Below are 72089 nucleotides of genomic sequence, written 5' to 3'. Positions count from 1 at the left end.
TAACTTGGTAAGGACCTTCCCAAGAGGGTGCAAGTTTTCCGGAATTCCTAGGGTCGGAGACTTCCGCCTGACGGAGGACTAGGTTCCCTTCTCAGAGGGTCCTCTCTTTCATCTTGTGATTATAATATCGAGCAACTCTCTGTTGGTTGGCGGTGACCCGGATCCGAGCTTTCTCCCTGGTTTCCTCGACAAGGTCGAGGTTACTTCTCATGAGTTCACGGTTCAGGTGCTCATTGTAGCCTTCTACTCTCCGGGAAGGGATCGCTATTTCTACATGAATGATTGCCTCTACGCCGAATGCAAGTTGAAGGGAGACTCTCCTGTTGCTGTCCGTGGTTTGTTCGGTAGGCCCATAACACATTCGTCAGTTCCGATACCCTGGTGCTTTTAGCATCTTCCACCCATTTTTTGAAACTTTGGAGTAGAATTCTATTGGTAACCTTGACCTGTCCATTTGCTTGAGGGTGCCCTACAGAAGTAAACCTCTGTTTGATCTTGAGTCTGTAGCAAAAATCCCTGAATTGTTCATTGGCGAATTGGGGTCCCTTGTCGGTAACCAACACCTTAGGTATTCTGTATCGACATATAATGTCATGGTAGAAGAAGGTTTCTGTCACTTTCGAATGGGCCTTCTTTACCGCCTTAGCTTCGACCCACTTGGTGAAGGAGTCGATGGCGACATACAGCATCGTATGGCCACCAGCAGAGACCGGAAAAGGACCTAATAGATCCATTCCGGACATGGCGAATGGAAGTGGTCGGAGATCGAGGTATACTGTGTGGCCGGTTGGCGAGGTACCAAGGCAAACCTTTGGCATTGCTCGCATTTTCTAACAAAATTTTGAGCATCTTCCAGTATTGTCGGCCAAAAGAACCCTCGGCGTAGAATTTTATGAGCCAACACTCTGCCCCCCTAGTGATCTCCACATATTCCTTCATGTACTTCGCTCATAGCACGGTCTGCCTTAGTAGGGCGGAGACACTTTAGGAGCGGTCATGAGAACGATCGTTTGTAGAGTATCTCGCCCTTCAATGTGTAAAGGGAGGATTTGGCTACAATCTTCCGTGCCTCCTTTCGATCCTGCAGGAGCGTACCGTCTTTGAGATACTGAACTATTGGGTCCAACCAGCTGGGTTCGTGGTATACTTGGACAACTTCTTCCCTCTCGATACTAGGGTGAGAAATTATTTCAGTGTACACGTTTTCCCAACTGGTGGTCTCGGAGGAGGCCATTTTTGATAGAGCGTTAGCTCTCACATTAAGTGTCCTGGGGATTTGTACAATTTCGAATTCTTTAAAAAGGGAGATTCTTCCACATACATTTTCCAAGTACTTCAACATTCTTGGCTCTTTGGCTTTATAGAACCCGTTAATCTTCTCGAATATAAGCTGGGAGTCGCTATGGGCATTCAGTTTGTCAGCTTCTAGTTCGGAGGCAAGTTCGAGTCTAGCAAGGAGCGCCTCATACCCAGCCTCATTGTCAGAGGTGTTAAAATCGAGCTTCAGGGCATATTCGACCAGGAATTTATTGGGACAGGCCAAGACTAATTCGGTACCGCTTCCTCCTTCATTAGACGACCATCAACATACATCATCCAGGGGTATTGCTTATTCTATTGCTCAGCCAATGGCTCTTTCTGTCCCCAGGAGTCTTCGGTCGGTGCCGTACATTCCACCACGAAGTCGGCTAGTGTGACTTAATGGCAGGGCAAGGTTTCACCTGTATATCAAATTCGCCTAGCTCTACTGCCCAATTGATCATTCGTTCCGAAGTATCAAGTTTTTGAAGAATTTTGTGAAGCGGTTGATCGGTGAGGACTACTATTGTGTGGGCCTGGAAATATGGCCGCAATTTTCTGGTGACGATGACAGCGACAAATGCAAATTTCTCAATGTTTTGATACCTCGTGTCTGCGTCGTGCAAGACTCGGCTAACATAGTAGATTGGTTGTTCTACTTATGTTCCTGTCTGACCAGCACAACGCTGACCCCTACGGGGCTGCTTATGGCAAGATAGAGATAGAGTTCCTCATTTAGTAATGGTTTCATAACCACCAGTGGAGACTGAACGCATTCTTTAAGTCTCTCGAAAGCTTCCTGGCATTCGCTGGTCCACTGAAAGTCTTTCATGTTCCTCAATATTTTGAAAAAGGGAGGCATTTCTCAGCTGACTTCGACATGAATCGACTTAATGCTGCTATCCTTCCGGTGAGTCTTTTCATCTCGTTTATGGTTTTAGGTGGAGTCATGTTGAGGATTGCCCTTATTTTTTCTGGATTGGCCTCTATACCTCGCTGACTTACCATAAACCCGAGAAATTTGTCGGAAGTGACCCCGGAGGCACATATTGACTAATTGAGCTTCATTTAATACTTCTTGAGTACTAAAAATGCTCCCTAGAGGTCAGTATATGATTAGAAGCCTTCAAGCTTTTGACGAGCATATCATCAACGTAGACTTCCATGTTGCGACCAATCTGTGCTTTTGTAGACACCCCCATTTTGCTACGCTTTGAAAAGTGAGAGATTCAGAAGTTTCATCGAGTCTTGAGTCAGTCTTCCTCATTAGATTAGGTATTCTTGCATTTTAAAGGAGTTTTGAAGTTGATTCACAATCCTAAAAGTCTTTAGGGGGTTCCATTGGCCTCCGGAAGATGAAAATTCAAGTTTCCGATCAAGTAGGAAAACTTGTTATTTTTAGAATATTTCAGGTTTTTTTCTATTTTTCATCAATTTTTGCACTACAGGGGTATTTTGGTCATTTCCAGTGTGTCCCATTTGACCCCGAAGTTGTGTTTGAGAAATCTTGAGTGATTCCATGAATTTTTAAATACCTCAGGGGTTTCACTTGATTTGAAAATTTTGTGAGACGAGGGCATTTTAGGCATTTTCAGGGGACTCCAAGTGATCCTGTTTGATATCACCCACTAAAAGGAGCCAACTTAAAAACTTTCTATATTAGAAGTTTGACCATGATGACTTTCCATTTTTAGCTTTCTCTCTCAAGGGCAATTCGGTTTGAGGGCATTTTGGTCACTTTTTGATGTGTTTATAAAACGAGGTCATTTAGGAAAAAATAATTTTTTCAAGGGGTGAATGAGGTTAGGCCATGTGTGTAGGACCCACCATGTGCATCACAGGTGTGGGCACAACATTATAAATTTTGAATTATTCTTTGAAATAGGTTGGATTTCATAAAAGATGAGAAAGGGAAAAGGGCTAATATGGTCAGTTAACTAAAATAGCCATAACATTTTAACCACCCATCCGAAAAATTCATACTTCTACTTGTTAGAAACGTTTCGAGAAGCGGTATAACTTTCTAGTTTACAACTTCGCTTGATTCTCCCACGAAATAAGTAAAAAATGAGCTTTAAAATCAGGTAGTGTCATTTAGATGGGAATTTCAGCCCACAAAAATTGTCATAATGCTTCAACCGATTAGCCAAATTTAAAGTATAAATATGCGTTGGAAAGATCTTTCAAAGGGCTACAACTTTGTAGTTTACGAATTGTCCTAATTCTACCTCTAAATAGGCCAAAATTGAGCTCAAACGTTGGACAGTCTTTTTTAGAGGAGAATATTTCATAAAAGGGTGTGTTTCCCATATGTGAAAGCTTCTAGAATAATCTTGAAATATCTCTTTTGGTATAATTAGAATGGAATTCTTACTTAGCAAGGAATCCTAATTAGAAACCAACTCTATTTTAGAAAGTAAAGGAAAGAAAGAAAGAGAAAAATATTAGAAACTTACTAAATATGGAATCCTCACAAAGGAAACTTCTTATTCAATTCAAACTCTTGATTTTCTATAAAAGCAACACCAAAAAGCCTAATTGAGGAGCTTGCAAAAATGTCCAACTTGGCCTCCTTCTTGGGAAAACGTCCCATCTTGATTGGGGTGTGTAGATCATCTTTCACACTTCATCTTCTTTAAAGTTCCATATTATTTCTTCCATCATTCTTCTAAATTCAATATATTTGATCTTATTGGATTGTTCTTCAGGCTTTTTCTAGCGTTTATAAGGGTGTGACAAAGCGAATATTCTGGATTTACACACCCTAGAGACAAGGATTTGCGATCAACAGTAGGTGTTCTTTCTCTTTTCAATCTTAGGTTTAGAAAAGCATGCTAGATTAGATTTTTAGTTTTCTTTGGTTTCATGATGCATATGGATGTATTTCTAACTGAATTTTTGATATGATCTAATATGAATCATATTCTTTTTAAATCCAAATTATTGCTGAAAAATTAGTTTTTCTTGATTTAAAATCAAATTTCTTGCGAATATCTTTCGATACGGGTTTAAACTCGATTTTCAAAGCAAGTGGTTTGAATCAATGGTTTTCTTCAAACCTGATTTTTTTGAATTAAAACATAATTAAAAACTTCTGAAAACTAAAATTTTCAGCCAAGTTTGATTTGTTTTGACGCCGATTTTGCTCTTCGAGCAATTGCCCAGAAAAGGGATTCGCTGAAATTTTGAATCCAGTAATTTTTATTATTTCTAGATTACTCAAATTTTTTTGAGATTTTTCGATTTAATTTAATACGTTTAAAAATTATTTTAAAATTGAGTAAATTATTAAAAATACCAAATGAATTCGAAAAGCGACGAAACTTTCCAGATTAATATCTTAAATATATTTGGAGGTTTTTATGGAAACAAATTCTGAAAAATCACTTTTCTTCATGGTTTTCTATTCGAAGTATCGTTCTACGTTCGATTAGGGTTTTCCATGTAAAATTGAGATTTTCAAAATTTTATTTTCAAACCAGTTACTTATGTTACTAGGATTATGTAGAAAATTTTTAATTAATTTTCACAATGTTATGATTTAAATTTCAAACTTTTACGGTGTTCTGAGTTTAAAGTTTCTTGGAAATCATTGATTTTTCATTGAAAATTGGGTTTTATAATAAAAAGGCACACGCCATTCGCGTGGGTACGATAGACCAAGAGAGGGAGGTGGTTCGTGCCCCTCTCGCGGGATCGGGTCCCACAGATTGCCTTGAAAGGTTGGGATCGGCGCTCCTCCTTTTGTTCAAGCAATTGATGTGAATCAAGTGGAGTTTCATCGATTTCTTCCTCATTTGATGAGGGAATCTTATTTTTATTGTTATTAAGATCAGAAGGATACTTGAGAAACAAACATAGAGGAGCTATTGGATTGAAATTTTATTTAAAGAAAGGCTATTACATCATATGACCTATCCTGAACATGCTCAGGATCCACAACTCTAAAAAATAAGAAGAAAATCAGAAGATAACTGGCCTGGACTAGGCATTGACCTTGAACTGTAAGACCTGTCTTATTAACTGGACTGACCATAATGACTTGACTCAACAAAAAAATTGTAAAGGACAAAAACTGTAACTGCTGCAACTGTCTGGCTTTGGAGGCTCGGAGATGGCTTGCTCATAATTGGTACTTTCAACTTCTGATTCTTTTCATTGTAGCCAGACCTGTGCTTCTTTGAACCCCGAGTTGTCTAATCATTGAGATTTCCTGGTGGCGGTACTGCGTGAGTCGGTACAAGATTATTGACAGTATTGATCCTCTGTTGAAATACCAACACTTCATCATCAATCAGCTTCTGAATTACATACTTCAAACCTATGCATCGATCAGTGATGTGACCCGGACTCCGGTGGTAATCACAGTGGTCCTGTGCTCTCCAATTTTGAGGTGATGGATTGGGAGGAGGTTTAATGGGAGGTAGGGTGATATCGCCTGAGGCTAGACATTCTTTTACCACTATAGATGTTGGAAGAGGGAGGGGAGTAAATTCTCTCATGGGCTTCTGTTGGGGCGCAGCCACGGGTTGATCATAATCCACGACAATGGGATTCTGAGGTTTTGGAGGCCGAGGCTTGGAACGGGAAAGGCTACTAATCTCGGCTGGTGGAGACTTCTTGATATCTTTTGAAGCAAAATTGCCCCTGTTATAAGCCCCATATGCTGTGGCCTCTTTGATTTCTTGACCCGTGGAGATCAGGCTCGTTATATTCTGATCCATCATAGTGCATTGCTGGTCGTGATTATCGTAAGACTTCCTCTTCATCTCCTCAACTGGCTCAAACCAAGGTTGGTGGTCATAAGGAAGGAATGGGATTCCGCAGCTTGACAAAAGATTCTGAGGGTCAAGGAGCTTCAGGTCTATAAGGTCTTGAATGTCATGTTTCAAATTGAAGCATTTGTCAGTAGCATGACCAGGACGTAAATGGTAATCACAAAATTCTTTCATTTGGAAGGACCTGGGAAGAGGATTCGGAATAGGCTATGGTTCCAACAGTGTTATCATTCTTTTCTTGAGCAACCATTTCAGAGCATTAGATCTCGAGATCGGCAAGTCGGTGAATTCTCTTCACGGAGCCTCGGACAGTTGCTTTTGATCATCTTCAAGAATTAATGGCCCAAAAGGATTCTGATGATTCCAAAAGACAGAGTTCCAGGCAAAACAACCTTCTGGACTTTGTTATTTTTGTCAACGAAATGTTCAGAATTTTGGGACTGACAATAACAGGTTTGCATTTGTTGCTTCATTTGATGAACTTCTTGTGCTTTAAAAACTTTATTTACCAATCTTTGATATGTTGCACCCGCATTCTTAAGACCGAATGGCATGACTTTGTAATAAAACAGTCCTTGTTCTTTGACGAATGACATTTCTAGAATGTCGAGGGCGTGGATGCGTATCTGGTTATAATCGAAGAGTGCGTCCATGAAGCTTAGTATTTCCTGGCTAGATGCGGCATTTATTAGCAAATCTATGCGGGGGAGAGGGTAATGGTCCTTCGGGCAGGGTCGATTCAGGTTGGTAAAATCAGCACAGATCCGCCACTTACCGTTTGCTTTTTTGACCATCACCACATTCGCAAACCATTCCAGATAATGTATTTCTTGTATAAACCCAGCTTGTAGGAGCTTCTTGACCTCCTATTCGATAGCCTTTTGTCGTTCTGGAGCAAAATTTTGCTTCGTTTGCTTTACCAGCCTGTAGGAGGGGTCAACACTTAGTCAATGAACATCGACATCTATAGGGATCCTTAGCATATCTAAAGTTGACCAAGCAAAGATATCCATGTTAGCCCTTAGAAAATTGATTAGATCGGTATGAGGCTTACTTGTGAGGAGTGACCTGATCTGGACCGATCGCTCTTCATTGTCAGCAAAGAGGGGCACTTGGTCTAGCTCCTCCACCACCTATCCTCGAGTCAGCTGATCTTCCATCTGAGGATCGGTACCACCTATCTGAAATGATTCTTTAGCTTTTCTGGCTGTTTTTACTTAGTCGGCATAGCAATTTCTAGCCTTCTCCTGGTCTTCTTTTACTCCTCCGATCCCCAGCTTTGTGGGGAATTGAATTTTTAGGTGGGGAGTGGAGTTGGCTGTTTCAAGCTTGTTGAGAGACGGGCGACTGATAATGGCGTTATAAGTGGAAGGAACTTTTACTACCAAGAAAGTCTGCATGATGGTTTTCTGGCATGGTTTGGTGCCGAAGGTAACAGGGAGATCTATTCTACCTTTGATACCGCTACAGAACCCGTAAATCGACCATTCTACCGGTGTGAGTCTGTCCACTCCCAGGTGCATCTCTTTGAACACATCGTAGGGGAGGATGTTGACGGAGCTCCCCATGTCGACTAATATCTGACTCACATTAAAATTAGAGATAATGAGGCGGACAACAACCACATCATCATGGGAGAGATGGATGCTGAAATTCCAAGGGTAGGCCCGAGTACTTACTCTAATGGCAACTAATGAGGAGGTAAAATTAGGTTGCTAACAAGTTTTAATCTTTTGAAAACTTCTAACCCAATTTTGAAGATTAAGAGATCAATGATGAAAATATAAGCACAACAAGTTAAATCCTAAGTGCAATGCAAATGTAGAACAAGAGACAAGAGAAAGTGCACCCAAGATTTAAAGTGGTTCGGTCCTCAAACACACAAGGCCTACTCCACTCCACCAACCAAACCCGTTGATGGTTTCACTATTTGATCTTCTTAACTTCGGCGAAGATCGGTGCCGATTACAATTCCAATCGCCTTTAACCTTGGTGGCAATCCTCACCACGGAGAGAGGGCTCCGCTTCTCCGAAAACTCTGTCAAATACAATCGTCTTTGAATAAGAAAGAAATAACAAAAAAATCCCTCACAAGGGTTTACAAGATTTGTAGAAGATGTACCAATTTGAGCCTAATGATCCAAATCCTAATCTTAGAGGATGAGAGGCATAAACAAGCTTGAATCACTCTTAGGATGTTCAAATAGAGTTTTAAAGTGTTAGGATGGATATTTAGGAAGTAGAGAATACCCATATATATAGAAAAACCAAATATGACCGTTTGAGGGGCATAGTCATAATTCTGGCAAAGTTCTCAACGATCACAAATTTCTTCCCGTTATAGTGTTCTCGGAGTTCCGAGAATTTATCTCGGAGTTCCGGGAATACAAACAGAAGTTGGAAAAAAGCTACTGGACCAAATCTCGGAGCTCCGAGAAGCCTATATGCAGCAGATTTTCAATTCCTATTTTTGGGCTTCCAACTCTACACCAAGTTGGGATTGTTATGAGGGTTCCAAAGTGTTGGAACACCACAAGGACAATCTCTTAAACATTTAGGGTGTGTGAGATTAACTTAATTTATACCTCTTAAAATCTAAACTAAGATTGGATCATATACATTCTAAAATGACTTCGATCTTCAATTGCGATTCTTCAAGTCTTCATTCGTCTTGGATCTCCGATGTCTTTGGCCTTCCGAATGTGGTCCAATGAGAGCTTCTTGGCCTCAATCCAAGCAATCTTGTCTAAACACAATTATGATCTACAACTTAGACATTAAAACACATTAGTGATATAAAATCACTTGTATATTGGAATCATCAAAGATAGGAATGCCAAGGTGGGAACCATTGGGCTTACAATCTCCCCCTTTTTGATGATGACAAGCACAAGAGATTTCCAATAATAGCATGCATATATTTCCTTACACTAGATTTCTCTCCCCCTTTGGCATCTATCAAAAAGATGGGGTAAAAGAAAATCAAGGGGATGAAATTTGCAAATTTTAAGCTCCCCCTTTTTCAAGGAAAAAGACAAACATAGAACTCCCCCTATTGGGAAAACAAATTCAATATAAGAGGGGATTTTGAAATTCAAAGATAAGGATATACAATTTTAAGTGCAAGCCCCTAATCTAAAAACACATATGAAGAGAATCATATGGGGCTTTGGGAACCCAAGCCTTCTTGGTTCCACCACAATCCCTAATTTTAGATGCACATTGGAATTGGTAATGACCATTGATTCCACAATAATGGCATCTAATATGAGGGTTAGATAGACTAGTCCTATCATAAAATACATGATTAGGTTTATGACTAGTCTTCTTCAAGATTATGTCAATAATTTTGTCACCATTTAGGAATCCATGGAGACATAATCTTAACCTTTCATTTTCATTATGAAGATGGGTTATTTGATTTAGAAAATCATTAGTGTCATCTTCATAAGATTTGGAAGAGCTTGCCACATTTTGGAGTTTAGCAATTTGGCAAGTTTTCTCATCCAAACAACCCTTAAGGTTTTCAATCTCAAGTTTAAAATTTTCAATTTGTACTTTAGCTTGAGATTTGGAAGAAGAAGATTCATTTCTCAAAATATCAAGTTCATTTTCTAATTTTGAAATAGATTTCTTTTGAAATTTATTTTTTAAAATTTGAGAATGCAAGGTAGTGCACAATTCATCATAAGATATTTTTTCACTATCACTACTTGATGAATTATAAGAGGGGTTAGAGTTTACCTCATCTTCATGGGTGAGTGCCATGAAGCAAAGATCATCCTTATTAGCTTCCCCTTTACTTGAGCTCTTTCCCGAGGTGCTAGAAGCATCCCAAGCGGCTACAAGACCCTTGTTCTTCTTCCAATCCTTCTTTCCCTTGTACTTTGAGTTGTGGCTTCGGGCGGCCACTTCAACACTCAAGTCAGAGATCGGAAACACAGTTAGGATGAAAGGAAAGAGATGAGGCTAAGATGCCTTAACACTGAGTGGGAATGTCCCTGTTGTGAGTGCGGGGATCCTTTTTATAGAGAGAAATCCATAACGTAGTAGGAAACATACTATCTTTGGGGGTCTTTCCTTATTGGTCAACTTTCCCGGAAGATATGTTTCTATCTTTCTCAATAAACATTACGTTTCCATTCATGGAACAGATTTCTTTAATGGAGATCAAGATAAGAAGGAAAGCATCCACCTCTCTCAAGGATTCTTCCTTGGGGATGGTTTCCCTCTTGTGGACGTTGCTATTATTTAAAGATAGGGAAGAATCTCTCCAGATGTTTCCTCGTACCCTATTTGAGTCGGTTTCTAATCACACAAGGTTCCACGTGTCGCTCATCAATGGAGGGTGCTGAATTTATCCCCAACAGAGCCCACCTTGTTCAAATATCAAAACCAGTCAGTTGTAGGCCCAATGCAAATGAACTGCACCCAAAATCATATCCATAGGATGATCCTGCCCTTCAAATCTGTGGAGTTTTGTAATGACATACTAACTTTTCGATCTTTGTACAAAGTGTGCCCAAGTGATTTAAAAAAAAAATACATACCCCTATGTTTAGGCATCATATAATGCGTATTTATTAGAAAATTTAATTGGGGCCCACATTGTTCAAAGATCCCAACCATTCATTTGTTCGGCTTTCCCCCCAAAATTACCTCTAAGGATGGTTAGAATCATCCTTTGGCCATGATTTTTGGGGGAAAGCTTATTCACATCAGGCCCAACAAATGAATGTTTTGGATCTTCGGAAGAAATTGGGTGAAAGTGATTAATTTTTTTTTGAGAAAATACGCTTTATGTAGTGTCCGCACATAGGTTATGTTTTATTGAGAAATTATATCATGGGTGGCCATACAAACCCGCATTTTTCAAAAAGTATGGTACGCCCCCCTCCAAAAGATGATCGAAACCGTCTATTGGTTGGGCAATAACATAAATAGGTTGTGCCGTAAAATTCATTTCCATAGTATGATCCTAACCCTCCGGTGTATTGAAGTGTTCATAATGTGCAGTCCCTCTATAGATTTGAGGGTCAGGATCATCCTATGGAAATGATTTTTGGGGCACAACCTCACGTTGTGGCCCAACAAATGGACTGTTTGGATCATCCTATTAGGGTTGCAACTTAGGTCGGGATGGGTTGAGCTTTTGCTAAAAAAATGAATTGGAATTAACCCGAACCCGACCCAATTTTAAGGTAAAAGCTCAACCTGAATTCCCAACAACTGACTCGAGTTTCACCCCTACATCCCATGGAGTGGTCTGCAACACACAGTTTTAAAAAATACGGGTTTGTACGGGCACCCATCATAGAATTTCTCATGTTAAAAAAAAACACACAAGCGCCTATCTTGTTGAGAGAGAGAGAGAGAGAGAGAGAGAGAGAGAGAGAGAGAGAGATGTTGACTATAATGCCCCCTTGTGAGAACCTTTGGCCCATTTAGGGCATGTTGATTGAGTCTAGAAAGGTGTCCCCGGGTTGCCTCAATTCTTGCTAGGGATGTCATTACCCTAGCCTGATGCGCACTGGTTGCAGTTCATTTTCACCCAAAACTAGGGGTTATTCCAAATCTTTCGTTTTGTCCAGAGTCATGGTTGCAAACCCTTACCACCACCTTCCTTGGATAAGCAACCATTATACCGTAGAGGAATGTCAGTCTTGTGGTTAACACGCTTAACCAAAAGACCCATGTTCTAATTCCATCTTTAAAAGATAAAGGTTATTATTTCTTTTTAAAATCTTAACCCCTCATTCATCTCCCATCTTGACCATCATTATGGTCAAAGCAGTGAAGCTCTGCCCAAATAAATCTATCTTTCCATGTAAAGATAGACTTATCTTGACTATCTTAGTCACAACGTCATCAGGCTCTACTATTTTAATTGAGTTCAGACCCATCCTGACCATCATTATGGTCAAAACGGCGAAGCTCTGCTCAAATCTTTCCTTCCATATAAGGTAGATATGTCATGACCATCTTGGCCACACCCCTTTCTGTCTCTATTTGTTCATCAAGTTTAGACCTGTCCTGACCATCATTGTGATCAAAACGGCGGAGCACTGCTCAATTTTTTACCTTTCCATGTAAAGGTAGATGTGTCCAGACCATCTTGGTCCCAGCCTAATCAGTTTCTACTGTCCAAAGAGTCTAGATCTGTCTTGACCATAACAATGGTCAAGACGGCGGAGCTTTGCTCTAAAAAGTCTATCTGTTTCATAGACTGATCTCGACCGTCCTACTCATAACCCTTTCTGAATCTATCTTTCCATATAAAGATAGACCTGTCCAGATCATTGTTATGGTCAAAGCGGCGGAGCTCTGCCCAAATAAACCCGTCTTCCGTTATGAAGATAGTCCTGTCATGACCATTGTTATGGTCACAGTACTCAAAGTCAGTCTTTCCAAAAGGTTAGACTCGTCTCGACCATCTGTTATTATCAAAACAGCAGCAGAGCTCTGCCCAAATTGTCTCTATCTTCCCTTGTGAAGATAGACCTTTTCTTGACCATTTTTCTGGTCACAACTCATGAGTCATGCTCAAGTCCATTTGTCTTCTCCTTTGAAGACAAACCTATCCTGACTACTTTTCATGGTCAAAGCGTCAGGGTCTTGTTCGAATGAATATATCCTCTCAAGAGAAGATATAACCAGCTCAACCTTTGTCGTAATCAAAGTGTCGGACCTCTGTCCAATTGTCGTCTCGAAATCAAGGTTAGATCTTTATCTAAACCTTGATCAAATTCAATCTTTTTAGGGGTGTCTTCCCAAGTCACAGACCACAGGTGCAGACCTTGCTCTCAACCCCTCGCCTGTCCAAGATCCGTTCTAACAAAAACAAAAAAAAACCAAATACCAAAAACCAATGTTTTACCGAGAATTTTATAGTTGTTTTACTGTGTTTTGTTCTCTATCTTCTGTGTAGGTAGATCATGGACCCAGGAAATTGCTTGAATGAATGCAATGATTCTACTCTCCCGAAAGTATTAGACACCTTGGATGGATGATAGATCCTAGTGAAATTTTTATTCCTTTCTTACCCACCATCCAGGAGACTGGGATTTTCTTAGGGCAGCTGCCACATTTTGTGACTCTCACTATCATGTTTTTCATTTTGGCACAGAAGAGATGTGTCATGCTTATGAAGAATTTTGTGCTTTGTTAAAAGTATCATCTGATGGACCTATGATCACTCCTACACTCACAGGTCGATACCGAGCATCCGTCCAACAATTATTTTGCTGGGGTCATTATGACCGTACTACTTTTCAAAATAATGACGATGTGTTAACCAACTTCCTTATCCATGCCTTCTCCCCAGATGGAGATTTGGAAGATTCCATCTATTAGATGCAGCGATACAATGCCCTTTTGTTTTGTGTGTGTGCTCAATATCTTACTTCTCAAAATTCTGTGATAGCTCTCCTAGCATCCTCAACGTTGTGGATCAAATCCCTGACGGAGCCAATATTGTTTCTGTTATTTTGGGGGAAACCATTAATGGCCTAGATGCGGTTTCTACATATTCGAGTCTCTAGTTTCCAGGATGTCCCATTTTGCTATACATTTGGCTTACCTTCAAACTTGGTAGTTTTATCCATAGGTCTAGGATAAACATCTCCATGTTCAACTTTAACACTTGGGCCTTTGGTCAGCGTTTCAGCACCGATTCCGAATGGATTTCTTGGTTAGGTACTCGCACTGCAGGATTCACCCAGTGGAAAGCAAACAAAGTTGCCTCCAAGTGGAAGAAGAGAAACATCATCACTATCCTCAGCATTGCTGCAGCTCGAGAAGATGAGGTGTCACTAGACTACTACCTAGCCCTATAGAGAGAAGTCACTGGCAGAATGTTAACCCTCGGTTGTTGATCAATCCATGCGGAAGACAGAGAACACCGTTTTCCTTCCTTTGACCGCTTTCGCTTTGTATTTAGCCTTCTACAGGCCGTGTAAAAGAAAAAGGAAATGTGAATAAATAAAAATATGTGCATAGGTATTGTAGTTATCTTTTGTCTGAAAATTTCCTTGTTATCTTCTGTATGAAGCAGACTATGGCTGCAGAAATGATGTCCAAATGGAATCGAAGTTATGGTGGGTCGAAGAGCTTCCAATGGTTCAGCCATCTCACCCAACATGAGCAAACCTTTCTTCTGCATGAGTCCATCCAAATAGATTGGAACCTTCTCAAAGCAACAACTAGGTGTTGGGATCCACAATACCATGTTTTTCACTTTGGTCTCCAAGAAATGTGTCCCACCTTCGAAGAAGGTTGTACCCTATTACAATACCTTCAAAATGGACCATCATCCGTCTTGAGATTAGGTACGGATTCCACAAATTCATGTGTCTTCAGCTAGTTTGTATGCCAGAACAAGACCCAGATGACTTCATGTCATCAGATGGTGTTAATATAGATAGGCTCATCGATGCCTATGCCCCAGAGGGAGATTAAGAAGACCTGACATTTCAACAGTGTTGTCACGGAGCATATATATTCTGTGTATATGCTAAGTACCTCTTATGCCAGAAGTCTGATGTGGCTTCTCTTGCTCTCCTCAGTGTGTTGGACCAGTTGTCACTAGATGCCAACCCCATACCAACCATACTTCAAAGGGCTTGATGATGCATTTCAGCATCCTCATCTCCCTTTCACAGGGTGTCCCACCCTTCTTTACATTTGGTTGTGTCTAAAGCTTCGTATAGCGATCCCTCGTCACCGTACGATCCCTTGTATTATGAACTTTGCGTCATGGAGTCAACACATTCACTCCGAGACATACATGTTTCTCGTGGAGACAGGATACATCCGGACTACTGCTCAGTACTTCTCTCAACATCCCTTCAGATGCCGAGCCTTCAGATTTCTCAGAAACGTAGAAGCTTTACAAGTTCTCTGTTATCTTCCTCGTAGCTCAAACCTACCAGTCAAGAGAAGATATCAAGTTTCGTTTCCTTTTTTTCAAAATTTTGTAAAAACACTATTCTAAAGTCAGGCTAGCACATGCCTTTTTTTGTACAAACTGTAAAAGTTGGTCAAACATATGAATAAAATAAGATCATTCCGTGAAAAATCTTGTTTGAAATCTTAAATTGTCTGCATAACTCTTTCTCCTTGCATGAAAAAGTTCTAAAACTAGTGTATATTTCCATCGGCAGGTAGAAAGTTCGTACACTTGAAACCATTGCTCCTAGGAAAGAGAAAAGTTGGTACCGAACTGATTCTTATTTAGTGAGAGCCTCAGAACTACCTAGTTGTTTAGTTCCTCCTCACTTTGTAGAAATTTCAGAACCATCCAGTCCTGTAACTCCTCTTGCCATCATGGCAGAACCGACGGACCAGTCCTAGATTATCCAAGAATTGCAGCAAGTAGTAGGTGAACTTACTCAGACCCTCCGCCATCTCTCAGAAGAGAATGCTGCATTGAGATCACCTCCTCAGGTTACTGTAGTACCTAGTACACCTCAACAACCTCTTCCTCTTATCCAGGAACCATACCAACTCCACCGACTAATCAGTCTATAGGTCAGCCACCGGATCCGTTCCTAGGAGAGCAGTATGCAGATGAGAACCATCCCTTTGCCCAGATTATGAAGCAATGGAAAGATAAGTTTTCCAAGGTTAGTCAAGACCTCAAAGTTATCAAGGTTCAAGGGTCATCAGGACTCTCTTTCTGAGACATCTCTTTGTTTCTAGATGTACAGCTCTCGGCCAGCTTCAAATGGCCTGACATCAATAAATATGATGGAACTGGTTGTCCTCGTAATCACCTGGAAGTATTCGAAAGCATGCTGCGATCACAGGGTGTGTCCCCAGATCAGTTGGCCCTCATCTTTCAGATGTCTCTGAAAGGCGTGGCACAAAAATTGCTTCTAAATTTGCCTGAACTGCCGACTATGGGTTGGGAACGTATTATGAATGAATTCATCAAGCAGTTGTCTTATGAAGACGGTTCGTCGAGATCTTCAGACCACCAGACAAGAGCCCATGGAAGCCTTCTCCGATTTTGTAAAGCGTTGGCATAAGAAGATAGCTCAGATGCTCAAGTGGCCCACCGAGGAAGAGCACAAATGGCCTAACATCAGTAAATATGATGGAACTGGTTGCCCTCTTAATCACAGTATTCAAAAGCATGCTTCGATCATAGGGTCTATCCCCAGATCAGTTGGCCCTCGTCTTTCAGATGTCTCTGAAAGGCGTGGCACAAAAATTGCTTCTGAATTTGCCTGAATTGCTTACTATGGGTTGGGAACGTATTATGAATGAATTCATCAAGCAGTTCTCTTATGAAGACGGTTCGTCAAGATCTTCAGACCACCAGACAAGAGCCCATGGAAGCCTTCTCCGATTTTGTAATGCGCTGGCGTCAGAAGATAGCTCAGATGCTCAAGTGGCCCATCGAGGAAGAGCAGATCGACATGATACAGCAGAACCTAACCTTGTCCTTCCAGCCTCCCATGGCCATTCAATGCTTCACTAGCCTTAAACAGTTCATCGATACTGGCAACAAAATTAAGGATTCTTTAGCTCGTGGTTGGCTCAGTAAAGCCTCATTCGATTCTAAAAATACTCAATCCAAGAATCTTCCCATATCCAAGTAATTTAATGAGACTAAGTCAGTTCTAGAAACCTCTGAAACTCCAGTCATTTGGCAATCAAGCAATGCACCTCCGGGACCTGCCACTGTAAACAAGCCACCAAGGGAATTCACTCCCTTACCAGCTAATCTTTCAACCATCATGAAATTACTTCTCCAAGCGAAGAAGTTATTTCTACTTGCACCCAGTCCACCTCCTAACCCTCTGCCAAAAATTTGAAACAATACAGAGTATTGTGAATACTATGAAGGTAGGGGACACCAAACAGATAGATGTCTCACTCTGAAACATGCCGTCCAAGACCTTCTTAAAAAGAACCAATTCATTCTCTCGTCTGGGCCAAATATCAACACAAACGCTCTCCCAAATTATAACCCATTTTCTTCCACCTTAAATGCTATCTTCGCCGAACCTCCGCCAATCGACTTCTCGTCCTTAATTTGCACTATCAAACCCTATCCGTGGGGGACTGATAACAACAATTACATACGAGAAGTTGGGGAAGAAGAAGACTATCCCCTTTCCATTTGAGCAGATTTTGATGAAGAACCTTATATTCTGGACCTAGAAGAGGCTGGAATAGACGAAACTCCTTTTTTCATTTCCTTATAAAATTGCAGAATCAGTGATCCTGGAACTTCAGAGGTGGGACATCTCACCAGGGGTGGTAGGAACTACAAACCCCTTGAACTTCGGTCAGACGAGTAGATTGACACTGTCAAACGAACGGTTGTTAGCACAGAGGTTGATCAAGATGATCTAAACATCATCAGGCAGCTCAGCAAGACTCAGGCAAAATCTCAATTTGGGGATTACTGATGGTATCCCTTAAACATCGAGAAGTTCTCCTCAAAAGTTTGCAGACTTCCTAAGTATTGAAGGATACTACAGCCCTCTCATTTTCAGATCAAGAACTAACCCCTGAAGGAAAGAATCACTCTAAGCCCCTCCTCGTTACTGTGTTATGTAATCAGAAGAAGTACCAGCCATACTTGCAGACAATGGTTCTGCCTTGAACATTTGCTAGCTGAGCACGGCCACAGCCATCGAATTTGGTCCCAGTGATTTCTCCCCGTCTGATCAAGGCATCATGGCTTACGACAACTCCTAATGAGATGTAGTCGGATCTCTTTCTACTGCCATCTATATGGGTGATGAGATTTTTTATGTTGAGTTCCAAGTACTGGACATCAAGTGATCCTTCAACCTTTTGTTAGGATGACCCTGGCTTTGCAAAGTTGGAGTTGTACCCTCTTCTTTACATCTGAAATACAGGTGTGACAATCCAAGAGGGGGATTGAATTGGTCAGTTAGAAGTTTTAGGCTTAATTAAGAGAAGATTAAAAATTAATCCTTTAATTAAGCACTAATTAATCTAACCCTTGTTCAAATAATCATATTAGTGAAATCTAGGGATTAGACATTCTAATCATGCACATTTGCTAACCCTTGTTCAAATAGATATTATAATGCAATTTAGGGTTTAGACATTCAACTTAAGTGCATTTACTAACCCTTGTTCAATTAAAGCATAAACATAAGTAAGGTTAGAGATTACTAATCACCACACGTGCAAGAGAAGGAAAGGAAGAGAGAGAGAGAGAGACAATGAACACAAGATTTATAGTGGTTCGGTCTATCACAAGACCTACTCCACTCTTCACGTCCATGCGTGAGTTCCACTATCTCGATCCTCCTTCAAGGCCGGATCAATGAGCCATTACATGACCAAGCTTTTCCATTCTCAAGGGCCAAAGCGAAGCCCATCTGCATGAAGGCTTCAGTGTGAGGACAAACCCTCATATGCCCGTCTTCACCTTTCTTAACGGGCCGAAGAGGAGACCCTCGTCTTCACGATTCTTAACGGGCCGAAGAGAAGACCCTTAATGAAGAACAAAGAAAATGAAAAACACTCAATGCCTCTTAAATAGGCGGATTACAACTTTGTAAGCTCACATTCACTCCAAAAGAATAAGCAAAGAAAAGCCTTATGGAATGCCTCTTGAAAGAATGTAGAAATGAAAGCTCAAAGAGGTTTTGCTTTTGATTTTCAAAATGAAGCACAAAGAGAAATGGAATTTGATCTTTCTCAAATGTTCAAAAGCTTGTAGAGATAGGTTTTAATCATGTATATATAGTGTATTTGAAAATATGACCGTTTGGGGTAAAACTGTAAATAACTGGCTTGAAAAAGTAAAGCAGAAAATGCCCCAACGCCTAGTTTGCTCGACCGCGGCGGTTGACTGGGCTACAACGGTCGCCCGCCCCTATCGGGTGCCCTTTTATATTTTCAAAATCCTTACCGTCGTGGTGGACCGGCCCATGGTGGTCGTCTGGCGAGGGCTACCTGTTCGCTCAAAAATTCGGCTCGAAACCTATCTCGGTCGACTGACCCACGGCGGTCGCCCGCCTAAACCCATGACGGATTGTAATGTTTTGGAACATACACATATCCGTGGTCGCTCGGATTGACCCGGTCGTCTGGCACGATAATTTTTGAGATGCCCTAGAATTCCTGGTTCCATCCCGGGGTCGCCCGGCATAGCCCGGTTGACCGGCCCTGTGTAAAATTCCATTTTTAACTTTAAAGATCAGGGACTTTGGGCCATGGTATTTGGGCTTAAGTCCTAGGTTTTCAAAACATATTTTTGGGTGTGTGTATGGTTTTCAAAGTTGTAAAAAGTTTAGTATGAAAACCATTTGAAAACCTTTTGAAAGTGCATTTAAACATAACATCAAAATGACTCCAAATACATTCTAAAAATGAATACCATGAGTCTTCTTGGAATCTGTTGGCTCCTTTGCACTTTCTAGGACTTCGTGACCTTGTTTGGCTCTTGTGACTTGTCCTCCAATATTTAATGCAAGTTGAAAGGTACATGAGGTGTCACCATGGCTTGTTCAACTCCAAGCTTCCTTCTTGACACTTGCTGGGGAACTTGTGGGATCTTTATGTTGAGCTCCTTGACTTGATGATCTCGAAATGGTGATGACTTCAATGTAGGTGCAAGCTTTTTGTTCATTTGTCTCTTGATCCACAAGCCATGTGTTGTGAAGAGTTGTGTAATGGTGATTATGATATGAAATTCCTGTATACAACACAACACCTCAAAGCAACTCATCAGTCCATAAATGCTAATCAATTTAGTTTGCTAGCATCAAAATAAGAAGGTAAGGTGAATGATTAACCCATAGGAATCCTTGGGCTTACATTCTTCCCCTTTTTGATGATGGCAAACAAATTGATTAGGAGGTAAGAGATATTAAACAAATAGATGAATAAGCATTAATACAATAAACAATTAAGCAATGCTCCCCCTCACTATATGCACAAGAGTAATAAAAGAATGTAAAGCATGTGGTGCATACAAAATAAGGACTACCTAATCAATTCCCAAAAATCTTCCCCTTTTGGCAACAATAGAAAAGTAGGGATATGCAAGTGAAAGTGGAAGTGGGGTGTCAAGATAAAGAATAACTCATGGGAGTTATTCATAGTGTATATGATGTGTCAGTGAAGCTCATATAATGCTTCTCAAAATAGGAAACAAAGTGAAGAGCATGATCAGCCATTTTTTTATATTATTATATTTGATCAAAAGATTTTTAATTTTAGCACAAGTATGAGGGCAATAAACTTGAGCACATCAAAATGGTCTATATAAATATGAAAGAAACCATTTTGCTCTCCTCCTTTTTATTTGTCACTGGTCCTAGGTAAAATCTATGTAATAGGGCATGACAATGAACTATGGTTAAGAAGGTGATTTATTTAGCTCTTGGACTACATTCATATTAGGGTTGTATTGAGGAAATGCAGACAAGTCTCTTCCAGAGTATGAATATACTCTGAACTATAATATAACTTTCAAGTTTGCAAGTCGTTTATCCCTAGAATGCAAGAGCTCCCCCTGACTATGTGCAAGAATACTGAATGTAGTAGTGTAAGGTACATAGTACAATTGATTTGGGCTAACACCTTTAACCATTTATTATTGATCCAGTCAAAAGAATTTTGCATTTTTAGAATGGAAACGGAGGAATATCAGACAAAAGATATGGAAGTGAAGAAAAATAGTCTGATACAAAGATGCGCATGGATATAAGAATAGAAAATTTAAGTCCAAGACTCATCCATGGCAATGAGAGGTCATGTATACATATGATAGAACAAGATGAAGTTCCATATACATGAACAAAAAATGGAAGAGATTTAAAAATTAATGCTCAAGGTATAATACCATGATTACTCTCCCGAAGAACTTATCATGTGTATGAGATGTCTAAAGTGAAAACACACATGACAAGAGAAATCAAACATAGACATGTGGAATGATAATATAAGGCATATCTATGTTTGAGGATAGGCATAGATAAGCTGACTTACTGTAAAGCACTCCTATGACCCATGAAACTGCAAAGGATATGCTTCAAGAAAAATAGGTATAATGAATGTTAAGCATATACCTTGCATGGAAGATTGATACCACATTTCAATTAATATATTTTGAAATGATAAAAGTGGTAATTGGAAATCTCTCGAAAGAAGTACAACTGAATTGTACATTCTTCTTTCCGGAACTCTTCTTCAAATGTTTAGAAGTGCTTAGATCAATACTTGACCCTTTCTTCCATGTAAGGGCATCATCTCTAAAAATTATTCCCGGATTGAGAGATTGGGTACTTGTTTTAACTCTTCTCCTTCATCAAAAGGTCATCCTCGAGAGGATGAGCATGAAGTGCACATGCCAGCCTTAAGACATGAATCTTCAATTTTCTTAGTCTCTATTTATCCTTCACATCGGAAGAATGTAGAGATGGACAGAGGAAGATTGAGTACATCTACCATCTTATTACATCTGGCATAATGGAAGTAGACAAGTGTCACTGACAAGCTACGAAGGACATATGATTTGAGTGGAGTCCTTCGAAGCTAGAATCTTAGAAGAAATGATGGGACATGACAGACTTAAAAATATTTTGAAATCATCCCTCTTCCAAGAAATTGTCATTGGCCTTTGATAATTCTTATAATGTAAGGCCTAACAATATACAATGGCTTATATATGAATGTAAAAAGCACAGCCATTGGACCTTATCATGATAATATATTTTCATTCAAAAATACATGCTAAGGAATTACTTCATAGACAATGAGATGATCATCTCATGCATTGTCCAATGAAGAAGGGTTCTAGAGATTTTTCAAACTCTAGAACAAGATACTTATCATTGGCAGAGATAGAAACATATGTCTATCCAAGATAAGTATAAGGCCTGAGAAGATATGGCACTGAGGCACAGGCAAAGGGATCTTGTTAAAAGATGAGAGATGATCTCAAATTTACAGAATAGGACAAGACCCAACAACAACACATATGGAGCAATGTGGCTCCACATGAGTGTACTTATCATATGTGATGCACATCAAACATCATATGATAAGATGGATGGACAGACATTGAGTATGTATAACTCTCCCTTTGAGGCGACTCATACAATATATGAATCCAAAGGGCTGTCCAACCATAGAGACACCAAGGGATTTAAAGGTGAATGATTTTCAAACCACCCTTGGGCCACTAATGCATGATTTGCTAAGGTTGAAGGTATCAACCTAGCATACCATGCTCCCCCTAAATATGTGCATATAATATATATGTATAACACACACGGCACACATATGGCTAATCATGGTTAATGTGTTGGCTAAAAGTAAAAGAAATTAGTGTTTTAATTAAAGGTGAGTGTACAATCTCCATCTTACTAGGTAAGAGGACTAAGAGTACCAATTGAGTGATTTTTAAATTTAAGTTTACCATCTTTACCATGTACCCAATAGCATACAAGGAAAAATAACTATAGACTATATAGATTATCAATTAAGCTTAAATCTATAGAACTTAGACATTATAGGAGGGATTAATAGAATCCCATGTCTAAGAGAGACATCCATGGCTCATGCAATGAGAGCATTCATGGATAGTCTACCATGTTTGGACAAAAGAATCATGGTTGAAACATCTATGCCTACATCCACAAACCACTATATATAATATAGGGCATTTAAGCACAGAGTGCAAAAGGCCCATGGAAAACCAAGATGTGTGGGAAACAAGTGTTCCCATCACAATGTGTTACATGATAACTACTATAATGAGAAACTGTCCAACAATGGTACTAGATTCCTATGACATTTTTAATTTTACTCAAATGAGTTTCATATATTGAATCTAGACTCATTTCCAACTTCCTTATATAATATGCTCTTATATGAACTTACGGAAAGATCCAAGGACTCTTTAGAGTATATCAAATGATAAACACCTTGGACACATGCATTCCAAAATACACTTCTATGACTAGATAGTTTACACCTTGGACACATGCATTCCAAAATACACTACTATGACTAGATAGTTTTATCTTAGTCATGAGATGATATTCTTTTTAAGCTTTGTGGAATACATCAATTTTAACTCATCAAGATTTCTTATGCATTTAATCATAATCATTAAGCACATAAGAATGGGTTTGAAGGACAATTAGGTGCCTAGCAATAAACATATTTACTTACCTAGGGCAAAAGAGATGTCTAAGAAAGGATTTTAGTGGATTTCCTTAGATATGGCTTTTAATACTCAATTTTGCTAGAAATGGTATTCCACCTATGTTGAATATTTCAAGATCTAGCAAATGCCAAAATTATCCTAAATAGAGTTAAAAAAAGGAATGAACTTGAAAGATCAATTTGAACTCAAGGGCAAAAAGAGAGGTCAATTTTTATGAAAGCACACATATGGTTTTCACATTGAATTTTCTATTATGGATTTACTTTGTGGACGCTAAGTGCACAAGTGATGTGATTTGCACTTAGATAGGCTTTTCAAGAAAAAATATTCAATAAAGCACACAAAGAAAAATGTGATTATTTAAGCACAAAGAGCAAAGATACAAACTGTTAAGAACATGAATAATGATGAGTATCTAATGCTCAAAATTAAAAAGATATATCATTAAGTTAATGAAAACTAGATACAAAGAGTATTCAATGAATTAAAGTATCTTGTAAGAATGTGAATGAAATGAACATTTAGCAAAGCCCCTAAACTAACTCATTCACTAATTAGATTAGAGGAATTCTTTTGGAACCCAAATCCCTTGGGTTCCATCCAAGTTTGTTTGTGGGAGTGTACATTTTCTTATCAAAACAGACTTATTAGATTTCACAACTCTAAGCTTACACTCAGAATTGTGATGACCAGATCTACCACAATGGGTACAATAGTAATGATTGGTAAATGAGGAGCAACTAGAATCACAAGATTTTGAAATATGTTTATCTTTCTCTTCATGAGGTCTTTGATTCTTAATGGAGAGTTCTTTATTTTCACAAACATGTTTACATTTTTTAATTAATTCAATGTTTGTGATTTCAAGGCTTTTAACTTCTTTCTCAAAGGCATTGCATCTTTGAAATAAGTCAACATTTTATTTATTAAAAATATGCTCAATTGACTTAATTTCTCGTTTCTTTTATTTATTTCCAATTCAAGATTTTCAATTTGAGTTTCCAAATCAGAAATAGAATGTTTGAAAGAACCTTCATATGCAAAAGATTTTTGTAAAGACTCTTTCTGACTAAGAATTTCATCATTTGAAAAGAGACAACCATTTTTCTCAAAAATATTTTCTAATAAAGTCCAAATATCTTTTGCATTGATGCAATTTGAAATTTTGTCAAAAATGTTAGGAGATAAACCACAAGACAATAAAATCATAGCCTTTGAGTTCAAGGAAAATAATTTCATATCACCTTCAGTGCATTTCCTAAAAAAAAAAATTCTCTCATCAATGGCATCTAAAATGTCATGATTTATGGATTTGAGATGGGCTTGCATGTGTGCTTTCTAAACTTCATAATTTGTTCCATCAAAGAATGGAGGAATTAGCGTGGATCGGCCTTTCTCAAAATCCTTAGGGATTATCACAGATCTTTTCTCTTGAAGATTTTTAAAGTTAAAAATCTCTTTAAGAGCCTACGCTCTGATACCAAATGAAATACAGGTGTGACAATCCAAGAGGGGGATGAATTGGTCAATTAGAAGTTTTAGGCTTAATTAAGAGAAGATTAAAAATTAATCCTTCAATGAAGCACTAATTAATCTAACCATTGTTCAAATAATCATATTAGTGAAATCTAGGGATTAGACATTCTAATCATGCACATTTGCTAACCCTTGTTCAAATAGATATTATAATGCAATTTAGGATTTAGACATTCAACTTACGTGCATTTACTAACCCTTGTTCAATTAAAGCATAAACATAAGTAAGGTTAAAGATTACCAATCACCACACGTGCAAGAGAAGGAAAGGAAGACAGAGAGAGACAACGAACACAAGATTTATAGTGGTTCGGTCTATCACAAGACCTACTCCACTCTTCTTGTCTACGCGTGAGTTCCACTATCTCGATCCTCCTTCAAGGCCTGATCAATGAGCCATTACATGACCAAGCTTTTCCATTCTCAAGGGCCAAAGCAAAGTTCATCTGCACGAAGCCTTCGGCGTGAGGACAAACCCTCATATGCCATCTTCACCTTTCTTAACGGGCAGAAGAGGAGCCCTTGTCTTCACAATTCTTAACGGGCAGAAGAGAAGACCCTTAATGATGAACAAAGAAAAATGAAAAAAACTCAATGCCTCTTAAATAGGCGGATTACAACTTTGTAAGCTCTCATTCACTCCAAAAGAATAAGCAAAGAAAAGCCTCATGGAGTGCCTCTTGAAATAATGTAGAAATAAAAGCTCAAAGAGGTTTTGCTTTTGATTTTCAAAATGAAGCACACAGAGAAATGGGATTTGATCTTTCTCAAATGTTCAAAAGCTTGTAGAGATAGGTTTTAATCATGTATATATAGTGTATTTGAAAATATGATCGTTTGGGGTAAAACTCTAAATAACTGGGTTGAAAAAGTAAAGCGACGGCTAGTTTGCTTGACTGCGGCGGTCGACCGGGCTACAACGGTCGCCCGCCCCTATCGGGCGCCCTTTTATATTTTCGAATTCCTTATCGTCGCGGTCAACCGGCCCATGGCGGTCGTCCGACGAGGGCTACCTGTTCGCTCAAAAATTCATCTCAAAAACCAATCTCGGTGGACCGACCTAAGGCGGTCGCCTGCCCGAACCCATGACGGATTGTTCTGTTTTGAAACATACACATATCCGCGGTCGCCCAGCTTGACCCTGTCGAGCGTCCCGATAATTTTCAAGATGCCCTGGAATTCCAGGTTCCATCTCGCGGTCGCCCGGTATAGCCTGGTCGACCGACCCTGTGTAAAATTTTATTTTTAACTTTAAAGATCGGGGGCTTTGGGCCATGGTCTTTGGGCTTAAGTCATAAGTTTTCAAAACATATTTTTGGGTGTGTGTATGGCTTTCAAAGATGTAAAAAGTTTAGTCTGAAAACCATTTGAAAACCTTTTGAAAGTGCATTTAAACATAAAATCAAGAGGACTCAAAATACATTCTAAAAATGAATACCATGAGTCTTTTTGGAATGTGTTAGTTCCTTTGCACTTTCCAGGACTTCTTCGGCTTGTGAGTGAACTTCTTGACCTTGTTTGGCTCTTGTGATTTGTCCTCCAATCTTCAATGCAAGTTGAAAGGTACATGAGGTGTCACCATGACATGTTCAACTCCAGGCTTACTTCTTGACACTTGCTGAGGAACTTGTTGGTTCTTCATGTTGAGCTCCTTGACTTGATCATCTCGAAATGGTGATGACTCCAATGTAGGTGCAAGCCCTTTGTTCCTTTGTCTCTTGATCCACAAGCCATGTGTTTTGAAGAGTTGTGCAATGGCGATTGTGACATGAAATTCCTGTATACAACAGAACACGTAAAAGCAACACATCAGTCCATAAATGCTAATCAATTTAGTTTGCTAGTATCAAAACAAGAAGGTAAGGTGAATGATTAACCCATGGGAACCCTTGGGCTTACAACATCATAAGCTTAAAATTCATGAAAGGTAACAAAGACCATCCGAGGAGATGAAGACTTTGAAGTAGGCGCCATCTTGTCAGATCCTAATGGAAAGTCAGTAGGAGACAATGTCTATCTCAATGGTTTTCATCTTGATGTTACCACAATTAGCTGGGAACAAACCAAGAAGGAATTAGTTCCACTCCCATACGATATCAACCCTGTTGTATCTACCATCCTCGAGATCAACGGTTACATCCCAGGAATGGGATTACGTCGATATCAACAAGGAGTAGTTCTGTTCGACGATTTGAATTTTCCTTCCAATGTTGGTACAACTAGTATGGGCTACCGCAACACGTACCAGGAAGAATAAGAGATGTATCGAAGTATAACTCGAAGGAGGTTGTACAAAGAAGCTGGAGAGGTCATGCCAATGCTAGAAATCAAACTGACCCTCAACGGTCACTTTTTGTAGGAAAGAGAAGACTTCCCCTACTATGGTTTTCCAAAATGGTCCATACATCCTATCACTGGAGAAGCAAAGACGAAGAAGCTAAGCTGAAGAAGTAGAAGCTCAGAATAATGAAACCAGAATGGGTTCTTAAAATCAAACATGAAGTGATCAATCAGTTGAAAGCAGGCTTTCTAGAGGTTGTCACATACCGAGTGGTTGGCGAACATCGTTTCGGTCCCTAAGAAGGATGGATGAGGACAATGTTGTGTTAATTTTAGAGATTTGAACAAAGCCAGTCCAAATGATGACTTCCCTTTGCCCTTGACATCTTGGTCGATAACATGACAGGTCATGCCTTACTTTCCTTCATGGATGATTTTTCTAGGTGCAATAAGATAAAGATGGACTCAGAAGACAAGACCAAGACAACATTCACTACACAATGGGGAACCTACTGCTACAAGGTGATGTTATTCGGTCTCAAGAATGCTGGTGCAACTTATCAAAGGGCTGCAACTACCCTCTTACATGACTTGATCCACAAGGAAGTAGAGGTATATGTTGATGACATGATTGGCAGCGCCAAGACTCGAGCATATCATGTTCAATCCTTAAGAAGGTTCTTCGAAAGAATCGTAAAATATAAGCTCCGGCTTAACCCAAACAAATGCGTTTTCGGAGTTTTCTCTAGAAATTGCTAGGCTTCTTGGTCAGCCATAGAGGAATTGAGGTAGACCCTGCCAAAGTCAAAGGGATCCAGGAGATGCCATGTCCAAAAATAGAAAAAGAAGTCAGAGGATTCTTAGGAAAAGTTCAGTACTTAAGTCGTTTCATAACACAGCTTACCAGTACGTGCGAGGCAATTTTCAAGCTTCTGAAGAAAAATGCTTCCAAGCAGTGGAACTCTGAATGTCATCAAGCTTTGAGAAGATCGAAGATTGTTTGTCATCACCTCCAGTGTTAATACCTGTAGTCGTTGGACGACCCTACCTTTTGTATCTTTCAACCATGGACACATCTCTCGGATGTATGTTGGCACAAGAAGATCCAGAAACAAGATGAGAAATGCAGTTTATTTTCTCGGCAAGAAGATGTTAGAATATGAACTGAATTACACTCAACTGGAGAAAACCTGTCTAGCATTAGTATAGGCCACTCAAAGGCTCAGGCACTATTTGTTATCACAGAAAATCTTCCTCATATCTCGGATGGATCCAATGAAGTATCTATTCGAAAAACCAGCCCTGGTCGGCAGGACCACTCCTTGGCTACTGTTGTTATTAGAATTTGACATCACATATGTTACTCAGAAATCTGTCAAAGGCAGAATCGTCATAGAACAGTTAGCTGATGCACCTACTGAAGATACAGAGCTGAACCGTGAATTTGCAGATGAAGGGATCATGACAATCAAAGATGCACCCAGTAACACTACATGGACCATATACTTTGCGGAGCGTCAAACTCAAGAGGCAGAGGAATTGGCATTGTTCTTGTCTCACCTCGAGATGAGCACATACCAATTTCCATCAAATTAGAATTTGAATGCACCAACAATATGGCTGAGTACGAAGCTTGCATAGCCGGTCTGGAAGTAGCCCTGTCATTAGAGGCACAAGACCTCGATGTGTATGAAGATTCTCTGTTGATCATTTGTCAAACAAACAAAAATGGCTTGCTAAAGAAAATAGGTTGATTCCTTATCACACTTACCTTACGAGCCTGATGAAAAGTTTCCACAATATTAGCTTTACTTACATCTCTAGATTGAGAAACAGGTTCGCTGATGGTTTGGCTCTCTTGCATCCATGGTTGACATTCCGGTAGGGGTAAAGGTCCGTCCTTTGGCAATAAAACGACATGTCCTCCCAGCACATTTACACATGGTTCAGATAGCAGCCAGATGTCCAAATGGGAAACCGTGATATTTCGATGTCAAAAATCTTATCTCCGGCAGGGGACAACCCCCAGAGGCCTCTTTAAAGGATAAAAGAGCATTGCAGAAACTGTGATCTAGGTATGTCATTTGTGGAGGAGACCTCTACCGTAGATCAATTGAAGGAGTCCAGCTCCTCTATCTCAATGAAGACAGAGCCGCAAAAATTTTAGAAGATGTTCACTCAGGTGTTTGTGGTCATCATATGAATGGCAAAATGCTAGCTCGGAAGATCCTTCGCCTTGGTTACTTCTGGACTACTCTCGAAGTAGATTGCTTCTCATTTGTCAAGAAATGTCACTTATATCAGATCCATGCTAATCTGATACATGTGTCGCCCTCAGAGCTTCACTCGCTCACGTCTCCATGGCTTTTCTCTATTTGGGGTATTGACATTATCGGCAAAATTTCTCCGAAATCCTCCAGCGGACACGAGTATATACTTGTCACAATCGATTACTTCACCAAATGGATTGAAGCTCAATCATATCTTCAATTTCATGGGCATCAGTTGCTAAGTTTATCAGGGCCAACATCATCTATAGATATGATGTCCCACACAAATTGATATCAAACAATGAATCCCACTTCAAGAAAGAAGTAGCCTCGTTGTGTGAAGAATTCAGAATCAAGCATCATAAGTCGTCTCCATACCGGCCTTAGACTAATGGCGCCGTCGAAGCAGCTAACAAGAATATCAAGACTACTCTTCGAAAGATAACTCGATCCTATAGGGATTGGTCAAATAAGCTGTCATTCGCACTATGGGCATACAGAACGTCTGTCCACACATCCACAGGAGCCGCACCCGGTACTCGCTTATATATGGTATGGAAGTTGTCCTACCAATCGATTTGAAAATCTCGTCACTCAGAATTCTGATGGAGAGCAATTTACCAGAATCTGAATGGTCCCTACCTAACAAGTTAGGAGTCAGGCATATCTACGAGGAGGTTTGTATGGATCCGTGTTGTATGACGGGCATACAAATCTGGATTTATATGGAACCGTGTCACATCACGGGCACATAAATCTGGGTTCGTATGGGAAAATTTAGCAGTTCCTTTATTGATTTGAGACTCTTTGAGTAGTTGAGACCCTTTGAGTATTACAGACTCTTCGGGTAGTTGAGACTCTTTGAGTATAAAGGTTTTGTGTGTGTTAGAGACTCTTTGAGTAGTTGAAACCCTTTGAGTTTTACAGACTCTTCGGGTAGTTGAGGTTTTTTGAGTGTTATGTTTCCTTTGTTGATTTGAGACTCTTTGAGTAGTTGAGACCCTTTGAGTGTTACAGACTCTTCGGGTAGTTGAGACTCTTTGAGTGATAGAGACTCTTTGAGTGATTATTTTGGACTCTCTGAGTGTTACAGACTCTTTGAGTATTTGTTTTGGACTCTTTGAGTGTTTCAGACTCTTTAAGTGTTTGATTTGAGACCCTCTGAGTGTTACTTACTCTTTGAGTGATTGGTTCGAGACTCTTTGAGTGTTGCAGACTCTTTGAGTGTTGCAGACTCTTTGAGTGATTGATTTGATATTCTTTGGTTGGTTGATCACTTTTGTTTGAGTGATTGATTTATATTTGCGTGAATAATGGTTGACATTCTTTGAGCAATTTCATTGTGTTCATTTTCATAAAGCTTTGTTTTAAAGATAAAAGCGTATGTTTGTGTTTTGTGTTTGCTTACTTCAATAGAGTCCTTGTGTATTGCTTTAGATAGTTAAGTCGTGAGTATTAGAGAGAGGCTATCTCATTAAGATGTCATGATTGCCGAGTTAAGGGTCAGTGAGAGGTTATCTCCCTTTTGCTTATAGTCTTTGAGTCTCGTAGTGTTATTTTGTTGTTTTACCTTTGTGAATACCATTTTAGAACCTAAAAACCCAAAAATTTGCTTTGCTTTCAGGTCAGCCAAAATGTATTGCCTGTTCAGCTTTGGCATTCGCGCGTTTCACACGCTTTGCCAAAGAGGGGCAACTGTAGACACCCCATTTTGACCGAACCCTAATAAGCTCTGTTAGGATAGAAACCCTATCAAACTAGTATTTTAGTGTCCCCAATTTGCTCCTACAATAAGTTAGGATCTCATTTAGGTCCCCTTAAATTTTTGTCCGAATCCGTCGCTATTTGCCTAGTAAACGGATGAAGTTTGTAGTGTAGTGTAGTGTAGGAATAAGGGTGGTGATTTAGCCAGAAAAGGGGGGTGCGCTTGAATCTGGAAAGCCAGTTCAAGTTTACTGCAGTGGGCTGTTCGGGAGAATATGCAAGCTTGCAGATTAATGTGTATCATAATTAGGGGTGCATTATCCGAGAGCGGGGCAGTTTGGTAAATAGGAAGATTCTTTCCTTCCTTTCCAAGTCACAATTAGGCCTAATCCTGAGTTAATAAGGTTTAAGGCTAAGATTAGTTGGGAAGGAATATTAGGAAGCTTCCTTGGAAGCTTTCTAGGTGGTTAAGTTTTCTTTGATCTTAACCCTTGAGCAAAAAGGTAATTTGGAGAGTTGCGATCAAAAGAGAAGATATTTTGCAAAGTTTTTTCTCCCCTATTTTCTACTTGGGCCGCACCTCCTACTAATATAAAGAATAGCCATAAATACACTATAGGTAGCTGTCCAAGATAGAAAGAGGGGGTAGAATATGTTATTCCTTTTCTTATTCACCATCAGTGTTGCCTGGGCCCTCCTTTTTGTGCAAAATGTATTCATAATTACACTAGATTGGGGGGGGGGGGTCAAATATACCATTTCCCTTTGGATTTGTTTTACCTGGCCGCCCCCTCCTTTGTGCAAAAGATTAGTCATGCATACACTGGGAGGGGGGTGTTTTGAGAATAAAAGGGTCGAATATATCATTTCTCGAGGATTAAAAACCCAATCAGTTAGGGTTTTTGAGAAGAAAAAGAAGAAAAAGAAGGAAGCCTCTTTTTTGCAGAGAGGGAGAGGATTTGGGAGAGAAAAAAAAACAGAGAGAAAATAGAGAGAGTGAGAGAGAGGTTAGGGAAGAGGAAGAGAGCTCAACCCCCCAACTTCATCTTCTCTGGCCACTCCTCCGGCCGATCTTCTTCCACCTCCATTGACAACCACCATTTCCATTTCTCCAAACCCACCTTGAAACCCATCTCTGCAACCTACCTCCACCATTACCATCTCTCAACCACCTCTCATTTCTATCTCTCAAACCCTTGAAACCCATTTTCATCGTCTCCTTCTCCGGTCCAACTCCATCTTCTCCGGCCACTCTCACCAACTCCGGTCGACCACCACTAGCTACCCCCTTTTTCCATTTCTTCCACCATTGATTCCGGCCATCTCGCCGGAATCCGGCCACTGGAACCCTAACCCCATTCTCACCTCTACAAAATCTAACCTCCATTTTCACCTTGATCCATCACCGGATCCATCTCCATCATCAACAGATCCAAACCCTCTTCTTCGGCCCTGTTCCCTGCCGGAATCTGGCCACCCTATCCCATTCTCTGATCACCTCTTTCATCACCTTCACTATAAACCCATTTCAAAACCCCTCTCTAAATTTATCTTGGAAACCGATTTCAAAACATCCATCTTCACCATCCATTTCCACCATTTCTAACCTATAACCTACCTCCATCTTCCCCACTCCATCATCTCTACAACTCCTCTCAAGATCCCAAAATTCATTTTCACCTCCATAGCAGCCCTGGTTCCACCATTGCAATCTATTCCCATCAAACCCCATTTCAAACATCATTGATTCCGGCAATCTTGCCGGAATCCGGCCAACCTCCACCATCGCTACTTCTTCTACCACCACCTTCATCACCATCATCCCCATTTGTAACCTAAGCTAACAGCCACAATCTCTATTCCAGCCAATTTGGCATATCCCCGGTCAATTCCACACAGAATCCGGCAAAATCACCGGAGTTCTGTCCGGCATTCCCTCTTCATTTTTATGTTTATTCTATCCTCTTCCACTTTTTTCTTTCAACATTTTGGTATAGATCTGCTGTTTCTTCAAGCTACAAATCTTAACTTTCTTCTAAATCTTAGATTCATTCAGATAAATATTTGTACTTATTTTTCTAGTTCAGTAATACCCCTTGGATTATTACTAATTCCTTTTGGATTGTTTGGTTTAGTTTCCCCTAGTTACAAGAATGCAGAGTTGGCTTGCTTGACCTATTTGGATTGGAGAGCTGCTCTGAGGTTTTGCCTTCTTTGATCCTGTCTTACCATGACCAAATCACCCTTCTAGGTTTTGCGATTCGGTGGACCGTAAGCCCTAGCTTTTGCCTGAGCCGCCCTTTCTGGTTTTCTATTCTGCGGGCTTGCACCTTAATTTTTGCCTAAGCTGCCCTTCGGGTTTTCAACTTAGCAGGTGAATGGCCTTAATTTTTGCCTAGACTGCCCTGGCGGGTTTTCAATCTAGTAGGTCTGCAGACTCCCTTTTTTTTTTTTTTTAAAGAACCTTAACATTGTCCACCCAAAGGACTTTATGGGTTGGATGGGGGGTTATAAAAAAAACTTCAAGGTTTCAAAAAAATTTCGACCGAACCCAGATTGGCGTGTTGCCTACGTACCCCAGCGTAGGGATCAGGTCGCGCGTAGTTCAGGACAAATGCCCCTAGTTTCAGAGTGTGAAAGGAATTTTTAGGCTCAAATGGTTTGCAAATGGGGTTTTTCTTTTATATTGTAAGCCCAATGGTTCCCACCTTGGCATTCCCATTTTCTTTTGATTATTCCAATACACAAGTGATTTTATATCACTAATGTGTTTGAATGTCTAAGTTGTAGATCATGATTGTGTGTAAGACAAGATTTCTTGGATTAAGGGCAAGAATCACTCATTTGACCACATTCGGAAGGCCAAAGTCATCGAAAATCCAAGACTCTAGAAGACTTGAAGCATTGCAAGTGAAGACCATTTTAAGTCTTTTTTAGTTTGTATTGATCCAATCCTAGCTTAAGTTTAAGAGGCATAAATAAGTATCCACACACCCTAAATGCTTAAGTGGTTGTCCTTGTGGTGTTCCAACAATTTGGAACCCTCATAACAATCCCACTTGGTGAAGATTTGGAAGCCCAAAACAAATAAGAAACAAGAATTGAAAATCTGCTGGAAATAGGCTTCTCGGAACTCTGAGATAATTCTCGGAGCTCCGAGATTTGGTCCAGTAACATTTTCCATCTTCTGTTTCAATTCCCGGAACTCCGAGAGAAATTCTCGGAACTCTGAGAAAATCTCTCGGAACTCCGAGAACACTATAACTGGAAAAAATATATCCGTTGGGGAACTTTGCCAGAATTACGACTATGCCCCCAAACGGTCATATTTGGATTTTTCTATATATATGGGTATTCTAAACTTCCCAATGATGAATCCTAACACTCAAAAACTCTATTTGAACATCCTAAGAGTGAATCAAGCTTGTTTATGCCACTCATCCTCTAGAATTAGGATTTGGATCATTAGGCTCAAATTTGTACATCTTCTACTCGGGCCTACCCTTGGAATTTCATATATATATATATATATATTTTTTTTTTTTGGGTTATAATTTCTGGGATTTTGTTCGGCCAAAGTAGGCCTTCCGGTGTTCAAACATCTAACCTTTTTAATTGATCAAGGTTCGTTGGTTCTGCCATTATTTCACCATTCTCATCTCGGAGTCTGACGGGTTTTCCAGGTAAGACTTGATCCACAATGTATGGTCCTGACCAATTCGGTTTAAACTTGCCCCTAGAGTCAGAGGTAGGTGCCTGGTTTGCTTTCAACACCAAATCTCCTTCCTCTAATTCTCTGATTTTAACTTTCTTGTTAAAGGCTCTTGCTATTTTGCGCTGGTAGCCTTGGGTGTGGTATAAGGCTTTGAGTCGCTTTTCATCCAACATGTTTAGCTCTTGATATCTGGCATTCATCCATTCTGTCTCTGGTAATTTACTTTCCATTAGTACTCGCAATGATGGTATATGGATTTCAACTGGCAACACAGCTTCCATCCCATAGACCAGGGAATAAGGAGTAGCTCCAGTAGAGGTTCGAATTGATGTTCTGTAAGCCCACAGAGCGTATGGAAGTTTGTTAGACCAATCTTTGTAAGTTTTTGACATTTTGCTGAGGATGGCCTTAATATTTTTATTTGTGGCTTCGACAGCTCCATTGATCTGTGGCCTATAGGGTGAGGATTTTTGGTGCTTGATTTTGTACTCCTGGCAGAGAGTAATCACTTCTTTCTTAAAATGAGAGCCGTTATCTGATATAAGTTCGTGTGGAAACCCATACCTGCAAATAATGTTGGTTCTGATGAACTTGGCAACCGATGCTGATGACAGTGAAGCATAAGAGGCTGCCTCGATCCATTTGGTAATGTAATCGATGGCTACCAGGATGTACTCGTGTCCATTTGAGGATTTTGGTGAAATTTTCCCAATAATATCAATGCCCCACATCGAGAATGGCCAAGGCGATGTGAGAGAATGCAACTCTGAGGGTGGTACATGGATAAGATTGGAGTGTACTTGACATTTATAGCATCTCTTAACAAATGCAAAACAATCTGATTCCATTGTGGGCCAATAGTATCCAAGGCGCAAGATTTTCCTAGCAAGCATTTTTCCATTCATGTGTAGGCCACAAACACCTTCATGGGTTTCTTCGAGGATCTTCGTAGCTTGATCTTCTGTGATACACAAGAGTTGAATGCCATCAAAAGACCGACGATACAATTCATTTCCGCATATGACAAAATTGGAGGCTAATTTCTGTAGGGTTCTTCGTTCTTTGCTGGAGGCTTCGGCGGGATGCTCCTGGCCTGAGATAAAGTTTTTGATATCTGTAAACCAGGGTTGGCCATCCGAACATCTAGGCACTATTTCTATAACATCACAATGAGCAGGAACCCATTGTTCTTGGATTGTTATTGGCCTCATCTTCATTCCAACGGGTATGTCTATCATGGAGGCTAATGTGGCCAAAGCATCTGCAAATTGATTCTTTACTCTCGGTAAGAAAGTAAATGTAATGTCTTTGAATTGATCCACAAGAACATCTAGGTATTCATGGTATGGGATGAGCCTATCCTCTCTGGTTTTCCACTTCCCTTTGGTTTGACAAATGATCAGCATCGAATCATCATATGCATCAAGCTCATCAATGCCAAGGGCTAACGCTGCTTCCAATCCCACGATACATGCCTCATATTCTACCATATTATTGGTGCACTCGAATTGCAGCTTGACAGCGAGAGGGTGTAGACACCCCATTTTGACCGAACCCTAATAGAGTCGTTAGGATAGAAACCCTGTCCAACTAGTGTTTTAGTGTCCCAAATTTGTTCCCAAGTTAGGTTAGGGTCCCACTAAAATTCTCGTAAAATTTCGTCAAAATCCGAGCACGTTTGCCTAGTAAACGAGCTGAAGTAAGTGTCATGGTGCAAGTTTATAAGGGTGGCGATTTAGCCAGAAAAGGGGGTGCGCTGGAACCTGGAAAACCAGTTCAAATTTTCCATAATGGGTTGTCCAGGGAGATATAGGGGTATGCGGATTAGTCCGTAACGTAATTAGGGGGAGTATTATCCTGAACCAGGGTAATTTTGTAAATAGTGAAGATGCTTTTCTTCCCCTCTAAGTCACCATTAGGCCCTAAGCTAGGTTAGTGAAAGGCTTAGGACTAGGATTAGTTAGGAGGCATCTTAAGAGGAAGCGTCCTAGGTGGTTAGAAAGCTTTTAATCTCAGCCCTTTATTGATAAAGGCAATTTGAAGGGTTGAGATCAATTCTCAAGAAGATATTTTGTCAAAAAATTTCCCTTTTTGTTATTTTCTTTGGCACCCCCTGCTAGTATAAGATTAGCCACAAATACACTACATAGGGTTGTCCAGGTAGGAAGGAGGGGGTTCAGATATACCATTTCCCTTTGGGTTTATTTTACTTGGACCCCCCCTGTTGAGTGCAAAAGAGTAGTCATAAATCAATAGAGGTAGCTGTCCATAGGAGGGAGGGGGTGCAGATATATATATATTTTAGTCTTATAAAAGACCACCGAATTAGGGCATAGAGGGGGAGCCCATTTTCTTGAAAAAAAGAGATTGCAGAGAGAGAGAGGGAGAGAAAACAGAGAAGTAGAGGGAGAGGGATTTTGGCCGGCCTTCTTCTCCGGCATCAACTCCGGCCAGACCCATCTTCCCACCCCCACTCAACACCATCTTTTTTTCTTCTTCTTCTACTCTTCCTCCACCGACCCTAGCACCATCTCTCTAAAAACCCATCAACGACCACCTTCCTTACCACTAAAACCCATCTCACAAACCCCATTTTCCAGCCGAAACCCCATCTTCTCCGGTGGGTTTGCCGGAATCTGGCAAAACCATCGCAGCCGCCATCATCCCCTACCACTAAAACCCAACGACCAAGACCCCATTTCCATCTCCATTTCTGCAATCTCCCACCACCGGACACCATTAAATCCGGCCAGCCACCGATCCCACCCTCATTTTCACTTCTCAAAATACCCTAAACCCATTTTAAAACCCATCCCCTGTTTTATTCAAAACCCCCATCATCTTCTTCTTCTTCTTCTTTATCTCTAGCCTTCTCAGTCACTTCTCGTTTCCCCTTCTCAAAATCCCCAAAACCCATTTCATTTTCTTCCCTACAAACCCACATCAACCTCACTCTCCGACCACCCTTAACCCATCCACCATTGCCACCCCCATGTGCAGGTATCTAAACCCATTTCATCTCCCCCACCTCCTAAGCTCACCCACCATCAGCTCATTATCCCCTTCCTTGAGCTCTTGACCTAGTTTTTTTTATTTTTATAAAACCCATTTCACCAAAACCTTTCTACCACCATCAAACCCTTCTTCCCCGGTCGGATTCTCGCCGGAATCCGGCCACAACCCCCATTAAATCCAACCACCACCCCTCCACGGCCATCATATTCAAGCTCCATTTGACCTTCTCCGATCTCTACAGCGGATCCGGCATTGTGATATTCTCAAAATTGTTCTCCCCTCCTAAAGGTGATAATTCATGCTTCACTTCAAGTGCTTTGTGGCAGATTCGAGAGGTATGTTGTATGAGTAATTTATTTCCATATGCTTAGTGCTTATTGTTCCCTGAGTATCCATTAATTGTAGTCACTTTGTCATTAAGATTAACTTCCTTGTTTTATCAGTTGGCATGCTAAGTGTTGTTATAATTTTATGTTCCTATTAACACGAGGAAATTTGTTGAATTGGTGTGGAATAGTCTTTACTCTTATTCTCTTATCTTAAGATCAATCCCTGTTTTGATTTCATGGAAATGTCGATTGAAAGTCATAATATTCTTACTCCTGGCCCTTTCGTATACCTTATTAAAGTTCATTTATACAACTTGTAAATCCTACAAGTCTGGGGTTAATTTTTTCTTTTTTACAACTCTTTCGGATCATATTTTTTTAACAGGGTTATGTTATCTTAGATATGTGGGGTCAAAAATTTGAGTTTGGTTCCCCCATTTCTTTTGTTTGTGAATTTTGATTTCGGCTACATAGTTAATGGAATTAAAGTAAAGAGAGTAGTTTCATAGCTTAACTGATGTAGTGTTTGTGAATTTGGGCGGGATTCCTGCTCGAGTCTAGATTGTATTGATACAAGTCCTACCTGGGTTCTATGTTCTTTTAGTATAAATATTTTGAAGGCACAAAATCAGGTATGCTCCTTTTTATCATTGTCTGCTATGATTTCTTTTGGTCCTTATTGGATAATATGAGTCTTATGAATGTAAATAGGGTACAGTGCCATGATGTAGGGAATCAAGTTTATTTTACACTAGCCCATGCTATGTTAAAAAGGTTGTGGTGGAGTTGGTTGTTACTTGTGTTTGCATATAGGGTCTGAGCCTCGCCATTTTTTTTTTGCTTTTATGTTTCAAATGTTATGTTTTGAATTCGTGATTATTTTCATAAAGAGCTAAAAAATGAGATTATACTATTGGGGTATCCGAGCATTGATGGATGCAAATTTGATGACTCAAATGGAAATGGGGGCATACTACCTCTTGACATAGAGTTGAAACTTTGAGGTGGAAATCTCAATGGGATTAAAGGGATCTGTGTCTGAGGGGGCTGGAGACGAAGGTTAAAAGGTGGAGGTAAAGGTTGTTGTCCTGGAAAAGATAGACCTGGGGTAACACTGCCTGACCAGCATAAGATGGGTCATGTGTTGGTTGTTGGAAAGCATTGATAATTACCTACATCTGGTGAAGATTGAGATGATGAGATGGAAGGCCCTGCAGGTACCGAGCTCAGGTACGAAGTTTAAAAGGGGCATTGCATTTTGAGAAGTGGATAAGAAAGGAGAGGCAGGCCTTCTCGAAAAGTTTGTAGGTCCAGTTCTTTTTCATTCCCCATTGGCTGCATGTTTATTGATCTTCTGAAATTTAGTTACAGTGCCATGTGCAACCTGCCATATACAACCATCGCAGATAATGAAAATTTGAAATATAGAATCATAAATGGGCTAAAAATGAAACCATCCAATTCTCACTTTCCAGCCTTCTGTTGGGTGTTGGTATTGCAATTGTGAAAGATTTGTAGCTCAATGTTTTGGGTTCTATCCTCTATCCTTTCTCTGCTTGCAGTTGTTACAACTTGCATTGCTTGTGGCAAGCGTTATCCAGAAGAGGTTTAAGGTCTCTTCGACGCAGCTCTTATATCAATCTTGTCCTTGTCAAGCAATGACCTTTATCATTACCGGTCCTTTTCTCAATGGTTCTTTGACAAATGAAAATATTTTGCTTTCATGTGCACCCCTCCATTTCTAGTTTTCATTGTTATATCTTGCCTTGCTGAGCTTATGGTCTTCTTGGTTAAATATTTTACATATTTGGCCCCATGCCTATTGGCATAAGAGGGGAAAAGTTAAACATATTTGAGTTCAGAGGATGCACAATTAATGCAGGCATTGATTTATATTGAAGAAAATATGTTCACAATAGCATGATCCCTCCTCTTTTTCACATTTCATTTGCACTACCATGTACATGAGAGCATAGAAGCATAGAGGATTATGGGTTACCCATTCTTGGTCATATGTTAGCTTCGATTCTCATGTTGGTTGTATAAGGCACATCCCTGGCACTATCACTTTACAGACACCCACCTATATCGGTAGCCTTTCTTGATTGCTAGGGCGATGAAGGTGTTAGCCCAAGCCCATCCTTAGGGGACTCGCTCAGTCCAAGTAGCGTTCCCCTCCTTTGTATAGTAGACTTGCTTAGTCTTTTAGACACCTCTTAGATATTAGTAGCCCCATTCATTGATAGGGCAATGAAAGAGTCATCTAGAGCCCCCATTTTAGGAGACAAGCTAGGCCTCATGTAGAAAAGTCTGTCCTTTAGGAGATAAGCTATGTCTCGATAGAAAGAGCCCTACCCTTAGGAGACACACTCTGTCTCATTGAAGTAGTTCTTTTTTTGAAGGCAGGCCTCATTTGGAACCTACCCTTAGGGAGGTTACTTTAGTTTGGTAGGAAGTTTTCTCGTTGGAGGCATGCCTTGCCTCATTTATAGAGTCCCTGTTTGGAGACAAGCCTGGTCTCATTTAGGGAGTTCTCCTTTTAGGAGGTTTACCCAACCTCATGTTAGAGTCCTCCTTTCTTCTAGAGTAAGTCTTTGACTCATTTATCCCTGTGGTGGCATTATTAGAGAGTCTTTGACTCATTTATCCTTGTGATGGCATTATTAGAGAGTCTTTGACTCATTTATTCTTGTGGTGGCATTATTAGAGAGTCTTTGACTCATTTATCCCTTTAGTGGTATTATTAGGGAGTCTTTGATTCATTTGTCCTTTTTAGTGGTATTATTAGAGAGTCTTTGACTCATTTGTTTTCTTTAGCGGTTTTATTAGAGAGTCCTTTGACTCATTCTTCCTTTGGTGGTGTTATTAGAGAGTCTTTGACTCATTTGTTCTTTTGGTAGTATTATTAGAGAGTCTTTGACTCATTTCCCTCCTTTAGTATCATTAGTTAGGAGTTTCTCCCTGAAGTTGTTGTCGCTCTTCTTTATTAAGGGTTGGCAGCCTTGCTAGAGCTTTGCTTGCTTAGGATCTTAGATTGTTTCCGGTGTCTTTGACACTAGCTTACCCGTGGTTTAGGGGTTTCCCTTGTTAGCCCTAGGGTTTGGCCCTAGGGTGTTGTTTTGTGTATTCCCTTAGGACTTTGACCAAAAGGGTGAAAATCCAAAAAAAAATTAGAAAAGGTTTAAAATCCAAAAACATTTGAAACTTTAAAAATATCAAAAACATTTGAAAAATATTGAAAGCCCTAAATCATTTGGGAGTATTAGGTTTTAGTTAGGAGAGTTCGTCTTCGAACTACGTTGGCTTGATCCTCTTCCACGAGGTACGTAGTGCAGCTTGGGATCTGTATCCTAAGTCCAGCCAAAATTTTGTAAATAGCATTTTAAACCTTTTTGAATAAACAACTTTACAGCCTTGATTTCAAAAAGATCTTCCTCTAGAGTTAGGACTTTGTCCTAGATAGAGAGTTTTTTTTTTTTAGAGTTAGGGTTTAGTCTTTGATTTGTTGTGTGCTTGTTTGTGCTTGTTTTAGAGTTAGGGGTTTGTCCTAGAGTTATAGGGAGGCCTCCATCTGGTCAGGTGGTGATCCACATCGCCGACTGATGACTAGAATATGATGCATTAGTCCGCCCATTGTTTTCCGGACAAACAGTTTAGTTACACATAGGTTGTACGAACCACCTGCATTAGCTTAAGGCTAACCTGCATTTAGTTAGGGCATATAGGGTGTCCTAAAATCTACAATTCACTGGAATTTAAATAATCACACAAGAAGCTTTAATAACTAGTCCGATCTTTTAGGTCGAGTCTAGGATAGAGGTCTCGATGTCTTAGGCATCATAGCTTAGAATAGGCACGAAGAGCTACGTGACTCTGATTCATGTGGAGGCGGGGATACGTAGGCTTCTTTGGATGAACATCAGACCATCCAAGGACTCGGGTTTAATCATTAGAGTCTTAGGATTTGTTGTGTTGCGTCGTGTGTCATATCAATAGGTTATATTGCGTGTTTTATTGTATTTTCTTACTTTCCTGCACAGACCTTATACCTTTAGCTGTAGTATGCATGTGCTTGTCCGCCAGAACTTAGACACCTGTTAGGTATGTCACTCATAACCTAGTTGTGATTAGGTGACGCATCTTTTACTTTTGTTTTGTATGTGCTTATTATTTCATCCCCGGGTCATGCATGATTAGGTAGACGTCTTCCCGGAGATATTTTATTCCCATTTCACATGATTTTGCCCAAAATTCTTTGGACTTAATGAAAATGGCATAAGAGACTAAGTGCTTGCACTCGGACGAATTGGGGGTGCTCTTCGGACCTTCTCCATTCGTAGTCAGGCACGAGCCCATATATATTTCTGGTTATCCGTGGTATACAGAGCATATTTGTTTTTGGGGTTCCATGGCCTATCCATGGATGGCGACTCTAAGTTTATTTTAGGTATGTCTTGGTTTCGAGCCTTGGCTCCGGATCAAGACGTATCTCTTTTTTTTATATCGCCACTCATGCTATGCTATGAGGGTGGCATCCGTTTCGAGAGTTCCTTCGATGAAGATTTGGAAGTCACCCAAATTTTAAAAGAAAAGTCACTCCCTGTCGTCGGAAAAGATATCATGGTGACTGGTTTTTCCTTAGAAATTGCACAGATCACTTGTGAAGAAGCAGGAAAAGAAACTTTTCCTATGGTCATTTGCACCCTTAACCCCTCAGCCGCCAAAATGATGAAGAGGCAGGGATTTTTCCCGGGGATGGGATTAGGATGATACCAACAGGGCGTGGTGTCATGGCCTGATGTTGAACCCATGGAGGGAACTTCTGGCTTAGGATATGAGCCTACAAACAAAGAGAAGAACCAGATGAAAGATACGATGATGAGAAGGAATGAAATTCACAGAAATTGGGGTGTGATCTCAATACCCTCACACTCAGAGAAATGGGTACTTCATTAAAGAAGGAGAAACCATTCCCTACCATGGGTTTGTCGAACCATGGTTTGAGCCAGAAACAAGAAGGATTCTCTGTGGGATTGAAATTTTCTATGACATGGAAATACCAGAAGAACCTCTCATCAGTGCAGTTGCAGAACCCCCTGTCGATTGGTAGGACTACCTTACTCTAGGACTCTTAAGGTCCCTCTTTGCAGAACCAGCCAAGACCACAGATACAGAGGAAGATTGGCAGGATTACTTGGCTCCAAACCTTCTGAACTCTCTGTTCCCGGGAGATTGGCTTATTATTGCAGCAATTGGAGAAGATTCTGCATATGCTAATCCTCGGAGCTTCATTGCCGCAGCTGATTGTGTCCCTTCCAACTGGAGTGCAGATCCTCTCCCTTATCCATTTGTCATTTCTGAAAATTCTGATGTTTTATTTCCGCTTTTACTTCCATTGTGAATCTTGAGCCTGTTCAGGATAGTTTCAATAAGAATGTACTTGCTTTCACTTCAATGAAATCTATTTCTCAGTATTCTCTTGTGTCTTATTCTGATGCTTGTGCTTTTGATAATGATAATAATCAAAATGAACAACCTTCCTCGGATGAGGAGGCCGAGGAACCTCCCCTTGAGTTACAGCAACTGCTTAAACAAGAGAAGGAGCACCGAACCCAGCCTTTAAAATAAGAAATTGAAGTAATAAATATTGGTACTGAAACACTAGTTAAGGAAATACGAATTGGAAAAACACTAACTTGCAAGGAAGCTGAGGAACTAGTGAACCTTCTGTGAGATTTCAAAGAAATCTTTGCTTGGTCCTATGAGGACATGCCAGGAATAACCGAGGAAATTGTCCAGCATAAGCTTCCATTAGTACCAGGGGTAAAACCAAAAAAGCAGAAACTGAGGAGAATAAAACCGGAATGGGTTCTAAAAATTAAAGAAGAAGTAACGAAACAACACGACGTAGGGTTCTTACAAGTGGTAGAGTACCCTGAATGGCTAGCAAACATTGTATCAGTCCCTAAGAAATATGGCAGAGTGCGAATGTGTGTGGACTTTAGGGATTTGAATAAAGCAAGCCCTAAAGATGACTTTCCCTTACCCCATATCGACATCTTCTTGAGAAGAGTGGAGTAGGTCTTGGGTTTAAGACCGAACCACTATAAAAACCCTTGTGTCAAGCCTCTTGTCTCTTCCTCTCTACTCTTGTGGTAAGTGCTTAACTCTTGTGGTTGAACTTTATTCTTAATTTTGTTTTGCTTGTATGAACCATCCACAAATTGTTTGTCAAAGAACTAAAGAGAGTAGATCAACTAGGGTTCCACCAAGTGTTTGATAAAAGGCCTAAACGAAACCACTCATCCTAATCCTTTATCTTGTTGTGGGATTTGCATTATATTTGTAATCTTTAATCATTCACCAAGTAAAGCTAAATATCTTAATTTTTCTAATCAAATTAAAACTAGTGCAAACAAAGTTTTCAAATCCATAAAGTTTTAAAAGAAATCCAATTCACCCCCCTCTTGGGTTGCCTAAGTGGGATTTCAGGATCCTTTGAAGTACTTTTTTGAAAATCCTGCTCTAATAGGGAGAACCGCTAGATGGTTGTTGTTGCTCTCAGAATTCGATATTACCTATGTCACTCAGAAATCTGTTAAGGGCAGGGCTGTGGCTGAACAATTAGCAGAGATCCCAATAAAGGAAACTGGTATCTTGAAAACAGACTTTCCAGATGAGCAAATTATGACAATGGAGGAGGGGAGCTATGAATCTAGGTGGACCTTATACTTTGACGGTGCTTCCAACCAAAATCTTGTTGTTCTTGATGAATTTTAGCTTCTGGTGAAGGCTTGAAGCAATGACCCCCTCTTTATGCAACCAAGGGTGACCTAACAACAGATTGAATGAGGTTTTAATATCAAGGACCATGAAGTCCACTCCGAACTTCTCAACTCCAAGAAGGATTTCTGCGGTAAGAGTCCCAATGACATTTCTTTGGGTGTTATCATAAGCTAGGATTCCTTGCTGGGAAGGAGTGAAACTTTCGGGTCCAAAACCCAACATGGTAGCTGTCTGAAGAGGGCAAACATTAAGGCTGACCCATTATCAACTAGCACAGAGGGAATTCTCATGCCCTAGTAGGCAATAGTAACATGGAGGGCATGAACATGATCATGACCTTGAGGTGGCAAATCCTGATCTGTGAAGGTTATAGACTTGGCGGCACTAACCATGGCCACTAAGTCAGACAATTGATCCGGGGATGTTTCAGTTGATACTTGTACTGCATTCAATTCTTTGAGCATTGCCTCTCTATGTTGACGGGAAACTGTTAGTAGACCCCACACTGTGATGTGGGCCTGAGTTTTCTTCAATTGTCTGACAATCTCATCATTCTCTTCAGCAATTACGTGATCCTCCACTACCTCCTTGGCCAAGGCTGCTGGGTTTTTAGCTCGGAGCTCAGGAGGCTTGAATACCCTACCTCCCCTCGTAAAATGCTAGACCTCATCAGATTGAAGCTCAAAAGGATCAAGGTTATCATATTGAAAGATCAGAGGGGATGGAAGTTCAATTTTATGGGTTAGGACTAAGGGTGCAACTTCTGGTTCATCGACCTCTTCCCAACGAAAGTAGTAAGGCTCAGAACTGGCATCAATGGCACATATTAGGGTTGAGGGATCAAATTTAGGAACATCAAGGGTGATCATTCCTACTTGTTCGGGTGGGGGTACTGCAATATTTGAGAGAGGGTTATTGGTGACATTGGGTTTAGGAGGAAAACTAGAAGATCATTCTCAAGCAAGTCTTGAATAACATGTTTAGGGCTATACAATGATTTGTAGTGTGCCCGGGACCTTGGTGGTACTCGCAATGCTCACGGGGATTGTAGTTTTTCGGTAGAGGGTCGGGTGGAGGGCGAGGGGCGGGTAATGTGATTTTTTTCGCCGCCAGGCATTGTTTTAGAACTGCGGAGGGGAGAGCAGGTAAGGGGGTAAAAACTCTTTTTTGCCGAATAGGAGGTTTAGGAGGATCCTGGCTGTAGTCGAAAACCATCGCTTTCTGGACTTGGTTGGATGAGGCAACATTATTGACTTCTTTATTGGGAGGGAAGGGCTTCTTGAAGTCATTTTTTGCTTGAACAGTCCTGTCCAAAATTCCCTTGTTCATAGCATCTTCAATCTGGGTCCCACCATTGATCAAGAGATCAAAAGGAGGGCAATACTGCAGTGTCATGTGTTGAAGCATTGAGGGGAGGAGGTTATTTAGCATGATCTTGCACTGCTCCTTCTCGGTAGGGCGGTGTAGACACCCCATTTTGACCGTGCAAAACCCCATCAAATGATTGAATTAGTGTCCCAAACTTCACCCTCAGCTAGCTTAGGGTCCTAGCTAGGTCCTTACAAAATTTCGTCAAAATCCGAGTGCGTTTGCCTAGTGAACAAGCCAAGACAATGCCTATAGTGTAAACCAGAAAGGGGGGCGAATTTATCCTGAAACGGTGCGATCATAATCCGAATAGGACACGATTGAAATGTGCGCCTATCAATTTTTCGCGCGCCTTATCAAAAATCCGCGCGCCCATCCATTGGTGTTGCCAATATCAATTTCATTATTTTTCTATAAATACCAAACTCAAGCTTTATTTTTAGAAATCAGGTTTTTCTTTAATTTTTAGAGAGAGAAGGTCTGAGAAATCTAGAGAGAGAAAACGGATCTGAGTCTAAACCCTAACCATTTTTTCACTTTTTCCGATCATCTTCTCCGTTGGATTTCGCCGGATTCCGTCCAAATTCCGGTCAAAACTTCTAGCTTGTCACTGTTTGGTTCTTATTGTTGTATTTTCCCTAATTTCTCTAATTCCAAACCCTAGCTAGAGATGATCTTCGGTCAGATCTTTCTTTTTTTGGCCGATATCCTGTCGTTTCCTTTTCTTTTCCGGCTATTTTTCTGATCATTTTTCTTTTAATTTTTGTTCTGATCATATCTTCTTTGGAAACTCAAGATATGATCGCCATATTCTTCATCTCTTAGATCAATAGAAATCCTTATCAAGTCTAATATCTTCTCCTTCAAGCCTAAACTCTAATTTCAGTTGTGAAACCTTAGCTCTGGTAATTTTGTTGAAATCAAAGAAGGAGAATAAGAGATCGAGTCAATTCGAAGGATCTGTTGAATTAAGCTAATAAAGAAGGTGAATCTGCAGTTCAAGCAAAGGATCGACAGTTGAAGCAAAAAAAGGAAAAAAAGAAAAAGAAAAAGGAAGACCCGTCCAGGTATTTTAATGTTTAATGTTGTTTTAAATTTTTGAAATGATCTTATTGAATCCTTATCTACTATTTTCTAGTGATATTTTGGAAAGAAGAATAGGAGAAAAACTCAGATAATGTCTATGACTGCGAATTCTGTTGATCGCTTTTATTTTTGTCATTATTTGCGGAAAATTGCATGCATTGTTTCAAAAAAAGAAGAAGAGAAATTTGTCTTATTTCTTCGGTTAGGTAATATTTTCCTTGATTTTCATTTAATTATAATTTGAAATTTAATTCTGTGAAAGCTCGAATGATGGTTTTTGTTGATCCTCGAAGATTCTTTGACTTGTGAAGATTAATTATTTGTTTTTCTAATTTCCTTGAGGAATTTCCCTTGTGTTGTGGTAAATTTTGATATTTTTCACCGTATTACTAGTCATAAATCATTGTTTTGGTCTAGGACTAAATTATTGATGGATGAGATAATTACGAAGCCTGATAATCAAGGTAATGATGATATGATTTGAGTCAAGAGAAGTTGTGGCTATCTAGGTTGTCAAAATTATACACTGGACTTGTGATTGATAATTTTTGTGTGTAGCTAATTGTATTTTATTCTTGAGAGGAAGTGAGTGAAAGGAATTTCTTGATTGAACTCCAGATGTTGCTGTTTGTGTAGCATAGTTACTTGCAGATTTCTTGTGAAGAATAAGAAGGTTTGTTTTTCTATTACAGAGACATGGTCATAAAAATGTCAGTAGCCCTATGTCATGCCATTTGGTTTATGTGCCTAATTTGTATTTCTGGTAGGAGTCTCATTCAAGTTTATACTGATAAATTTCTGTTTGCTTATCCCTGTCTAAATAATAATAACATGTTCAGGATGCATAGTCTTATTTTTATCTTTGTAAAGAATTATATCATTCAGAAAACATTTTTTCTTTTTAGACCTTTGGATAGTTTTCTTAAAATTCAAAGATAGATAAATCATGTTCTTTTCACTGATTTATTTGCTGATGCCTTGGAGTCATTGACGTTTTCATTACCAAGCTTAGATACTAAAATGTATTGATATCATTCATAGATTTAGTTGTGAACTGGAATTGCATTAGTTTTATTGAGACGTTAAAACTATTGAGAAATGTAGTGTAAGTTGAATGTATAACCCTGTCTTAGCAAGGTGATGTTATTGAAATAAACAAGAGGGGGGGTGAATTGATTTTAACACTAAATTAGCCCTTTTGAAAATTAATTATGAACCCTAATTTGAATTTTCTTCACTTGATTAAATATGTGGTTAGTGCAAAAAAAATTAAAGACACAATGAAATGCAAACCAAAAAGCAATAATGAAAGTGCAAGAATAAGAGATGACACACCGATAGATAGTGGTTCGGGCAAAGCCCTACTCCACTCTTCTTAAGATCGTCCTTAAGGATTTCCACTATTAGAGACCTCCACGATGCCCGGCTCCGAGGCGATTACACTTCCAAGGGATATTAAATAAGGATGCCCTTACACCTTTACAAAAGACTCTCCTTCTCCGCCGAGTTCTAAGCGGTGCTCCCTAGGGTATTAAGGTAGGATGCCCTAGCCACCTTTACAAGAAATAGAGATTGAATAGCTTGGCTTCTCTTGAAAGCTTGATGCACTTTGTAGTCCCTTGATTACTCTTCAATGATGGTTGCAAGTGAAAGCTCTAAAAGTCCCAACTCAATAAATTTGCAAGTGCAAGGCAAGTTTGGGGAGAAAACAAAATCTTAAGCACAAATGGGTTGCAAGTTTTCTTCAATGCTTAAGGATGTTTTCAAATAATCAAGAGAGAGGAAATGAATCCTCTAGATGTTGTATATATAGCCTCTCTATAGAATATGACCGTTTGGGGGTGGGAATACCAAAATTCACAAATTAATTCGAATCCCAATGGCTATATTCTCACCTGTCACGAGGTTCTCGGAGTTCCGAGAACCATTCTCGGAGTTCCGAGAGAACGGCCAGAAGAAATAAAATTTCTACTGGACCATTTCTCGGAGTTCCGAGAAAATGTCCAGAAGCTACTGGACCATTTCTCGGAGTTCCGAGCTCGGAGCTCTGAGAAAAATCTCGGAGTTTCGATAAGCCTAAAAAATCAGCAGTTTTGAGATTTTATTGCTTGTTTGATTTTTGGCTTTTGGAACTCAACTCCTATGATAATTTTGGAATGTTTATGAGGGTCCCAACATGTTGGTCCACTACATAACCATTCACTAAACCTTTAAAGTTCTTTTAGGGTTTTTGAAAAGTATTTTGAAAACACTTTTGCCTTGACTTGAAAATCTAAAGAGAGGGGATGTACAATGATACCTATGCAACCTTCAATTTCTCTTTAGCTTTGGTCTTCAATGGATCTTCCATCTTTGTATGCTTGCTTGAGAGATGATGTGAGCTCCACTTAGCTCCTTTGACTCTTGTTAGGTAAATCTTCAAGCATGACCATGTAGTGTGTTGGTTTCTTCAATGATCAATCATATCTTAAACACAACACTTCAAAGCAAATTGATTAGTATTCAAAAACACAATCAATTATGTTTAGAATCATCAAAACAAGATTGGAGAGTAGACCCTTGGGCTTACAATCTCCCCCTTTTTGATGATGACAAACAAAATTGATTATGAGGTGTGTGTGGAGTGACATAGTAGGCAAGTGAATACTGGAACTCCCCCTCAATATATGCACACAGATAAATGATAACAATTAAAAGCATATGGTGCATAAAGTCAATTGAATAGATAATCAATTTCAAACTTCTCCCCCTTTTGTTATCGACAGAAAGGGTGTAAAAAAAATAAAGCAATTTAGGAGTAGATAAAGATTGAGTTAGGTACTCCCCCTAAATCAATGCTTATGGTATAAAAATATATAACCAAGTAATGCACATATACCTGTTCATGATCGAGATTTTGACATATGTCAAAAAGTTAGGTATTTTAATTAAAGTGAAGGTACCTCTCCAACTTAGAAAACTTAGAAGGCTAAGAGTACCAATTAAGTGGTTTTTAAGATTAATATTTGACATCTCATTCATGCAGATACTACCAAGCAAGGGTGATATATATAAATATTATATAGATAAGCTGGTGAAAGGCACAAAGTATTTATTTGGCAATTTCTTTGACTTGATCCGCACTCCAAATGTTTAAGGCACTTCGGATATAGCAAATTCTATCATCACTAAGGGGTTTTGTAAAGATATCCGCTAATTGATCTTCAGTGTTGATATATTTTAAGCAAATATCCCCTTTTTGTGAGTGATCTCTAATGAAGTGGTGCCTAATCTCAATATGTTTTGTTCTTGAGTGTTGTATGGGGTTCTTTGTTAAGCTTATAGCACTAGTGTTGTCACATTGGATGAGAATATTTTCCATTTTAATTGCATAGTCCATCAATGTGCTTTCCATCCATAGGACTTGAGCACAGCAAGCTCCAGCTGCCACATATTCTGCTTCTGTTGTGGGCAGAGCTACTGAATTTTGCTTCTTGCTAAACCATGAAACAAGTGATTTACCCAAGAATTGGCAAGTCCCACTAGTGCTTTTCCTATCTACTCTACATCCGGCGAAGTCTGCATCTGAATATCCGATGAGAGTAAAGGAAGATGATCTTTCATACCATAGTCCTAAACTTTGGGTTCCTCTTAAGTACTTGAAGATCTTCTTGACTCCCGATAGGTGACTCTTTTGGATCCGATTGAAATCGAGCACAGAGACAGACAGTAAACATAATGTCTGGTCTGCTGGCTGTCAAATAGAGTAAGCTACCTATCATACCCCTATACATCTTCTGATCCACAGATTTGCCAAATTCATCATTTTCTAGCTTAGCAGTAGTACTCATGGGAATTCTTGATGTCTTACTGCTATCCATGCCATACTTCTTTAATAACTCCTTTGTATATTTTTCTTGATTTAAAAATATTCCATTTTTGTATTGTTTAATTTGGAGTCCTAAGAAGTAGGTTAACTCACCCATCATGCTCATTTCAAATTCATTTTTCATTAGAGTTGCAAATTCATCACACAATTTTTGATTAGTTGAGCCACAGATGGTATCATCCACATAGATCTGGACAAGGAGGATATCTTGATTTTCTCTTTTGATAAATAATGTTTTATCCACCTTTCCCATCTCAAATCCTTTTTCAACGAAGAAAGTGCAAAGCCTCTCATACCAAGCTCTAGGAGCTTGCTTCAACCCATATAAAGCTTTATCAAGCCTGAAGACATGATTTGGATGTTTGAAGTCTTCAAAACCTGGAGGTTGCTCAACATATACTTCCTCTTGGATATAGCCATTTAGGAAGGCACTTTTGACATCCATTTGATATAGTTTAAATCCTTTATGAGATGCATATGCTAAGAGTATCCTAATAGCCTCCATACGGGCAACAGGAGCAAATGTCTCATCATAGTCTATTCCCTCCTCCTGATTGTACCCTTGGGCTACCAGCCTAGCTTTATTTCTAGTGATAATTACATTTTCATCCAATTTATTTCCATAAACCCATCTCGTGCCAATGACTGGATGATCACTAGGTCTAGGCACTAGCCTCCACACCTTGTTCCTTTCGAATTGACTTAACTCTTCTTGCATAGCCATCAACCAATATTCATCCTTTTCAGCTTCTTTGATGGATTTAGGTTCTAATTCGGATAGGAACGCCAAATTGTTACTCACACTACGATAGTATGATCTAGTTCTCACTGGCGATGTGGCATCACCTAAAATTTGGGATTCAGGATGATCTACCAATGTTCTCCTATCCCTAGGTAATGAGTTATCATTTTCATTTTCTACTTCCTCACTAGGTAATGTATGACTTGTAGATGCATGAGGAGGAACACTTAATTTAGGTAAAAGATGTTCAATGGGTTCATCCTCATCATGTGGCATTTCGTGAGGTGTTGGCTCTCTCTCATCAAATGTCACATGCATGGATTCTTCGACAACTAGGGTTCTTCTATTAAATACTCTATATGCCTTGCTATGTGAAGAATACCCTAAGAATATTCCATCATCTGACTTCTTATCAAATTTGTGTAAATTATCTTTAATGTTTAAAATGAAGCATTTACATCCAAACACTCTAAAATAGCTTATATTTGGTTTCAAGTTTTTCCAAAGCTCATAAGGTGTTTTCTTAGAAATTGGCCTTAAATATACTCTGTTTATGATATAGCAAGCGGTGCTAACCGCTTCCGCCCAAAAATATATAGGGAGATCATTTTCATGCAACATAGTTTCTAGCCATTTCTTGGAGAGTTCGATTCTTTCTTTCTACAACTCCATTTTGTTGAGGTGTTCTAGGTGCGAAAAAATTATGTTTTATGCCATGTTCATTACAGTAAGTGTCAAAATGTACATTTTCAAATTCCGTTCCATGATTACTTCTAATGTAAGAGATAGCAATACCTTTTTCATTTTGTATTTGATTGCACAATATAAGGAAGTTTTCATAAGTTTCATCTTTGTGTGCTAGAAATATGACCCATGTAAATCGTGAGTAGTCATCCACAACTACAAACACGTACCTCTTTCCACCTAGGCTACTTGTCTTCATTGGTCCAAAAAGATCCATGTGAAGTAGTTCCAAGGGGTAGGAAGTTGAAATCATATTTTTAGGTGCAAATGAGCTCTTCAATTGTTTTCCTAATTGACAAGTTCTACAAATATGATCTTTGGTGTATTTGAACTTAGGCAATCCTCTAACAATTTCTTTTGAGGAGAGGGTCGAAATGAGATCCATTCCGGCATGACCCAACCTCCTATGCCATAGCCAAGAATCTTCACTAATGGCATTAAGACAAGTCACATTTTTGAGTCTAAGATCATCTAGTCCAATGGTGTAAATGTTATTGTCTCTAGAACCTATGAATTTTACTTTTCCATCTATCTTATTTTTAACAATGCATTTGTCGGGATTGAAGACTACTTCAAAACCATTATCACATAATTGACTAATGCTAATAAGATTATGGGACAAGCCATCAACAAAGAGTACATGATGTATGGGAGAGGTAGAGTTACCTATGGTGCCTTCACCTTTGACTTTTCCTTTCTTATCATCTCCAAAGGTAACGTATCCACCATCCTTGAGTGATAGGGATGCGAATTGAGTAAGGTCTCCTGTCATGTGTCTAGAGCATCCACTATCAAGGTACCATGTGTTCTTCTTGTTATGGCTTTTAAGGCATACCTACATATGAATAGGCAAGTGAGATCCCTTAGGTACCCAAATCATCCTAATCTTGCTATGTTCATTTATTTTCACTTTAGAGTTCAATTTGATTTTATCTTGTTTAGCATGCATGCAAGCAACCTTATAATGACCTTCTAGACCACAGTAAAAATAAATTTTGGTACCACTAGAAGAAGCATTTTCAAGTTTGTTTTTATAGTTAGATATTGTAGTATTCCATTTATGTCCAAGTCCACTTTTGTCACTTGACATTCTTTGAATATTAACAAGTCTATCCAATTTCAATGAACTATTTTCAAATTTCTCAAAAAGTTTCTTTAGTTCATCATATTCAAAAGATAGTTTACCATTTTCATGCTTTAACTTGTTGTTTTTAATAGAAAGCTCTTGTCGATTTTCATTTAAAATCTTAATGGTAGCATTTAACTCATGAATTTCTATTTTGTATTTTTCATTTTCATCATCTAAAAATTCATGATCTTTCTTTAACCAACTAAATTCTTTTGTCAAGTTAGCAAGAGAATTTTCAAGTGATGCATTTTTATCAAATTGAATCTCAAGTTCATCATGTGCATTTTGTAAGGAATCTAGAACTTCTTTTAAGACAATGACATCATTTAAAGTGTTTACCTCGTTATTGTCGTTTGTTGAGGCCATGAAGCAAACGTTTCTTGCTATCAAGCAATCTTCCCCATCATTTTGTTCGCCTTCGCTTTCAATTTCCTCATCCCATGTGGCGGTCATTCCTTTCTTGCCTTCTCTTCTCTTGAAGCGATTATTTGAAGTAGGCTCATTGTTGAGTGGACAATCCGGGCGAATGTGTCCAAGCTTTTTGCAACCGTAGCATTGGGGTTGAGAAGATCCATCACCAAGTTCTTCTTTCTTCTTGAATGGAGGATTGGTCCTTCTATTTCTCATGCCTCTCATATTCCTTTGCAAGAATTTGATCCTTCTTGTTAGGAGGGCAACTTCATCTTCCATGTCTTCCTTTGTATCTTCATTGTCACCTATATTACAAGCAAAAGCAACTCCTTTTCCTTTTTCAATTTTAGTTTCAATTTCGGGTGCTTTTGTTTTGAAAATCATTTCATAGGTTATCAAGGACCCTATTAGTTCATCTAGGTTCAACGTATTCATGTCCTTAGCTTCAGTGATTGCGGAGGTTTTGGATTCCCATGACAAAGGTAGGGACCTAAGGATTTTGATCACTAAATCTCTATTTGAAAATTATTTTCCAAGTCCCCTTAGTCCATTTACAAGGTTAGTGAATCTAGTGTACATGTCGGTAATTGTTTCATCGGGTGTCATTTGAAAGAGTTCATATTGCCGAAATAGATGGTTCATTTTAGATTCTTTGACTTAGTTGGTTCCCTCATGGGTGACTTCTAAGGTGTCCCAAATTTCCTTACCTGAATTCAAATTAGACACTCTATTGAATTCTCCGGGAGACAAAGCACAAATAAGGGAATTCATGGCTTTGGCATTATAATTTGAAGCTTGTTGTTCGGCTTCAGTCCAATCATTTAGATTTCTTGTGGGTAATGTTTATTCATTATTAATGGCTCTCCATATTTGGTAATCTTGGGTTAAGAAGATTTTCATTTTAGTTTTCCAAAAAATCATAGTTTGTTCCATCAAAATAGGGTGGCCTAGTGTTTGAGTAACCTTCATGGTGTTGAGGATGATTTGCCATTTTTTAGAATCTTTACTCTAGACCGGTTAGGGTTTTAAAAATTAGAGACGAGGCTTTGATACCAATTGAAATAAACAAGAGGGGGGGTGAATTGATTTTAACACTAAATTAGCCATTTTGAAAATTAATTATGAACCCTAATTTGAATTATCTTCACTTGATTAAATATGTGGTTAGTGCAAATATAATTAAAGACACAATGAAATGCCAAACCAAAAAGCAATAATGAAAGTGCAAGAATAAGAGATGACACACCGATATATAGTGGTTCGGGCAAAGCTCTACTCCACTCTTCTTAAGATCGTCCTTAAGGATTTCCACTATTGGAGACCTCCACGATGCCCGGCTCCGAGGCGATTACACTTCCAAGGGATATTAAATAAGGATGCCCTTACACCTTTACAAAAGACTCCTTCTCCGCCGAGTTCTAAGCGGTGCTCCCTAGGGTATTAAGGTAGGATGCCCTAGCCACCTTTACAAGAAATAGAGATTGAATAGCTTGGCTTCTCTTGAAAGCTTGATGCACTTTGTAGTCCCTTGATTGCTCTTCAATGATGGTTGCAAGTGAAAGCTCTAAAAATCCCAACTCAATAAATTTGCAAGTGCAAGGCAAGTTTGGGGAGAAAACAAAATCTTAAGCACAAATGGGTTGCAAGTTTTCTTCAATGCTTAAGGAGGTTTTCAAATCATCAAGAGAGAGGAAATGAATCCTCTAGATGTTGTATATATAGCCTCTCTATAGAATATGACCGTTTGGGGGTGGAAATACCAAAATTCACAAATTAATTCGAATCCCAACGGCTATATTCTCACCTGTCGCGAGGTTCTCGGAGTTCTGTGAAATTCTCGGAGTTCCGAGAAATATTCTCGGAGTTCAGAGAGAACGGCCAGAAGAAATAAAATTTCTACTGGACCATTTCTCGGAGTTCCGAGAAAATGTCCAGAAGCTACTGGACCATTTCTCGGAGTTCCGAGCTCGGAGCTCCGAGAAAAATCTCGGAGTTCCGAGAAGCCTAAAAAATCAGCAGTTTTGAGATTTTATTGCTTGTTTGATTTTTGGCTTTTGGAACTCAACTCCTATGATAATTTTGGAATGTTTATGAGGGTCCCAACATGTTGGTCCACTACATAACCATTCACTAAACCTTTAAAGTTCTTTTAGTGTTTTTGAAAAGTATTTTGAAAACACTTTTGCCTTGACTTGAAAATCTAAAGAGAGGGGATGTACAATGATACCTATGCAACCTTCAATTTCTCTTTAGCTTTGGTCTCCAATTGATCTTCCATCTTTGTATGCTTGCTTGAGAGATGATGTGAGCTCCACTTAGCTCCTTTGACTCTTGTTGGGTACATCTTCAAGCATGACCATGTAGTGTGTTGGTTTCTTCAATGATCAATCCTATCTTAAACACAACACTTCAAAGCAAATTGATTAGTATTAAAAAACACAATCAATTATGTTTAGAATCATCAAAACAAGATTGGAGAGTAGACCCTTGGGCTTACAGTTATCATCAGCCTTTTAATGAGTATTCCCCTATTTTCTTTATTAATTCAGCTTTTCTTGAGAATATGTTTGGATAGTTTCATGTGTTTATGTGGTAAAGGGGTGTGGAGTTTTTTATCGTGATGGAGCATGAATGGATGTTTATCAAGGCTAGCAGTTAATGAAGACCATTTTGTTTTTGTTAGAATCTTCTTAGCACTGTCTTTGTCATAATCCTGTTTTATTCTATTGATGACAAAGACAGTTGCTTGTCTGCGTTTTTTCTTCCATAGCTGGTGATGATTCTTCCACATGAGTGTCTTGTGATAGTAGTGCTAAGAAGATCATTTTTAGTAGTTGTATACGCTGCAGAGACGAGACTATGAAAATCATCTTGTGGGCTTGTATTTTTTGACAGTGATAAATCACCACTTTCTTACAGTGTGTTGATAAAAAAAAAATGAAGTGAATTTGAGACAACTTATAAAACATTATATAGCTACTAAGGCCTGGAAAGTCAATGTCTGAAGAAATTTCTTACCAGTGATTGTTAGAGTCTTTTGTTTGATCTTCGCATCGTACATTTCTTTGAAATTTGGTCCCAATTTTCATGTTCAGGTTTTTAGTAAGGCTGGGTAACATAAGATGGGTAGTGTAGACACCCCATTTTGTTCCGCTTTAATCAACAAAGAAGTTAGTGTTCTTGTTATCAGTCTTTTTCAGTGTTTCCCATTCCCATGTCCGCTCCTTTTGTTTTCTCGATCTTTTTGGTTATTTCTGTCATGTTTTGCGTCGTCCTGATGATTATTGAGAGGGGTTGTTCACAAGAATTAAAGCAAGGGAGAACTTGGACCCGTCGGTAGGACCGCATTGAACATTTGTTTAAATTCGGATCAATCAGGAGGCCCGCATATGGTTTTAATGAAAAATGAGGGTTGAGCTTACTTCGATCTAATGTATAAAAGATGTCCATCAGGGGAATGGTCAAAATCTCAGAGACGTCGTTCTAACAACCAATTTTGTTGCGACCATCAGTTTGAGCTATTCAGATGATCTTTGGAAATGATTTCTAGGCACAAGTTTATAAATTAATGGTATGGATCATCCCGCGAGCAGAAATGATTTAGAGGAGCCGCAGCCAATCTACATTATGTTGCACCAAATGAACAGTTCAGACCATTCTATGGAAGTGATTTGGGGCACGCAATCTATTTGGGCCGTGACCCATAAATCGGACGGCTGAGATCATCCAATGGAAATATTTTGGGATGCAATTTCTGTGGGCCCATCAAATGAGCGGTTTTGATCATCTAACTGAAATGGGTATGTAAACTGGAATGGGCGTGCGTGGGAGAAAAAGTGGGCCCACTAATGTTTAAAATCGCAATTTTGGAAGAGAGACATGTTCGACCAAATTTAAGTGGGGCCTCTCATTGTTTCATTCAATATGGCTTATTAAATGGACGATCCAGATCATTTTACACCAATGAGTTGAGAGCGCAACTAATCTACATCGTGGCCTGCTAAATGGATGGTGGAGATCAACTTACAATGTAGACCGCATTTCCATTGGTCTATCCCTCCGTATTAGAAAATAGTTCACGTAGGAGATTTTCTTTTATATATATATATATATATATATATAAAGCAATTTTTGTGAACAGGTCATGATCGTTAACTCTCTCTGCTATATGTATTTAGTTTTGGAAATGCTTAGCTTTGATTAGAAACAGTATTCGGGTGCCTTCTTTCTTGGGAAATCAATTCTTAAATTCCGCTTCTTGATTAGAGGGCAATAATGTTAAGAGGGGCAAGGTAGATCTCTCGAAGGAATTTTTTTTAGTAACCCACGTTTAAAAAAGGAAAAGGCTCTCTCTGGGTGATGGTAATCTCCCTCTCGATTTTTTTTATGGTCTGAAGCTCGATCTCTCTGTTGGGGACTCTCCACGGTTTTTTCCTCGCTCTCACCCATCACTTTATTTGGATCTCCTCCTCTCACCCAACTCCATCACTCTCAACCTCTTTGCTCTCTCACTACATCTCTCTCGGCTCCCTCCATCTCTCCCACTCTCTACAGATCTCTCTCTACCTTTCCCAACCTCTCTCACACCCACAAAGGGCAGCCATTTCTATTTTTTTCCAAACTCTATCAAAAAAAAAAAAACAAAAAAAAAAGAAAAACGTGAAGAAGAAATAAAAACAGAGTATCTAATACTCTGTTTTTTCCTTCTTTCACGATCTCTCTCTCTCTCTCTCTCTCTCTCTCTCTCTCTTTCTCTCTCTCTCTCTCTCTCTCTCTCTTTCTTACTCTCTCTTTCTCTCTTCCCCATCCACTCTCTCTTTCTCTCTTTCCCTCTTTCCCTCACCCACCCCTTAGTCTTCTTATTCTCGCTCACCTTCACCCTCTTCAGCCCACCAAGCAGAAAAGAAAGAAACAAGAAAGAAAAACAGAGCACTCCCTCGTTCTCTCTACCTTTCAACTCTCGGTTTTTTTCTTCACCCTCCCCACTCTCTGTGCTTTCATCCTTTCTCTCCATCTCGGTTTTTCTTCACTCTCTCCGCTCTGTATCACCATCTATCTCTCTTTATATTACACTCTCTTTCTGTCTCTCTATATTATTCTCCCTCTCTCTCTCATTCTCTCTATTAATTTCTCTATCTGTTCTTCTCTATCCTCATTGATCCCTCTCATTATCTCCATCCCTCGGTTTTAATCTCTCTCTCAATCACTCTCACACTCTCCATCTCTCTCTTGTTTCTCTCTCTCATTCTCCATCAATCTCTCTCTCGGCAGCAAAGGAAAAATAAGGAAAAAGCAAAAAAAAAAAAAAGAAGAAGAAAAGCCGACATCGGATTGAACATTGGCGGGATTTTTTGGATTCTTCGGCTTGTGGACTCGGCAGAGATCTCGCCTACAGGTTAGTACACTATTCTCAGATTTTTCCCAGATGATTTGGCATTTTTTTATGAATTTTGCATGGGTTTTTAGCATTTAATTAAATTAAATTCAATATTAAATGTGTGAGCTAAAAATCATGATCTGCATGAGTGTTTCAAATCCGTTTCGTCCCAAAATTTAATACAATGTTCTACTTAAATAGAGTTAAAATAACTATCGGATCGGATCGGACATTGGATCAACGGTTTTTTAGAATTTGAGTGAAGAGTAGAATTTTATTTAAAATATTGGCTGAGAAATTACGAAATTCGAAAAAATAGCCATCTCAGGATGATCTATTTTTTGGAATTTTAAAATTTTCTTGTGTTCATCACATCAGAACAAGGTTGGAGGACGTTTTTCGGAATCGTAATTTTCTCAAAAATTGTGTTTTAAAAATAGAAAACTCTTCAAAAATATCTTTTCGACGAAGAAAAATAAAACATATACTAAACGAATTCCAAAATTAATAAAATTTCTTGAGAAAATAATATAATGCTGATACATTCTACCAGGAATTTTTGAGAATTTTTGGATTTGGTTTGGTATATGATTTTATGTTTTCTTTGAAAATTATCAGATTTTGGGAGAATTTTTACAGACATCAGATCATAGATAAAATTCCCAACAGTTTTACAGTAGTCTTATATTCCATGTTTCTAGTTTCTGTAAAATTTTCAAGTGATTTAGATCTTTCTTCATATGGGATGTAGTGTTAATTCATAATCTGGTCTGAAAATTGAAAAATCCGAAACTGATAGTAAATAGTTTCCAAAACTCATGAAAATGTCACAGTATGTTATATTTAATTATATCTTATTTCTGTAGAAATTTCAATGAATTTGGATTTTTATTTCTAGTAGTTTCTGTGTTATTTTTGCAATCTGGCCAATTAATTGTTAAATCAAAATTAAATATGAGCGTAATGTAAAAATCTGTAAAAATATTCCAGTAAGCTACATTTCATCATATCTTGTTGCTGTAGAATTTTCAACTCATTTCGAATTCGTTTGCAACAGTTTCACTTGTAAAATCACTCATATGTTTAAAATTGATAAAATTCGTTGAAAATCCGAAATTAATTGAAAATCATCTGAAAACCTCTAAAGAACCTTAAATCTCTGTCACATATTAACTCCTTAATCCATTAAAACAGAAATTTTAGGATCTTTAGATTTCCCTGGAAAAATGGCCAGTGCATCCATAATCGTATCCCAATTGCACTCGATCTTTGACAATTTGAATATTTAAGCTATAGCATGTTGTTGGCTCCGAGGTTCACTGTCCACGGAAATCCTGAGATATGCCAGGCAATAAGATACTATAACCTAAGTATTAAATTGCGCAAGGAAAGAGCGCACGATTCCCTTCCTTGGATGCTGTTCTGGGCCGAAATTGGTGAACCCTAGAACCATTGGTATTCCTTAACTGTCCATAAACTGAAAATCCTTGAAATCTGAAATTAATTAACTTCAAGAACTGAAATCGATTCATCTCGTGTCTCTCGGAACCGTTGGGTTACGGTTTCCGTCATAAGAACCATTAGAGCCCAATTTAGGAACACTGGTGTCGTGTCTTGTCCTAAGTTTTAGGGAGTCTTAGGTTTTAGGGAGTCCTAGAGTTAGGAGTCCAGCCTCATCACGGACGTTTGCTATGTATAGCAACCGTGCCATAGGTCTAGTTACACTAGTCACCCAATCTTTCCCTAGGACAAGCCTAGTAAACTAGGATGTAGGCTAACCTGCATTAGTCTAAGGAACAACTTGCATTTAGATAAGAATCATATAGCATCTTAGATGAAATCCTAGGATAATAAAATCTTCAACTTGAATTAAATAACTTCTCCTAAAGCTGTTGAAACAGTCAATCCCGTCTAGGTCGGTGTCTTAGTTAAGTTAGGCATAAGTAGCTTAGCTTAGGTGCACCGAACTACGTCGACTCTGATCCCAGTGAGGCTTGGGTACGTAGGCAGCTTGGATGTCTGATGGCATACCAACCGCGAGTCGGCACTACAACAAATTGTGGTGTTTTGTATATTAATTTTCTTGTAAATGCTTAATCAAATCACTTAGGATTTTCCATGAAATTAGAATCTTAGGAGAACTTGTACCTAGATTGAATTCAAACAAATTAAGGAATCAAGATACACATTTAGGATCCACATTGAAATTAGATCATAGGATGCATGTCCCGTAGTTAGCACATTAACAGAGAGTTGAATGAGCCATTTAAAATAAATTTAAAAGAGTTAGCTTTTGGAATCGAAGACCGATTATCGGGCAGGAATGGTGCATGTGGTGGATAAATCCCCATACCTTCCATTCTTGTAACCAGGTAGCGAGTCTAGATTTCTGGTTAATTATGGGTCCTAGATCCCACATCTAGGTGGCGACTCTGTCAGTCTTTTTTGTGTGGAATTCGGATTGCCTTAGTAATCCCAAGTTCACATAAAAGATGAATTAGAATCAATACTAAAAGGCACACGCCAATCGCGTGGGTACGAGAGACCAAGAGGAGAGCGTGGCGGCTCGCGCCCCACCCCTCTCGCGGGATCGGGTCCCACAGGTAGTTGAATATTTTGTCTCAATTTTGTCCAAATTCTCACCTGTCTCTAGTATATTTCTGATTGAATACAGGGAGATGTCCTTGTCAGAGTACTTGGTTATCAGGGTGTGTATATGGGGTGTAGATGTAGAGTTTGTATATGGTTTTAAAATTCTGGAAATTTAGAGATGCATCCAACTTATACAGTCCTTGAATAGAATTTCATCACTCTGACTCCTTTGTTTAATCATGACCTTGTATTTTATCATGAATGATACTTGTTATTGGAGTCTCTTGCATATTTGATATTTCTTCCTGCTGAAGGCAATGCTAATATAATCAATCTCTTATTGTTTGATTAAGCTTTATGTTTAGCTAATTGATAAATAGGCCGTGTATGGAATTAATATGAAATATGTAGGGTGTTAAAGTTTAGTTATGAATCATTAGAAAAATCTTTGAATTTGATAAAGTTGTGTTTATGAGTAATAATTATAGGAGAAAGAATGATTAAAATTAGCAAAGAAAATCAAATGAAAATTATTATTCAGGAATGATAAAATTGTCACTAGTGGTTTGAGTAATTCTTATTCTCACACTTTACTTGCCCTGAGTTATAGCTTACTACTAAGATATAGCTTTCTTCATAATAATAATAATAAAAAAAATAATAAATTATATTCTAGACAGTTATGTTGACATTGAAGTGTGTGAGTGTTTGTGCTAAAAAAGGGCGATGAAGGCGTTAGCCCAAGCCCATCATTAGGGGACTTGCTCAGTCTAAGTAGCACTCCCCTCTTTTGTTTAAAAGACTTGCCTAGTCTTTTAGATGTACATTCCTTAAATCTTAGGTCCCCATTCATTGCAAGGGCAATGAAAGAGTCATCTAGAGCCCACCCATTTTTTTTAAAGAGACAAGCTATGTCTCAGTAAAAAAGTCAAATCATTTGGAGACAGGCTTTGTCTCATTAGCACCTCCTTCGTAGAATTACTAGTTTCAGGAGTCAGTCCTATCATCATAGGGGTTAGGATTCTGTCAAACCTCTCGTCAAGTCATGTGATCTTATCCACTCTTGCAAGGTATAGGATGCTGTCAAACCCTTGCAGAGTCGTGATTCTGTCGTTTTTCCCCCGCAAAGCATAGGATGCCGTCCAACCTTTGCGGGATATCAGGAGTCTGTCATACTCTTATGATGATAGGAATTTGTCCTCTTGAGTTAAAAACTCTTGAAAATTCAAAATCATCTAAAAACCAAAAATTCTCAAAAATCTGAGTCATTAGGAGTAGTTAGGAAATTCCTTTTCGAACTACGTTGGCTTGATCCCTTTTCACAGGGTACGTAGTGCAGCTTGGGATTCATATCCCAAGTCCAGCCAAACCTTTTAAAATAAACATTTGAAACCTTCAAAAATTATAAAATTCTTCAAAACCTTTTCGAAAAGATCTTCCCCTAGAGTTAGGAGTCTGTCCTAGCTGTTTAGGGTGTTTAGAGTTAGGAGGCTGTCCTGATTTGTATTGATATGGTGTGTCCTGTCGTGTGAGTGTCCCTAGAGTTAGGAGGCCTCGAGTCGATCGGTTAGACATTTAGTCGAACCGATGGCTAGTCTAGGAAGCATATAGTCAGCCCATGGTTTTTATTAGGTTGCACAGCCTAGATACACATAGAATGTAGGGCCCACCTGCAATAGCTTAAGGCTAACCAACTTGCATTAGTTAGGGCATATAGAGTCCTGAAAATTACAATTCACATGAACTTAAGCAATTGTACAAAAAACTTTAAAAATCAATCGAGTCTACTGGATCGAGTCTAGGATAGCGGTTCTAGATGGTTAGACATTGTAGTTTAGAATAGGTCATCGAACTACGTCGACTCTGATTCTTCCCGAGGCCGGAATACGTAGACCGGCTGGGATGGACGGCCATCTTGGTCCGAGTCAAGTCCTGCATTAGAGTTTTAGGATTCATCTTGTCTAGTCATGTATAGAATTGATTTGTGTTGTATGTTTGCTGTGTTTTCTTACTTTCATGTACAGATCCTATACCTTTAGCTGTAGCATGCATGTGTTTGTACACCAGAATTTAGACACCAATTAGGTATGACACTCATAACCTAGTTATTCTCAGGTGACACTTATTTTATTTTTTTTACGTGTGCTTATTATTCCTCCGAGACATGCATGATTAGATAGACGTCTTCTCGAAGATATGTGTTCCCATTTCACATGACTTGCGCCCAAAACTCTTCAAAAATTAATAAGTAAACGGCATAAAAGACCAGGTGTTTGCACTTGGGCGGATGAGGTGCTCTTCGGACCTTCCAAATTCGTAACTAGGCACGAACCTTCTTTTATATCTCTGGTTATCCGTTGCAACAGAGCATAGTATGGGATCCAGGGCCCATTTCCTTGGATGTCGACTCTTCTTTGTTTAAGGTACACCTCGAATCTGGGCTAGTCCCCGAATCGAGAGGTATCTCACCTTATATCGCCACTCATGCTGTGAGAGGCACTTCTTTCGAGAGTTCCTTGGTAGAGCTCTCCATTCACGTGGATGATCCTGAGACTTCGTGTGGGGGCTCGTCCCCCGCCTCCCTCTCGGATCAGGGTCCACAGGCGGTCCATCATTGAGGCTGCCAATTTCCTCCACCTTTTCACAAAAGTGATAAATGTTTCCTTAGGCTCCTGCTTAGTAGCTTCCAGATCCCGGATAGTCACCTCAGACCCATCATCGTATGAAAAGTGCTTAATGAACTGCTCGGTGATCTCATTCCAGCTCTTAACCTTCATCTTATCTAAACCCAGATACCATTTACGTGCAACATCGGTTAGCGAGATAGGAAAGGGCTGGGCCATCTGCTCTAAATTCAAACCTTGGGACTGCGATCGTATGATGAACATTTGCACATGAGCAGTAGGAGAACCAGTACCATTGTACTTGTCAAAATCTGGAATTTGGAAATTCGACGGTAGACGGACGTGAGGGAACAATATAAGATCATCTGGGATGAAAGTGCTTGATTCTCGGCTCATGATCCCTTTGACTTCTTGAAGTAGCAACTCAAATTTCTCAGCAAGGGACTTGTCTTCTGGGGTAGGGACTTGAGTGCGATTTTCCTCACCATATTGTTCTTGATCTTCGATGGTCAGAGGAGACAGATTGGGTTGAGGGTGGACCTCAGATGTGGTTGCTATAGACTTTCCCTTTGTTGTGGGAGTACCAAATTTTTCCTTCCATTGATCTTTCATGATCTTATTCTCTTCCAGAAGTAAGCTCATTTGACGGGTGAGTTCGATTAGCAATTCCTCAACACGAGGAGGCTGAAGGGTTTCAGTAGGTTCAGACATTGAGATGAGAGTGGGAGAAGATGGAGATGAAATTCTCATGAGACGAGCGGAAACTCGGGTCCAAGTTACTTTTGGATGATCAATGGTGAATATAAGAACTCCTGACAAAGAAAACATTGGAAGTTTAGACACAATAGTATTCCTTACTGAAAACATGCATTGGCTAGAAGGACTAATTTTACACACATTTGAGACTGATAAATTTTTCATTGAAAAAAGATGGTCTTATTTATTTGAACATTGAAAGAATGCGACCAACAGATTGGTGAGGCATGATCCTCAAAGGGGATGCCCCTTGAAGGGAATGGTATTTTAGGGGCTTTAAGGATGCACTCGAAGAAGATGCCCCTACTTTAAGGGGATATGAAATCCTAAGCCAGAGTTATGAGATGAGTCCTTGAAATGGAACCTTGGTCTAAAGGATATCAACCCACGATCAATGAATCGTTGATCAATGAGAGATGGGATTTCCTAGATCTAAAAGCAATGAGATTATTATCCCAACCTCAAAGGCATTTTCTTTTTGAGCTTTACTTGGAGGGCGCAGTTCCTAACCCTTAATCTAGCGGAACCAAGTGGTTTGGTTCATGACTTTGTTCGTGTTTCTAAGACCGGTCGTAGCCATTGGAAGATGGACTACGGCCTAATCTAGACACAGACAGGTAGGATATCCTAATTTAGGCTCACACACGTGATGTATGCATGTTCGTGCTATATGCATGTGTGGGGTAAACTAGGGGTAAGGCCAAGAGTTCCCTTAGTGCGAATCTGTGTTCGATATACTCTACCGGTGTCCAAAGTAACAGTACATGAACCAACAGATCCGTTTACGCACCATAAAGGTACTAGGCTAAGAGTGGAATGCTTCTCTAACACAGAGGCACTGGGTCATGACCTCCCAATCAACCATGTTAGATAACAATCCGAGTTCCTAAATAGGACGTGTGTGTATGTGATATGCAAATGCAATGATGTAAGTGTGTGCAATTTGGGGATTCGCATCTAATGCCCTGAAGTTCTTTAATTAATCTTTTGAAGGTTTAGGTGATGGATATTCAAGTAAGCAAACAACATTTTTGGTTCTTTTTTCTATGTTTTGAATTTTTGAGTTTTTGAATTTTCTTTGACATTTATCCCCTTTAGTTATAACCTAAATGACTAAAGTTTTTAAAAGTTGTAAAGTTAGGTAATCAATCCCCAGTAGAGTCGCCAATCTGTGGATCCCGTCCTGAGGGGGGTGGTCCATGAGGGTGTGTGTTACGATGATACCGCCTTTGTCCATTGGATTTGAATATGGTTGCTTTTTCTATAAATTTAGGATAAAATTCCTAACTTCACGAAAGAAGCAACTGACCAGAGTTACCACCTAGATTAGGGATCTAGGACCCGTAATTAACTCTGTATATTTAGTCTACGATTTCAGTTCTGGGTAAGCTACCTGATTACAAGATCGGTAGGTGTACTGCACGAAGTGTACAGTATCGATCTTGCCTGACGAAAGTCAGACTTCCACTTTTAAAAGCTTCAATTGTTTAGGTTTGACTAAGGGGGTGAATGTGAATTTTATTAACCTAAATGCATTCTAATTGTTTAGCCGTTCACAGTTTAGACTCATGCGGGCCAAGAGTACATCCTACATGCAACTACCTACCTATGTGCCTATGTGAGTGTTTTTGACATTTTATGAGATTGATGAGATTTGGTTTGAGTTGAATTAGATTGATTGATTTGAGGTGAAGTGACCTATGCTATATGAACCTAGGTTAATGCAATGAACCTAAGTAGCATTTTTAGTATTTATATGAGAATTAGGATCTAAAATTTCTATTGGGGAACCTAGAGTGCCACTTCTAAGTTTTCAAATCCTAGAACCTAAAACTTAAGATTTTGGAGATTAAGATTTTGAATTGAAGTTTCCCAACTTGAATAGCTTGAGTTCTTTAGATTCTTAGGATTTTCGAATTCTTTTAAGTTCCAAATTTAAACAGATACAACTAAACATGCAACATAACTAACATGCAAAGTAACAAAGCAAAACAACTAGCAAGATACCTAAACATGTGATTTCTAAGCATATGATTAGAACAATTAATAAAGAAAGAAATCTAAACGTGCAATTAACCATGTATCTAAACAAAAATAAAGATCTAGAATGCAAAAAGGTAAAAGGGAATGGAAGAGATAAAGGGGAGGGGGGTGCCAAGTTGCCTACGTACCCCGTGATGGGGATCAAGCCACACGTAGTTCCATGGGGTGATTGGGATTGAAATATGGAATTGGTATTTGGATTAGCTTTGGAAGCTAGGATTGAGAATTGGAAACTTGGATGAGGAATTTTGGATTGGGAATGGGTTTCAAGGATTTAAGCCAATCGGGTTTGGACATATTACTTGACTAAGGTGGGTCTACTTGATTATGCATGGGGTGCAACTCTATAAAGAAAGGAGGTGCAACTTGGTTGGACTCAGTTAGATGATGGGTGCATGATATGGGTTATAGCCGCTATTTGGTTGCAGGAAATGGGTTTCCGAGCGCTGTTTGTTTGGACATATTACTTGACTGGGGTGGGTCCACTTGATTAGGCATGGGGTGCAACTCTATAATGAAAGGAGGTGCAACTTGGTTGGACTCAGTTAGATGATGGGTGCATGATATGGGTTATAGCCGCTATTTGGTTGCAGGAAATGGGTTTCCGAGCGCTGTTTGGTTGCAGGAAATGGGTTTCTGGGTGCTGTTTGGTTGCATGAATGGTTTTAGGGTGCTGTTTGGTTGCAGAAAATGGGTTTTTGGATGCGGTTTGGTTGCAGAAAATGGGTTTTTGGATGCGGTTTGGTTGCAGAAAATGGGTGTTAGGGTGTTGTTTGGTTGCAGGAAATGGGTTTCTGGATGCTGTTTGGTTGCAGGAAATTTGTGTTTGGGTGCTGTTTGGTTGTAGGAAATGGGTTTTTGGGTGCTGTTAGGGTGCGAGTTACTGGTTCAAGTTGAGTTGGGTTGAACCGGGTTGTGGTCTTTGGTGTGGGCTTCAGTCCGGCTTCGGGTTTGGGGTCGGGCTGGGTTCAGCTTGGGCTGTGGTTGAGGCTGAAGTGGGAACTTTGGTTGGTCGAGTGAAGGGAATAGAATTACTAATATAACAATGGTTAGTATAGATCGAATGGCTATGATGTGGGAAAGAGATGATGGGAGATAGGATGGTCAAAGAAAGGATTAAGGGGTAAGATGTGTGCTATTGAATGGGGAATGGGGTTGATACATTTATATAGGTATTGTTACGATTATGGGTTACGAATGTGGCTAAGGTGATGGAGTAGTGCATGGATGTGGCTAAAGGAGATGAGGTATTACATGGATTGGATGATGAAAAAGTTGAATAGCTATCAGATAAGGTGATGGAGTGGGAGTTCGGTTAAAATTAAATAGGTTGGCCAAGGGGAGTTACGTTGGGTAGGGATGCAACTTGGGTTAGGTGTCGGGCTTGGATTGGGATGGGGCTAAGGGATTGGCTAGCTAGGTCGAGTACTAGGGGGGAAAGATTGGCCAAATGATCCTTGGGTTAGATCGAATGGACTTTTGGCCATGGGGTTGAGGGATAGGCCGAGTAGGCCATGGGTTGTGGGCTAGGCCGAATAGGCCATTGGTGGTTTGGATCAAGGTTGAGTAGGGTGCAGCTTGGGTTGCGTAGGTGGTGTAAAGTGCTAGGCTACAGCTTGGGGTCCAACTCGGGTTGACTCGGGTAGGGTTAGGTTCGGATAGGGCTGAATTGGTTGGGGTTCCAGTTAAATGATCCCGGTTAGGCTCGGGTCGATTTAGGTTGGACCCGAGTTGGCTTAAGTTGGTTCGGGTGGAACCTGGGCTGAACCGGGTTAGGTTGGGTTTGGTCCGAGTTGGACCAGATTAAATTGAGTGAGTTGAATTGAGTTGAGTGTACCGAGTGGGTGGGTTGGGTTGGACCCGGGTTGAAAAGGGATTGAGTTGGATTGAGGTTGGACCAGGTAGGTCCGGCTGAGTAAACCGATTAGCTGAGACTCGTTGGGTTCAGATTCATAGCCATAGGGCCTAATTCCAAACTATGAACAGTAGAGAATTTGATTAGGCAGATTCGGGTTGATGGTGGGGTCGATTGGATTGAGCGGATTCGGGTTGACGGTAGGGTTGATTGGGTTGAGCGGATTTGAGTTGATGGTGGGATCAATCGGATTGGGAGGATTCAGGTTGACGATGGGAATAAACAGATTGGGAGGATTCGAGCCCGGGTTGGACCGGTTTGGGCTAGAGTGGTTCAAGTTGAAGCGGGTCAGGGTGCGGGTAGGGGTCGGGGTCAGGTTGCAGGTTTGGGGTTCGGTTGGATCGGGAATTTGGTGGAGATGAGATGGATATGGGTATGGTCTTATGGGAGTTATGAACATGGTCTGTTCATAGTGGTAAGGCTATGGATGAATTTAAAGGGATGAGGTTAGCTACGCTATTGAGTATATGGGATGTTCGGATGGGATTTGAGTTGTGATGATATGATACATGGGATGAGAATATTATGATATGGTGGTGTGGTATGTGATGGCGTCTGAATCCGGGTCTGCGATCGTGCGGTAGGTAGAGGGCCTCCGCGGGGTCTGCAATCACAAACAAAGGGGGTCAGGGGGTCCGGGGTGGGTCCCGGACGACCACTTCGACACCCAAGTCAGATCCTTCGACCAATCAATATAAAAGACAGCGAGAAGAGGAAGGGGTTTGATCAGGGTTACCAGGACCAAAACGCGGGTTTTTTCTGGGTGCGGGAATGAGTGGGTCGGAGGGGACTAGCAGGGAGAGTAGGATTGAGTTCCTAATCTCCTCTGTTGTTGCCTCGCCTCTTTCTCCGGTTGTTCTGCGGGAGCTGAGAATGGGGAAAGTCTTCCTAAAAACGTGGTCCTTCTCTTCTTCCCTTACCTCCCTTTTAAAGGGAGGTGCGCGGGCCTTTTCATCATTAGGGAGAGAAAACCTTCCTTTGCAGGATTGGGCCGTCCCCCTGCTCCGCCGGCGCGCGTGGCTTTGCTGGGTGTTTCCTTCCATAACTTGTGATGATGAAGCCTAGACGGTGAGAGGGCGACACGTGCCATGGTTGTGTGGTCTTTGCCGTTTTCCGACGCCTTTCTTCATGATGGTTAGGCTTTACTTGTGCATGGACGACACGTGGCGATATCTGAGAGCGACGCCGTATTTGTGTCCCATCATAACTCCCCCTTACTCCTTTGGTCCATTAGGATGGGCCAAGGGAGTAACGTTTCGTTTGAGCGACGTCATGATGAGGGCATTTATGGGGGCCCCGGAGTACGAGGAGACGTGCCGTTTTATCCGGCAGCCATCCTGGAAAGCGGTGGCGTCGTTAGCTGGGTTGCCTTCTTTCGAGGCACCAGGATTCCTTTCTTGAGCTTAGAAAGGGAAATTACCCTGGCGCTTTGTTGTAGTAGGCGTTCTTTCGTGCCTTCTTTAACAACATGTCTGGTTCTTCTTCGCGAGTTGGGGGCAAGGCCTGTCTTCCCCAGGAATCGTCGAGTGACCCCGACTTGTCTTCCGATCCGGAGGAGGACCTTGTGACTAGTCGGAAGAAGGCTAGGAGGAACTCGAGTCCTTCCTCGGGCTTCCCCCCTCCCCTTCGTCTTTCCTCCCTTCCTAGGGAAGACAAGTCGTCTCGGTCCCGTCTCGCCAGGGAGTGGTCATTTTTGTCCCGAGCCTATCGCCAGGGAATGGAACTGCGTGGCCGTGTTTCGAAGATGGGTAAGGAAATCGAGGACCTGAAGCGGGAGAACGAGGCTCTGCAGAAAAAGGTTCGCTTCCTCAATGAGCAGCTGTTTGAATATGAGGTGGACCCCCTGCTGGAGAGCTCCTGTGAGGAGGAGGGGAACCCTTCGGGAGAGGAGTCTTCTTCCGATTAGTCCCTGACCTTTCCTGTTTTTCTGCGTGTGTTTCTTTCTGCCTCTTTCCTATCGGGGATTTTGGGGCCTGCGTGCCCTGTTTCTGTTTCCTGTTTCCCTTTCTCTTTGTAGGCCTGTGGGCCAGGAGCATGTGAATGGACTATTTTTATGAATTGGCGCCGTGTCTCTTTGTGTTGCTTTTTCCATCTGCTTGATGTAAATTATCTTTGTTGTGAGGATTTGTGATGTTCTGTTCGAGCTTGCGCGAGATTCCAAGCCTTTTCCTGGCGCTTTTAATTTCCTTCGCATGTTGTGCTCATGCGCCGTGGCCTTGCGTCGGGGCCCCGGGCCTGGGCGCGCATTTTTCTTGGGTGGGATTGAGGTCGGGCCCCTCTGCTTGGTTTCTTACCTCCGGGCCCCTCCCGCTCATTCGGTGGGGAGGAATCGAAAGTGCTTTGTGATGGTGAGTTTTGGGCGGCGAGGTTGTGACACGTGTCGAATTCTTACTGTATTGTCGTTTCCCATCGGCTCTTTTTGCGAAGGTTTGGCAGTATGGGTGTATGGGCGACATGCGGCGAAAGCTGAGAGCGGCGCCGTTTTTTATGTCTCATCATAATATTACCTTTGGTCCCTTGACTGGTCCAAGGGAGCAGGCTTGTTTACC

The 72089-nt window shown here is 40.0% G+C and overlaps 1 protein-coding gene across 1 annotated transcript; it reads right to left on the bottom strand.

Moving 5' to 3' along the window:
• Positions 1-47079: 47079 nt before the first annotated feature.
• LOC143888943 (uncharacterized) lies at positions 47080-65537 on the bottom strand. Its single transcript, XM_077393324.1, has 2 exons — positions 64840-65537; positions 47080-47155 (listed from the first exon to the last, which is right to left on the bottom strand). The coding sequence occupies exons 1-2, from the start codon at positions 65535-65537 to the stop codon at positions 47080-47082; spliced, it is 774 nt and encodes a 257-aa protein (XP_077249439.1).
• Between the last annotated feature and the right edge of the window lie 6552 nt (positions 65538-72089).

This window comes from Tasmannia lanceolata, unplaced genomic scaffold, assembly GCF_043159265.1.
Source record: "Tasmannia lanceolata isolate RefF3 unplaced genomic scaffold, GAP_Taslan_0.1 ptg000002l, whole genome shotgun sequence".
Lineage (NCBI taxonomy): Eukaryota > Viridiplantae > Streptophyta > Magnoliopsida > Canellales > Winteraceae > Tasmannia > Tasmannia lanceolata.
The sequence above is the reverse complement of the archived record's forward strand: the minus strand, read 5'-3'. Positions and strand labels throughout refer to the sequence as shown.

Bases quoted from the DNA above. Each gene is read 5' to 3' on its own strand.
- LOC143888943 (XM_077393324.1), bottom strand. From the start codon at position 65,537: ATGTCTGAACCTACTGAAACCCTTCAGCCTCCTCGTGTTGAGGAATTG. The intron at 47,156-64,839 runs GTGGAGGAAATT...CAAAATTACCAG, and splicing joins TTTATCACTTTTGTGAAAAG to AGCTAAGGTTTCACAACTGA.